General features: G+C 35.7%; 2 protein-coding genes and 3 long non-coding RNA genes across 8 annotated transcripts; 3 read left to right on the plus strand and 2 right to left on the minus strand.

The window, feature by feature from the left end:
• The first annotated feature begins 2,641 nt into the window (after positions 1-2,641).
• LOC144424392 (uncharacterized) lies at positions 2,642-4,516 on the plus strand. Of its 2 annotated transcripts, none has more exons than XR_013476684.1 (3): positions 2,642-2,726; positions 3,335-3,419; positions 3,505-4,516. It is a non-coding gene; the product is annotated as an uncharacterized LOC144424392 (long non-coding RNA). The 2 variants fall into 2 exon arrangements; XR_013476685.1 differs by lacking the exon at positions 2,642-2,726 and adding an exon at positions 2,736-2,968.
• Position 4,517: 1 nt separating this feature from the next.
• On the plus strand, positions 4,518-32,540 carry LOC120331175 (signal transducer and activator of transcription 5A-like). Its single transcript, XM_039398234.2, has 21 exons — positions 4,518-4,714; positions 5,162-5,363; positions 7,180-7,345; positions 7,497-7,656; positions 12,828-12,908; positions 13,595-13,684; positions 14,016-14,115; positions 14,766-14,869; positions 15,267-15,427; positions 15,578-15,760; positions 16,325-16,427; positions 17,419-17,498; positions 18,286-18,373; positions 18,751-18,882; positions 19,572-19,664; positions 20,324-20,474; positions 22,956-23,130; positions 23,811-23,947; positions 24,761-24,913; positions 28,884-29,027; positions 31,242-32,540. Exons 1-21 carry the CDS (start codon positions 4,607-4,609, stop codon positions 31,274-31,276), a joined length of 2,646 nt encoding a protein of 881 aa, XP_039254168.1. The 5' UTR covers positions 4,518-4,606; the 3' UTR covers positions 31,277-32,540.
• A 971-nt stretch (positions 32,541-33,511) lies between these two features.
• On the minus strand, positions 33,512-36,730 carry LOC120331183 (kelch-like protein 36). The gene has a single exon (XM_039398245.2). It carries the CDS (start codon positions 36,619-36,621, stop codon positions 34,528-34,530), a length of 2,094 nt encoding a protein of 697 aa, XP_039254179.1. The 5' UTR covers positions 36,622-36,730; the 3' UTR covers positions 33,512-34,527.
• Positions 36,731-53,393: 16,663 nt separating this feature from the next.
• Positions 53,394-58,108, plus strand: LOC120331247 (uncharacterized). Of its 3 annotated transcripts, none has more exons than XR_013476780.1 (7): positions 53,394-53,573; positions 53,786-53,999; positions 54,131-54,235; positions 54,423-54,514; positions 55,042-55,110; positions 56,712-56,785; positions 57,553-58,108. It is a non-coding gene; the product is annotated as an uncharacterized LOC120331247 (long non-coding RNA). The 3 variants fall into 3 exon arrangements; XR_013476779.1 differs by having other exon boundaries at positions 53,786-53,940; XR_013476781.1 differs by having other exon boundaries at positions 53,786-53,940; positions 54,131-54,231.
• A 361-nt stretch (positions 58,109-58,469) lies between these two features.
• Positions 58,470-60,407, minus strand: LOC144424645 (uncharacterized). Its single transcript, XR_013476866.1, has 3 exons — positions 59,877-60,407; positions 59,726-59,795; positions 58,470-59,631 (listed from the first exon to the last, which is right to left on the minus strand). It is a non-coding gene; the product is annotated as an uncharacterized LOC144424645 (long non-coding RNA).
• Positions 60,408-72,089: the final 11,682 nt, after the last annotated feature.

A 72,089-nucleotide genomic window follows, 5' to 3' on the forward strand; every position in this document is an offset into this window, starting at 1 on the left:
TAAAATGGCCACAGAGCGACTGGCGGAGTAGGGTTAAAACACAGTAATTTCTTGTCCTCCTACCAACAGCGACCGATGGTGTGAGTATGTCACTTGTAGCTATCGATATATTTTTTAAAAAGTTTGCGGGCGAAACATGCATAGCTGCAGTCTTTTATTTCCTGACTAATTTCATTCCAAATAACCGAACCTTGGAACAATATGGATTTTTGCAAAATCGATGAGTCTGACCTTGGAACAAATAGGTTGTGCTGTGAGTATCTTGTGCCATGATTGTGGATTAAACCTATGTTTTGAAAATAATTCATAAAAGTATTTGGAGAACAGTTTTGTTTGGTACGGTACATAAATTTTGCAACTTCATAACGATATAAGTCATTAAGTTTAAGAAGTTTATGTTTATAATAGTACGGTGTTGTATTTTCTTTGTAACTGCTATTGGAAATTATGCGAATTGCTCTGTTTTGCAGTACACTGAGCTTTTTCAGATGCTGTTTTGCCGAACAACCCCATATTTGTGTGACTTGTGTGGTGACTTGTGTGACTTTGTGTGATTTGTGTGACTGTGTAACAGAGCAGCTCAAATGCATAACAGATATACAAGCTAGTCTGTATTCAATCTATAAATGAGAAAAAGACTGTTGAAAAAACGCACAGCGATATATTTAATTAAACAAGTCAAAGCAACGCACAAGTATAAGGACAACTAATCTCGCTTCCGTTTACGACTGGAATTTGGATGCGGCGGAACGAGGGAGTGTTTTTGAAATTTATGCGAATTTCGGTGTTTTTTGGGTGGTAATAGAAGACATAGGATTTAGCGAATATTTCTATTTTTTATCACGGTTTGGAGTTTCAACTCACAAGAAAAAAAAATGCCTTTTTTCTATCCGGTTTGTGACTCAGACCACCACTTTTAAACGAGCCGTCAGTGGGCAGCAGAGGATCATTAGTTTTTCGTTAGTCGATCGATTATTTGTGGGGGTACAAATGCATAAAATCGGCGTAGCAAATACGATTATTTAATAAAAAATAAAAATCGCATGGAAAGGGTTAAGATCGCTACGCTAAATATAGGCCGGAGATAAAATATGGCCAAATACAGGTAAATGGAGAGGCGATTCCGATAAGCCACCTTGAGTAATTAATCCACGACATACGCAAATTGAAAAAAAAAGTCAAAATAAGTAGGGCATGGCGGACTGTGATCTATCAGCGTCTCATAATTAATAATAATAATAATAAACAATTCAAGATCAGGCGGGCGAATAGGCGAGAAAAATCGACACAAATGATTGATTTCTGTCAAATCCCATAAAAAATGCATTGCGCGAAAGATGGAAGTCTATCGCCAAAACGAGAGAGGCTTCAATTGGTCCCGCTGAAATGAGAGAGAAGCACACTCTATATTTATATATCTCTGTGGTCGCAAACTCTAACTCACTGGTAAATCGGCTGCCTTCGTTAAATTTTTTGTATCAAGGTTAAATTAAAAAGGGACGTATGGTAGGCCTAATTATTATAATATTTATTTTCACCTGATTCAGACCATACATGAGCATCGTCAATTTAAATTTGGTTTCCTGTTTTGTTTTCTTCAACGATTCAGTTCAAAAAGTGAGGATCTTAAGCTTATAAAATGGGTATGAAGCTTATAGATACAGATCATAAAATTATGACGGAAATGAAACAAAAGATTAATGGGCGAATCAACTTTACTGAAATTTGTTGCGAGAAATAGAATTCTGTTGCAACTATGATGATTAGTGATATCGTCGGAGTTATTTTTCGCAACTACACTTCCGCCCAAATACTTAGTTTTCATTTATTGTCTTACCACTTTTGTAATTGAGTATCCGCCAGTCAGTGATTTCCCTACACCCCCCCTATAGGGGGTGAACACCCCCCCATAAAATTTCAAACACCCCCCCCTAATTTTGAGGTGCGATTCCACACTTTATTTCCAAACTCAAGTATAATTGTATTCAAATATAACGAGTATGACATATTTATCAGTGTAGATGAGGGGTTCTAAACGCGTGTATTTCAAAATTTAATTCATTGCTTAATTCATACAAAAGTCAAACACACATGTTCAAAAAAATGTGAAATGTGTAACAAAACAAGCCATAAGTAGCCATTCATACAATGCCAGATGAGCAGGTAACTTCATTAGTCACTATCAGTTGCAAATTACTTGTTGGAACGTAGTAGTATATATATATTTACGGTTGAAAGCCGTGCTTGTTATCTATTTCCCGGGAATTCTATCAGCTAAATATTATAATTATTGATTTCATTACATAACAAACTGTGATGCTAGGTGTATCTAAAATCAAGCTTAGAGCCTATTTTGGTGCCTATTTCTCAAAATTTTCTCAGGGCGCTTAAGCGCGCCCTGAACCCCAGCCGTGTCGTCCCGCACTTTTCCTCGCTCCCCTTTTCTGGCCCTACAATTTTATTCTGCTGTGGATTTTGGCTCGCCGTCAATCAACTTGGGGGACCCCTCATGTACATCGTTTCTTAAATACATACCATTTTTAAGAATACAAATAACCTAGTATTATCTCTAATAGCAAATTATTTACCACCCCTCTAAATTTCGAAACACCCCCCCCTAAAATAAAAAGCTGGGGAACATACTGCCGCCAGTGTTTATGGGATTGATGCAGCTTTCTCCTTCTATTAATAATTGACCATCGCAGTCATCCGAAATCAGGAAATGGGTAAGTTACCGTAACTAGTTAGATTTTCCTGGAAGGCTAATCTTATTTTCGCGGAATTGTTTTTTTGTGGTATAAATTGGAGCGATGATTCGTTTTTCACTGGACGCTGGTAAAGTCTAGGCATGGTTGCTTTTCTCGAGCCTCAATAATTGACCATCGCATTCGTATTACGTCATTGGGGATATTTGCCCTTTATTTAAAACTTGTTGTTCCTCACTTAGTCATCCGAAATCAGGAAATGGGTAGCCTAAGTTACCGTAACTAGTTAGATTTTCCTGGAAGGCTAATCTTATTTTCCCGGAATTGTTTTTTTGTGGTATAAATTGGAGCGATGATTCGGTTTTCAGTGGACGCTGGTAAAATCTAGGCACGGGTGCTTTTCCCGAGCGACAAATGCAAAAGTAGTCTAGGCCTGCAAGCCTGAGGGTTTGCATATTTCTGTACCGGTACCACATTTGGGCAATTAGCCCAGTAACCTATGGCTGTATGGTCAGGTGGTACATTATTACGAAAATAGCAAAAGTTGGGATACCATTGTTTTTCATCACGTTTAACTAGTCCCTCGGGCCTATAGACCTAGGTATTGCAGTAGGCTATTTTCATTACAGCATTAAACTACCAATTTATCACCGAGCAGCAAGATTCCAAAGTCTCCCACAGCAGCAGAGCCAGACCACCTGACCATGTAAGTCTGTGAGTATCTGGAGTATAGACAAATGTTAGTTTTTCCATGCTGATATGAAATACATAATTGTTTATCCAAAATTCTACATTATAGCCTAATGCTGTCAGGCTATGCTGAAATATGGACAATATTCAACACAAATGGATATATTATGGCTAACACTGGATTATCAACATTGGATTTCCCATGTTTAATTGTTTTTATAACTGCTGAATTGTTTTATTCATTCTACAATTATTCAGAACTCAATGCATGCAATTGTTTTCCCCAAATACATTTTTAAAACAAAAATTGAAACTTTATTGGTCTAAAAAATGTAATTGAATATTTTTATATTGGCTGTGGAATTAGATTCAGAAGAAAAAAAGTAAATGTTAGTTGTAGCATTGCTTTATATCTGTATATAAAACAATACAATAAGCCTTTATTGTAAATTTACCTTATTTTATTGATTAAATTTGTTGTAGAATTTCTAGTGATCATCTTGGCTCCAATTCCCGAATTCAGAACTTGTAAATTTAGTAAAAGAATTGGCATTGCTTGTTGAGCTATTATAAATGGAGAATAGAAACCACGAGTGTCTTTGTTATACGATGCTTTCAACCAATATTTTTGAAAGTTTACGTTCTTTCACCGACTGACTGATATGTATTTGTTTTGATCATTTGATGAAAACGGTTACTATTTTGTTGTACTGTTGTAATAGTCTCTGAAACAAGGGTGTCTGGCACGACGACAGTTGCGGTGGCGGTGGCGGCCATCACATGACTAAGCCACGTTTCTTTGCTAAAAACTCCCGAATGCTACAGTAAACTTTTTTTTCTTTTTTAAATCGGATTATTTTTTTTTTCAAGAAATCCAATGGTGACATTTTCAGTTTGCGCTTCCTTTTAGTTTATCGCACAGTGCCGATATTCCAATTTGGGAGGCCAAGACTGTCTCAAAAAGGAGGGATTTGCACTCACGATTATAATTGATAGTAATAGTACAATTGACACATGATACTGAGTGTACAACTTATTTAAACATTCGGGTAAAAAAGTTTCTGATTGACAAATTCTGGTAAACGAAGATTCAAACACTTTTCAATTTTAATCATTAAACAGTATTGAATTTTCAGACTATATAAATAGTTTCGTTTTACCCTGACCAAGACGTGGGCATTTAATTTCTGTATGAACTGTTGTTGAACAACATGAATAACAATCTGTCTTTGAAAACACAATTGTATTCACCTACTGGAATGAACGGCTTTGGAAATGATCCACCAATTTTTCCGCAAGAATCGCCCTCATCTGTTCTGGTAAGATAATCGAGAGAGGCTGTATATTTGTAATATTTCAAAATTAAAATCCTTTTTTGTTGCTGTTGTCTCAAAAACTAATCTAGAATAATATTTCAACAAATTAGCACTGTTTCAAATTTGATTATCATTTAATTTTCTATACACAATATAATGCAGCACATGATATAAACATTTGCATAGCTATTTTACACTTGTAACAAGAGCAGCTCTGGGAATGAAGGAACACATTATGACTATTTTATCCAAATTGGAAATTTGTTTCAAATGGAAATGTTTTGATGAGATCCTTTATGATTTAAGGAAGGTTTCACTTATCCAAGATATAAAATAACGAGTTCAAGTTATATTATACTATTGTATTACATATCGTTTTCTTTTGTGAACACAATTCCTTAATACAATCTACATTCTAATTTATCTAATGTTTTTTGTTCCACTTTTTAGGCTGATGTGAATCAACAGTTAAACAGTATGGAAAATAACATGGTTCCTAATTCCAGTGGACTGGGTGTAGATGATTTACCAGATTTCTTGGATGAAATCGACTTAAAGGAAATAAATGACTTAATTTATTCACATACTCCAAATGCACTTATGGATAATTATACAGTCACATCACCATTATCAGCAAATCAAATTAGAAATGGTATGTACTGTGTTGCATAATTCATTTATTGAATTATTAACTACTGGTAATTAGATAGACTATTTGTTGTACAAAATTCATTTTGCATTAAAAAAACATTCATGCTCTTTCGAGTTGATGTTCATAGCAATGGAGCAGCACTCTCTATTCCTAACAAAATTTTTATAATTCTCTGTTCTGACTTTTTGTCTATTTTTTAACTTTTGAATGCCCTTTTAATGCGGTATTGTAATTGAGAATGACAATTGAGCCAATGAAATTGAAATTAAATTGAGAGCAAATTACTTTATAAATAAAATGAAATTATGGGAAACTTGACTACACAAGAGAGATAGCAAACTGCAGCCCGTGATATGTTGCTGAACATGATATTTGGTAATCTGAATTAATTATCTTAATTAACCTTAATCTTATCTTAATTAACAACTATTTGATATAGCAAGTTGCGGAAAGTTATGAAAATATTGATGTATTGATCATTTTTTTTTGTCCGTTATAAAGCTTATAATGTAGGCTATACCAGTGATTCCCAAAGCGGGCGATATCGCCCCCCGGTGGGCGAAAACGATACAGAGGGGGGAGAAAAAGTCGAAGGGGGCGATAGGGGGGCGATTTCGCGAAATCCGTTTTTGCTCTGCGCATCGTGCGCTTAATTCTGTACTCTGTGTGCATTCGCAGGCTTGAATCACGTGGTCGATTATCACACTCGAATAGATTGCTGGACTCGTCTCCGCAGTAAGGTACGGTAGTTGGCATATCCCAGTGGTCGGCAAAATACGGCCGGAGTAAAAAATCTGTACCGGGACGATTCACTGAATAGACCTATCCCCGACCTTTGACCGCGGAAAATTTTTCCTATATACTTTAACATTTTGAAATTTTCGGTGCTTATTTTAAGAGTGTTTGGGAGTACATATTTGTGCGAACAATTTTTTCCTAAAATGGAGACATTACAAAGAACAAGCGAAGAACTGGGATTAGTGATGCCCATTTGGAAAATGTTCCAATCTTGGCGTCGTAAAGCTATCAAGCGTGATGCAGCAACATGACAGTGTCACATTAAATGTCATTGTAATAATTTTTTGATAAGACGACTGAGTTGAGTTCGCGAGCGACATAAAATTTGCCGACCCCTGGGCTGTAGTCGATAGTCGGTCACAGTTTTTTTTAACATCCGAGTACATGAATCCCAAAACAAATAGCTGATTAATTCTATGGACTGGTGATAGGGCTGTAGGCCGTGGTAGGATGAGGAATCGGGGATGAATTTTACCGAAGTGTTTTGGTGCAGGTCATCAGGCTGTAGGAATGAATGAGATGTACGAAAATCATTATTATAACTTTGGGAAAAAAAACTCTGCTTTCATTAATTTAATTTGAAATAGGGGTGAATTTAGGGAGTGAAATGCTATAAGACAAGAGTACACGACGGTTTTTGAGGAGGTAAAACCCTGGATTCTTTCATTTCCGACCTAATATATGGTGAAAAAGGGTTTTTGAGCCGTGCTACTATTGTCATCAAAACAACGAAATCGCCTTTCCATCAGTAAACTGGGTAATTTCAGATATGATAAAAAACTTGCTGAAGAACACCAAGCTCATTCATCTCATTAAATAACACTATAAACTATGATTTGTCTTCTCATTTGGTCTGTAATATATTCGTTTCTAACTTTACATTTTTTTGTAGTGCTGGGGGGCGATGAAGTTGTATAAACTACTTTAGGGGGGTGATGGTCAAAAAAGTTTGGGAACCACTGGGCTATACATTGCATTTTATGTATTTTTTATTATCATAGAAGTATTATATATTTAGACTCTGGACCATTCAGGGGTCAATACAGAAAAATAGAAGAACTTCTCATTAACGGAAGTGAAATTGATAAGAGTGCTATCGACAGAATGTGGTTACAATGGAATGACCCATTGTTCGATATTACCTCAAGGAAAACGTTTGCTGGAGTTATTGAACAGATTAGATGGTATGATAATTGAATATTGATGCGCTGTTTTTGTCGGAAAGCATTTTTTAGAGCGTCAATTGCTTCTCATATTCCACCATTGAGTTAGTCCTTGCATCAGCTAGTTCCAAAATCATTAATTGTTTGTAATATTTGAACTAAATTTTGACAGGGACCAGCTAGATCCAACAAATGAAATGTCAAGGCTCAATTGGAATCTTACTACAGCAATGATCGGAGAGTTGAAAAGTGAAGTTGATAACTTTGTGACTCAGTATAATGGACCTTATGAACGCCTATATCCACTGAAACGATGGCAGGAAAAACTTGGGGTATGTCCTATTTGTTTTTCCATTTTGTTTTTCTTTATATTTATTACTCAAATATGATGTAAGGCACAATAAAAAATTTCAATTTTGTATTTAACTTCTTGCCATCCTAACCAAGGTGGGAGGCAAGCTATATTCAAACAACTGTGTACAGTAGTCCCGTCCGACTCATCAGGTGCTCTTCTGAAAAATTGATATATTCCAATTCTCTATTTGAATGTATATATTTATCTGAGGCAATTAATATGACATGTTCATTGTGATATTAGAGTAAAATAGGTTATTCACTAAGGAGAAAAGAGTATGCTTGTCATTTTTTCTTATAATTTGGATTGCAGTAAAATCATAACATACACATGGCTATGACTCATAATTCTTGTTCCTCTTTTTAACTTGAACAGGATAGGACCCAGAGATATATAATGTGCAAATTTATGCTTTTTATAATCATTTGTACCTTGCAATATGGAAAGATGAGACGAGTCAGTATATTGTATTGCTAATTTATAATGGTAGTTATAGAAAGCATAAGGGACATTGAACCATTTATAAGCATTCAATTAGATTTTATGTTCTCTTTCTTTTGTATTATTTAATTATTTATTTGGTATAGAACTATTTGCCTGATCTCTCCATTTCAGTATTACATTTTAGCTAGGGGAAATACTTTTTCACCAACCATGAAAACAAGTCTGCTAGTTCATGGCATTGCGTCAGAAGTATTTTGTTCTATAAATAGACAGTTCTGGTTCCTGCTGATCAATTCTACATGTTAAGCTCTACTCAGAGCAAACATTGTAAATAAAATGTTATTTGGAAACTCTTTCTTGGTACTGCTGTGGATGTTAGTTTAATGTCAGTTATGTATTTTCAGTCAATTTTGGAATTTGGTAATATAAAAATATAAGGTACAATTATGAACAGACATCACCAGAACATAACTTCCCAATAACTTGAATGAAATAAAAATTAAATTAAATAGTACATTCAAAAACTTTTTTCAGGAATATGGTATATTAAAATTTTATCATTTTTCCTATTGATTTTCCACTTTCAAGGGAAACCATCATCTAATTTTTATATTATGAAGTGAAATGAATGACCAATTTGTAGGAAATTCAAACAGTTGTATTCCTTTTTTATCAACAAATCCTACACTCTCGTGTTTCTTTGCGATTGCATGTCTGAATAAAATTTAATCAATAAATACCTTATATTATAGTTCGATTGATGTGACAAGATTTGATAATGAAAAATATCATCCGTTGTAAACTTAAAATATTATTTTAAGTTCATTTTTTTCATTTCAAATATGATGGGTGCTGAAGGGGAAACATGAATGAAATAAACAAAATTTAAATTTATGATATAAAGTTCATTCGAGTATATCCTGTTTGTAACAGTTAATTTAATTATGAAATACATATGTACCACACTTTTCTGACTCTATGACCATAATTTCCTTCCAATACTTAGAATTGTAATTATTTCTGCCATGAACTGATGTTACTCATATCCTAGTTTGGGAAATACATGGCAATGCTTCACAACAACAATTGTTTTATACTGAGTAGCCAGAATTCAATACGAGTCAAAACCCAAGAGTTCTGTTTTCAACTGAGGAGATTATCCTAGGATTTTTGTACCAGCTCTTAAATTTTTTCACTTTGCTGCAAATTAATAGTATAACTAAAATATGTAATATATTTCCTTGTTTTGTCGATGAACTTTAATTTTGAATACCTGTAAAATAGCATTTTTTTATAATGGACTGTACGAAATGATAAGAATTTGTCATGGTTAATTAAGGACCCTACAGTATTAGAGTAAGATGTTTTTTATCATGAATTAATATGATATTGCAAGGTAATTTTTATTTTTATGCACGTCGTAGATAGGAATGGAATTTTGCATTCCATTTATCGGCTTAGAGAAAAATTTATGACGTAGATAAGATCTTTTGGTGACTGAGGAAGCAGAACTCTTAAACCTTACTTGTTCCTTGACCACAAAATAGCGTAAATAATACTCAATTCTGGCTCCTCTGTCTGCAATATAGCTCGATCAATATCATCACCTTTCAGCCTGACTATTGAATTAATTGTCAAATTGATAAGAGAGAAGTCAAGTCTGTAAATTGGCTATAACATTTCATTTATTTTTCAAATTCAATCTTTTTAAGTTTGGCCGGGCATTAAATATTATACTTGACCAAATTCGACTGTGGATAAACTTCATGAAAGAATAATATTGTACAGGAATCGTAATATTGTAGTAATAAAAAAACTGCTCATTTTTTTAGTTATAACATTTCAGAATTTAAATCTCTATTCAGTCATTCGCATCACTTTTATAAGCTACATCGTATAGTTAGTTATGAAAACAATACTTTATTCCAAGTTCTGCAATTCCATTGAAATTGGGCCTCAAAACCTAGACTTAGACCAAAAAGCAACTCCACCTTTATTACACATACACAAGCGGCAAAAGAAACCTTTTTTTTGTTGGACATAAATTATATTCAGTTGACAAAATTGTGCAATTATCTCAGTACATATTACATAATTGCTAGTTGTTTGCAGTTTTTTATGCTAACTAAACCAGACCTGAATTTGAATTCAGCCCAATGAAAAAACAATTATCCAGGCATGCTTTTTGTACTAGATGTTTATGTCATTTGATGTAATTTACGGTTGTAAAGCAGGAAGATTTTAACAGTGAACTCATTCAAATTTTGATGTCAATATATTCATTTTTAATACTAATGCTTGTTTGGCAAATGAAACTTATTAGCAATTACTAGCTCTGTTACTTCTGGGAAAATCTTGATTGCATAATTCATTTTTATTGCCAATTTGTTTGCTATCTTAGACATCTTCGGTGAAATTGATTAGAATTTTGAATATTCTGAAATAACTCAGTAAAGGAATATCAGAATCGTTATAAAAGATAATATTTGTAATATATAACAGAAATATATTTTTGGTGTATACAGCACTTGTTTATTTGAAGTACCCTTAAAAATCATTAATTGAAGATATTCAAAAATAATTTGGTTAGTTTTTTGCATAAATTTCACAGAGGATGGCACATCTTGGCCATCTCACTGTTGGTAGCCCTGTGTGAGTTTGCATGTTCAAATCTTATGATGGATAATTATCTGTAACAGGATTTCTGAACGCCTTATCAATGAGGATGATATATCTTGTCACGTTTACGTTTTTCTATAATCAAAGTCTATGCATGTAGTGTTTAATAACTTGATTATGTTGTCTTCGTCTTTTCTCTAATTTAATAGAGTATGATAGTTTCAATTCTATATTAATTTGCATGAATGGATGAAATAACTTAGAGTAAATATACTGAATAAATAACTTAGAGTCAATTCTCAAAATATGAAAATGGAAACACCTCTTCCAATACTCTTCGTCATTTGATTTGGTATCTATTATCATATAACAATGTTAAACATTGATGATAAGCAAACAAGGGCACAGTTCTTAGTATTCCATGTTAATCATAAATCCTTATATGCATAATAATAGTTACAATAGTTTCACCTTCAATAAACAATTGTTCAAACGAAAAATTTTCTTTTTCTTAATAAGATTCAATGTCATAAAAAGGCAGATAACCTATAGCTGGTGAATTCATGTATCCTGTCATTATTTTAAAAAGGGTATGCAAGTACCGTAAATCCATAAAGTTGTTGCAGGCTTGCAATGTTGAAATGCAAGTTGTAGCATATAAATAAAAAAGAGACTGACAAATATTTTGTTTTTGTGATTAGGAAGCATGTCTTTTCAACTTTCATACCACAGAACAAATACAAATAGTTTCGAACAAAGTTTTAAACAGACCTGGATAATTTGACATAGTCTGATCGTATTGTGGTAATATCATTTCTCTTAAACATAAATTGCGTTTTTGGCTTGTTATATGTTATCTTGTATTTCACACTGTGTTGCATTCGTGAATAATGAGAATGAGAAATATGAGGAAGTGATCACATTCAGGAAGTAAGACTACAGATTTTGAATTTTAACTTCCGGTGTTTTTCGTGGAACTGAAAGCAGCTTGATAGTGCGTTTCCTCAGTCTTTATTTTTTAGTTTTCATTTGAGGCTCAGACAGGCATATTGCCAACTTATGTAATTTCACAATTTTGAATACTTCAGAGCAGCGATAGCTAAGTCTGAAAAAAATACAGATCAGCTGACTTTTGGAAAAAGTATTTTTTAGTGGGAATTAATACCAGTAGGTGAATTATATGCAAAATAAATCAATAATATGGAGACTGATTTCAATGTAAAAATTGCCTATATAAGTCATATTTTTGGCTTTGCTTGTTTTTAGGCAGACAGTTATCATTATTTATTACGTCTTTAGTTCAAAACCTCGTAGCTTTGTTATGAATCCTATTGAAACTTCATTATTAAACTTCGGCATTTGCTGGCATGTAAGGCATACTGATAAATCCATATACCAGTAGCTCTGGGAATTAGCATGTCACTTGTGACTTTGATCAAAAATGTGTCTCATTCACGTTTGACTAGGTTCGTGTAACCTTGTCAAGCAATTTTTCCAAAAAAAAACTTCACACTGGTTTTTAGTTGGTTACACTCAGTAGCAGTTATATTCTAGAAATCTGACTGCAATTGTACTGTTTTGGTTTAATTGAATTGAGAAAATGAGGAAAACATATATTCTTGATTTCAAACACCTGTAACTTTTTATTGAAACAGTTGAATTGAATTGAAAACAATTAGATACCAGCCCAGAGAGCACCCTTTTCATTTTATATATTTCAAATAAATTAGGGGCATGCAACATGATACCATATATTAATGTGAATTATGTGATTGCCTAAAATTTTGGTAATTCAAGTTATTAGTAATATCAGTCTGATGGTGATGTACCTCTACTAAATTGTGATGGATTTTATGTGCTATGGTTCATTCTGCTTGTCTGAGGCTTCATTCAGAGTGGCCATATGACAAATTAGTGAAGACACATCACACACATTCATATGGCAGTTTTGTGTGAAATCTATGTGAAGGAGCAAATGGTGTCCACTGTCCATCTATTAGATTGAAATTACACCAAATTATTTTTATTCGTAACAATTATTTATTGACATTTTTTTTTAACTCTCATGTTATTTTGATTATTTAGGATCCAAGTTGTTATAGTACATTGGTTGGCCTTATCTTGAGGATTTTGAATGAAGAGAGAAGAATAATCGAGTGTGCACAGGTAATATAGTTATATTGTATTACTTTTTTGAGTTGTATAATACGAGTATTTAAAATCCAATTAAATCGTTTATTTTGAAGAAGTGAAGATTAAACAATTATATCAAATGTTCTAATTAGGCATTTCAAAAGCAGCGTTATGTAGTCCTGTTATATACCCTTAGGCATGTTGTGAATCAAAGTACTTTTTAAGTAAACACAAAAATCCAATGCCTGTTTTTATACTTTTTTGCACAGCCTATAAATCACTTTGGTAATTTGTTAGTTATTGTTAGTAAGAAGAGATTCTTGGTAATAATATTTATATAAGTTAATTCAAGTTTATACTAGATAATGCCGGTGGCTATATTAATTAAAGCGTCATTCTGATTTTTAATCAAAAGTGGTTTAAATAGAAAAAGACTTATTTTGCAACATTTTGATTCATTTCCAACCTCCATCACAATTTGAGTTATTTCACTTTGCAAGATTATGGAAATCTGCTTAAATTTTCAACATCATTTTTATCTTCAAAAACAGTGTTTTTTTATATAGATTTGTATTAGAGGACTATTTTCTTCAAAATTGTATCTGGGATACTTATATTTCATACATTAGGTAGTGTAATTATATTCTCATTTTAACCATGTAAAAATGATGTTTTAACTTCGTTCGGGCAACTGCAAAAATTTTTTGTTGACCATTTAGGATCCGCGATATCAAAGTCAGAACAACATGTTGGACGTAAAGAAGCAAGAGGCTAATAATTACTTGGAACGAATTCAATTTCTTTCAGAGGTAATAAACAAAATAAGTGTCATTATTCTAGAATTTAATTCGGTAGAAACATCACTATCTTCAATATTTGAAATCAGTTATATAATGTTCTCTAATATTTTCATTCCCGGTACTTTAAAAATCCTATTATAAGCAATTGAGATCAGACAGAAATATTAAAATCTATCTTGTTAAAGCATAACTGACAAATTTTATTTTTTTTAGCATTGTAAAATTCGACACCTACTACACTTAAGATTTTAGTTTTTAGCTATCAATATGTTGAGTGAAATTCAGTGTAATTGCATTAATCTTATGAAAGCTGAATGTATTTACTGTAATTTCAATTTAGAATCTGACGAAAGATGAACGTATAAGTCAAAATGTCGCAATGGAAATCGAAAATTTGAACTCATGTGTTCAGGAACTTCAAGTTCTGGTTCAAGGACGATGTATGTTTAATAAATATTAATAAGCAGTGTTTTTTTCGAGCTAGTTATTGTTTTGTGCTGGGTGAGGATTTGGAAATTTTACCTTTGTAATGCAAACATAGTCAAACACAACAATCTAAGAGTATTTGAAATCCATGACATTCCGAGTACATATAGAATATCTAAAAAGTAATATGTGACAAAATTTTTGTGGAAATTGGATGAAGACATTAAATGGGAATAATAATTAAACAGATACGGATGGTATTGCCTGTTTGGGTACTCCCATAGTACCAGGTTAAGGGCAGGCCATAATATTGTTATTCCGATTTTTCTTATTTTAGTTCTATTACAAGTTCGGGGACTGTTTGTGTTAGCCAAGTTGATATACCCATAGGCTTACGTTCCTTTACACAACTTGATGTAAAGTGGGCGAATAATATTAGTTACCGTACCTTCATATTGGTACACATACGATACCTTTGGAGCCCCCCTATTTGTTGGAAAGTTGGAAACAATATTAAAAATTTTTGCTCTGTCATGTGTAATAATGAATATTGAGGTTGATTTGCATTTACATGGTGCTTGTTTGATATAGTCTTGTTTGATATAGGCCTATAGTCTATTATTACACCAATAAAAATAAAATTATGCTTTATGTCAATTTTTAGTGCGTTATCTTGACCAGTATAATCTTCGGGGAGCAACACCTGCTGAATTAAAAACTTTCGAAGGCATAAAACAAAAGCGTAACATGGCTTGGCAGAATGAAAAGGTAGGATTACTTCCACTCTTTACTTCCAGACAGGTCTTTGAATTCTGAATTTGGTGTTTTTGTGCATATTGTAGTGGGAGTCGCACTTCTAATGATAATTGACATTGAAATATCTGACGAAACTATAAAAGCAAAGGAGACTTGCATAATTTATACTTGCATCAAATCTGATTCTTCTATGTAGTTGAAATTTCCTTGACCCAAATATCGAATTTTTGTCATCCAGGAATCTGGGCAGAACTCATTTTGTGATGTCTCTGAGAATGGAGTTACAGTCAAGTCTATATTTTTCCCTCGACTTCGCGGCCCTAGTTTAAAGAATGTTCTAGAAAAGTCAGGTCTTCGGTCTCCAAAATGGAAATTTTCAATTAATATTCTATTATCCTCTCTTTTACAGAGAATTCTTGCAAATACTCATTGGGAACTTTCAAATGATATCCAGCGCCTCATCACTCAGGTCTTGGATGAAGAAGTTCGAGAATGGCAACGAAACCAAGCTTGTATGAACAACGGGATGTCTCTAACACATTATTGTACTCTTCCCATGTTGCAGGATTGGTGTGTAAAACTTCTATAATTTTCTATGTCAAAATTTTATTGCAAAAGTTTCAATTATAACCATCTGCACATCCATTTTTTTAACATCAGTTGCAGCCCACCCACCTTCCACAAATTCTCTAGTTTACTTCAATACATTTTTGATTTTAGGTGCAAACGTCTGGCAAGGTTGGTCAGTGGCAACATCCAACAAATTACGAAGCTCCAATTTATTGAGGAACAAATTGGACCTGATAACAGAGCAAGTAATAATTCATCTGAAGCCTCCAGTCTACAATACATCAACGAACTTATAAATAGATATTCAATGATGTTGCATCAGCTTGTGGAAAAGTAAGAATCATTCTTCATATGGGGTGACCCTGTACACCGGATGATAGTTATAAAGGATATTCTTATATTATTTCTTTTAAAACATTAGACTTTGAAAAAGAAGTTGGTTCTCTAGTGTAAATTGGTTCTGTAATGGAATTGTGGTGTTTTGCCTTTATTTTGTGATCCAATGCAGTGATGCGACTACATAATCAGAGGGTACTGAGTTACATAGATAATATTGATATCGATGTGCAAGTAATGTTTGACGTTTTACTGGGGGATATGTTCCCATATCTATTACAGTGCGGAGAAATGTCAATTAGGTGGGTTATTCACCCGGCAAATCACTGCATCTTTCAGTTATGCACAGATACAAATATGCTTGATTGTTATGAAATGATCATGTCATATCTTTCCTAATCGTATTTCTTTTTAATTAACATATCTTGCCTTGCTGGGTAGTTTATTTGTGAGCTTTTCTTCATTCAAATAAATGTGACTTTCATGTATTGGAAATAATACATTGGAATATAGGTTAATTTAACTATTTTTTCAATTTAATATGAATTGTCACTTTTTTAGAGGTCTTGTTGTAGAAACACAGCCTCCTCAAGTTCTTATGAAAGATAAAAGATTTCAGAGCAAATTACGTCATCTGGTTTGTGATGGTCTGGATATTCATCAGGTATGTTGTTACTTTCTCAATAAGTTATGGAATATAAATTGAGATAATGTTTAAAATGTTCGGAACAATGAGATCGATTTCACAAGATTTTATTGCAAAATTTTTCTCTGTCATAGAATTTTGTGTCAAAAAATCTATATAAAAATATTTTGAAAATTTCTAAAGCACTCTCAAAATATGCATCATAAGCATTCAATGGTATAGTATATGATGAACTTTTTGTGTGGCCAAGGGTCCTGAAAACATCCCATCAATGGGCATATATTGTTAAAAAATATTATGTGGCAAGAAATTCAACAAAGCGCTGTTTAGAATAAGTGCTAGCACAGATATTTTGTTGACAGCAGCTTTTGAGATTTGACGAAACATTTCAGTAATATAATTTGTTTCTTTGAAGTTCCCTTCACTTTTATTTGTGTTTTACCAATTTCAGAAAAAATAAATGCCGTTGACAGGGAATTTAAATATGTAAACATTTAGGGGTTCTTGGATGTTGTCCCGTAACAGCTTATGATAATATAAATAATGATTTTATTTTGCAGCTAAATCGTGATCTTACTGAAATTTCACATATCTTATGAGGAAATTAGTCATTTCCCTTATCTGAGATATCATAAGCCATTATTTTACATAGTTGTCTTCATATAAATCTTAGTTCTCTGTACTAGTTAATATTTAACAGTATGGTTTCGTAATGTCATACCAGATTTATGAAGGCAATGATTTTATTTGCTTTGGGACAATGGAGTTCCCCGAATCATTTTATTTGACGAAGAAGTTAATTGAAAATTATAATATTTTTAAACAGAGTTTCCAAGAAATGATATAATCCAGTTTATTGGTTTATTCGTGAAGTTTGTCCTTTTTGCAATTGCAAATAAATTTGGAGTTTTATTATATTTGACATGGTACTTCATAATTTTAGAACTTATTGAAACACTTTAAGAGCATATTTACAGTCTGAGTAAATACTAATTTAAATTTTTATCAGGTACCTTTTGACGTTGAGGTGTGGTTGATCAGTGAAGAGCAAGCCAATCATGTCTTAAAAGAAGGAACACATTCTAAATTGTGAGTTCTAGTTTCTGAAATTGTGTATCCTGTGTTTGATAATTTAAATCTAGCTGTCGGACTATTCCACCACTGTTAAAATGCCAGCTGTCAAATTTTGTTCGTGATGAAAAACCATTATTCTTCAACTTTTGATGCCTTCATGGTAATTTCCAGGCGCTCTAGAAGTATGTGTATCAATATGGAGGTGATTAATTTTGGGCAGGGGGTATATTCACTTGGCTAATACAGATAGTCCCCGAACTCGTTATAGAACTAACATAAGGATAAAGATGTTCAAAAAGGATCTGAATATTAAAATACATACAGAATTTGTTATAAACGATATTGTAAATTCCTTAAATTTAAAATGTATTCGATATTCCATATTCGAAAATATTATTTAGAAAGTATTCAAAACAGGGATGTCCAAAACGAATCGAATATTCGAATACATTCAAAATTCATTATATTCGATATAGTAAATTTTTCAGGAATCATTCAGAATATTTTTATTTGAAAATTAAGAGATTTTGAGCCGTCAGTATATCAAGTATATCAAAGCTTACGATATCTCAATGGTGATAATGACTTTGATTCAAAACTGAGTATTTGGGGTATTACTTTCACACTAAATGCTTTAAAATTTCCTAGTGGCTGTCTGACTGATACTGTTTCTTACATGACAATGCTTCGAAATGTTATGTCTAAAATCCCAAACATTCGAAATAGGTGGGTCTGAATGCTCATGCCTGTAAATCCTGGTACTTTTCTTGTTGGTGTATTTATAAGTTAAACTACTTTACAGCAAAGAGGGTGGAACTATTGTCAACAATAAATCAAGATCTGAATACTTACCAAACTCTGGAATAGTATCAGTCAGCATGAGAAACATGGTGAGTTTTGAACATTTTTAGACCTATTCTGACTTTTGATATGCATGACTTAGAAGTTCTAATATGAACAAAAGTAAAGGAGTTTATTCCGTGACTTTTATTCCCTCCATTTTAAGAGATTACGGTATTTAATTTGTTTCTGTTAATACAGATCTATCCACTGTGCTGTCTTATTCTGAATAGTTTTTTTTATTTGAAATGGTACATAGAAGAATATTAATATTATATAAAATATAAATCATGATTCCGCTGCAAATGGCGGCTTTCTTTGACAATACAACCATTTCGTTTTGGAGTATTTGAGAAACATATCCTGCATTACTACCATTAACCATGCCCAGAAAATCAATAATCTTTATTCTATGCTAATCGTTTAGTGTTTGAAAATGGGTCAGCGTGGTCCTCAACAGCAAGCTGGAATGGTTGCAGAAGTCAAAGTAGCCATGATATTCCGTGCTAACATAACTGTCAGGTGTTCACCTACACAAACCATAACTGTAAAAGCCCAGGTAAGTGAGTGTAACGTGTTTAGTTTTTATGACAGTAATCTTATGCTGTTGGAGTTAAATCTTTTGGGAAATTGCCATAAGAAAGCTGATATTCAGATGAAGACCACTCCTCCAGTCTAATGTTCTGGTAAAAAACCTAATTGTTTACATTGTGTAGTATCATTTGTTATCTAATACTAGGGATGGGAAAACTCAATCCCAATAAATTATAAAATAATATCTTTGGAAATGGAATATTGAATATATATGTGGAAATCCAAATATACTGAAAGAGTTTAAATTTGAATTGTAAAAAGAAACAGTGATTTGATAAGTTTTTTTTATGATTTTCAGAAATTAAATGAAGCCCTGACAATGGCATACTGTGAAAGTTCAACTGGACTCTCTTAAATTATACTCTAGAATTTAAAAATATGCATGGTGTTATGCCCTCAGACCTCAGTGCACAAGCTTGTCCGATGCCGTGGGCGATAATTATGCGCGATAGGATTGCAGGAATTCTTGCTAGGGCAGTATGATTCAATAACCACAGGTCTTGCTTCACAATTCAATTCAACAATTAACTGGACAAGAGACTGTGGTTATCTTCAAGGAGCTATCTATTGCTTTTTGAAATAGATTCACTGTTTATTTATGATATCATGTAATGGAGTTAATTTCATTATATGTATATTATTTTATGCAAACAGACAATTTCTCTGCCTATTGTTGTGATATCACATGGAAAACAAGAAGCTGATGCCCAAGCTACTATTTTCTGGGATAATGCATTTGCAAGTGATGTGAGTAGAACTTGATTATCAATGGAGCCTTTGTATGACTTAATTGAGTATAATCATCAAACTCGAGAAATTTTTTTTTAAGTTATTGGCATAATGAAGTATATTTTATAAATTGGTGTATTTTCTCCATTAGTAAACTGTGGTCAAAAAGATGCGGCAACAATGAAAAATGTATAGAAAAAGTGTAAATGACAAAAAGTATAAGTGGATTATATTTTGTGAGTTTGTTGACAAAACATTATTCATAATCTTACAACTTTTTGTTTAGTATTAATAAAATAGGACCCATATAGAATACTATAATATTTCCGTAAAAAATATTTCTGCTGATTTGAAATGTGGTCAAAAATATGCGAAAATAATAAAAAAGGTATAGAAAAAGTGTAAATGACAAAAAGTATAAGTGGATTATATTTTGTGAGTTTGTTGACAAAACATTATTCAAAATCTTACAGCTTTTTGTTTAGTATGAATATAATGGCCGGCCCATAGTGAACTATAGAATACTATAATATTTCCATAAATATTATTTTCCCTGATTTGAATAATCAATACTTACCGTAATCTAAATTTCTTAGGAATACAATCATGATATCTTTGAACCCTTTTACATAAAACATATTTGATAATAGATTTATTATACAAATACTATTTTGCAGACCAGAAACTTGTTTGAAGTTGAAAAATCGGTGAGTTGGCAAAGAATGCTTGATGCACTGGATTGTAGATGGAAGAAAGAATGTAGAGATAGTAATGGAGCTGTTGGACTCACTGATACATCAAGGGAATATTTGACTATGAAACTATTCAGTAAGATTATAAGCAGGGATGGCCACTTCCGAATACTAAACTATTCCGAATACATTCTAAAATAATGTTTTCGAATCTGCAATTCCGAATACATTCTAAAATCGAAAATAACACATTTTTGTTATAGTTTATTAAAACCCAGTAAAATAGGGAATAAGCTTCAATAGAAATACCAGAATAAAGCCACAAACCAACAGTATATGTACACAAAGTAATTGATAGTTTATAGCTATCAATAAAAATAATAGCAACTTGTGACACAGTCAGTTTGGTAAAATTGTACACTTAGTACAAATGACCATATGAGAAGATAGCCAAGGAGTTGTCTGACTTTCTATCATTGGTACCAGGTTATTACCATAATAGTCAAGTCGGAATCGGAAACTCCCAATGCCGCCTGTAACAGCCACCGCGATTCCGCGCTCGTTCCGTCTTTTCAGCGTATAATGATCATTTTGTCACGTAAAATATTCAATCCATGACAACTACGAGATTCTAAAATATCTTTATATATTAGTTTTGTGAGTCCAACGTCACTAGCGTTTGCTTCTTCTTACGTCAAAATGAAAACATTACTATTCGGTCGACAGCGATCTGTGGCCTAAAAGTATGAGAAAAACTGCCTGATTTATTTAATTTTAATACATATTTTTGCAATCTCACCAACTTGTTATCGCCGTTAAAAAATATCTCAATAACTGATATCAAATCCTGTAGAGTACCACTTCATTTCATACAATGAATATACATATAAAGTTTAGCAGTAAATAAAAAATACATATCGCTGCGATTACTCCACCTGTTAAAAGAGCCGACTTTTACAACGAATAATATAACAAGGAATATATATTTTTCTGCTGTTGAAAGTGATTGATTCGTGACCGATACGGGCATATTTAAAATGTCTTGCTTTATTAATTTAATTGTTTTCAATTTAACTTGCGGTCGCGTCGACAAAATAAAATTCTCATCACTCTAATATACCATGGCAATCCGCGGACATGGAAATAAAAATGTGTGGTGAACTGCCCTATTATATACTGTTTTGATCCAAATTTTGCGAATTCGGCAAATTTGAGATGTATAACACTGACTCCGCTCAATTGAAATGCCGCCACTCCGATTATTTTTAAGATAAAACCTTTCGAAAAATCCATAAATCTGCCGTAAAATCTCAGGTGTAAAATTTATTTCAGCACAATAAAAATTGATTGAATATTCTTTAGATTAATTATAGTATATACATTCTCACAACCCGGTAAAAGTCGCGTTTTAAATCTTGTATAATGTTAACACAAAAATTTTCGACGGCAATTTAATTAAAGTAATGGATAATCAGGCAAATCCCGCCATCAATTAGTGACGATATGTTTCTGAACGCGGACGGAACATAATGTGAAAATTTTGCGATTTTCATTGCCTAGAAAAGCGTTTTTTAAACTGTCGCGGGCTTCAATAAAACATATTTTGTTTACGGTTTTATTTTCAGTATTTTAAATTGCCGCTTTTCAATCAAAAAATTCGGGTTTTCTTTTGAAACTCGCCGCCGATGAACGTATTCACCGGATTCACAGTTCTGTGCGAGTACAAAAATAAAATAATCGTTATCGTGGAACAAATTTGTGGAAAATTTGCGTTTTAGAGAAAATAACACAAATGTAAAGGCGTTTACGGCCTAAATAATATGTCCGCTGATGAAGCAATCACGCGCAAGTTTCTATCGATAATGTTTTCATTCAACGGAAACGTCTTGAAAGCGGCGTCGAAAATGTGTGATGTCACACGAATATTCGATATTTTTATAAACGCTAATTCCGATATTCGAATGACGAGATATTCGAATACTTTATTCTAATTGGCCATCCCTGATTATAAGAAGCATTTGTCGTATTCTTATTCATGAGTTTCGAGTAAATCGACCGGTCAGGCCTTGAAATAAAATATTCTTCTTCTGATAAACTCTCCACAATATTATGCTCGAACTCCTGAAGTATGCGCACCAAGATGTCGCATAACCCGAACCATAACCTGGTACACAACCTGAGTTCAGGTTGTGCGCCATCTTGGTGCGCATACTTCAGGAGGTCCCACTTTTATTCATGGCATATTGATTTTGCTTTTTCCTTAAATATGACTTTCTTTCAACCAGTGATGGTCCTATACGGATAATTTACTATTTCGCACTCTGAAATAATCTTGAATATATAGCCCACTAAATTAGTTGATGATGAACAATAAAAAAGTTGACATATTCATGAAGAATGATTCTATATGAAGATGAAAATATTCTACATTTTTCTTCACAGTACAGAAAGTTAAGAAAATTTGATATGTTCTAAACGCCAACTGTTAATTGAGCAGAATCATGTTTTTTCAAAAGAAAATTTTCTAAATTCTTCCAATATTCAGTATTTATTCAAATATTCAATTCATTCTGGACATCCCTACTTTCAATAAAATTTTGAAATTATTGTTTTGCAGAGCAAAGGTGCATCACACCAGCAATGCAAATCCTCTGGGATAAATTTAATCATGATAAAATGGTGATGGGAGGTGGAGCAGAACCAAAAAAAGAATTATTCACTTTCTGGAGTTGGTTTTTCAAGGCAATGGAGTTGTGCAGTTCTTCTTATGTGAGAAAATATTGGAACTTGGGGTGAGATAGAGACACAATTTCAAAAACAGTTGATGTGTATTTGTTATTTGGCAAGGTGACATGTGAATACTCTTTGCAAGTTTTGAGTGCCGTCCAAAGAGTAGATAAGCAGCTAGAATGAGAGAGTACTATCAAACTATCAAACAAATTGGCGAAAAAAAATCCACTTCGAAGAATCAGATGGAATGCAAATATGATTCCAGTGTCGACTGTATCTGAATTATATTTTTCCTTATTCTTGGTAGTGAATACTGTGAAATCGAAGTGTGGGATTCAATTGTGTACTTGGGCAGTGCGATGGCCAAGCAGTTGAAGCCGTAGACCGAACTGTATTGGCATCCCAGTTTACTCATCTCAGTTCAAATCCCATGGCCCCCACACTTCTAGGTTGTAATAAGTTAGGTAGGCAATGCTATAACGGAAAGATTCAGAACCTTCCAAATAACCTGGTAGCTCTTTGCATATCGCTAGTGGAGTGGAAGGTGTAAATGAGCACCATATAAATTTATGCCATTATATTTTCCACTAATGCTTGGGTTATTTCAGAATATCAACATTTGGAAACTTTGCATTTCAAACCCTTTTTTTTCTAACTTTGATCAATCAATTTTAACACTGATGGCATTTTTGAAGGGTTTTGTGACAATCCCCAAGCTCATTATTTATTTCATTTTTTTCAGTCTTATTCACGGCTTCTTGAGCAAACAAGCTTGCAACAAAATGCTTCTCGAATCTAAACAACCTGGAGTATTTCTCTTTAGATTCAGTGAAACTAAATTTGGAGCTTTATCCATTTCATGTACCAGAATTATCAATGGTAATTGCTTTTATATATTAAAATATGATGCCATTTAAGGTATATATTAGAGGTAAGATCGGGCCCAAAAATTCCAGCCTGACCCGACCGAGGCTTGTGGGTATTAAACCCGACCGGACCCGAGCCCGAAACAAACCCAAAATTTCATATTTTATTTAGAAGTTCTTTGAATTGTCATTGCAAGAGCTTAGTACAGTATGTGTCGTGTTGATGAGACAACTTCTGTTCTTTGCAGACTATGGTCTCTCGTGGCCAAAACACGCCCGAAACGCCTCATTTAAGAAAAAAAGGCAGTGAAAGAGAGGCCCGTCCCGAACGTAATGATTGACTCGGCCCCTGGCTACAGATCTTAGTTCTAGTATATATGGATGATTTTTCTGATTGGAACTGTAGTTGTGGATCCCTCTCTATCTGTCATTTTTACGACTGAATTAATTATTTGAACTTCCAATTAAGTTACAGTTTGTATTGTTAAATTTGAGTAATAATCTCATATCTGACGTGAATTGTACATATAGATTGTTGTACTAAATAGTTGTCGTTGTTGTTGTCTTTTAGCTAATAGGCCAATAAGTTTCAAATATTCTGAACTCTGAAATAGATGTAGTCAGCGGAAGGCTATTACTTTTATTTCTTTTTCCTATGGGTCTAATATTTAGTCCAAACTTCTGTTATTTTATTTCAGTTCGTGAGAACACTTTATTATTCCTTCACGGCTTGCAGGTCAATCTTTTTTAAACTTAGTGAACAGCTAAGGCCTACTTGTATTGATGCATTGAGTTTGCATCCACGTTGCTCTCTTGTTTTTATTAGGTCAACTCCAGGTATGCCATTTACAACCAGATATAGCAAAAGACTTTAAAGTGCGAAGCTTGCCAGACATGCTTTGTGATTTGGATGACTTGCACACTTTATATCCTGACAAATTGAAGGATGAAGTTTTTGGTCCATATTACTCAAATGCAGGTAAGGATTAGTATATATGCCCAGGCGCGCAGCCAGGATTTTCAAGAGGGGGGGGGGGGGGGGGGGGGTTCATAATCATAAATTCCCATTACGGTCTGTAACAGTCTTCGCATTACGCGCTTGTTAACGGGACGTCTTTTCAGCGTATAATGATTATTCTTGTCGCATGAAATATTCAATCTCTGACAACTGCAAAATTCTAAAATGTCTTTATATATTAGTTTAATTGTGTCCAACGTAACTCGCGGTTGCTTCTTCTTACGTCAAAATTAAAACATTAGTTCTCTGAAATGCCCCGGCGATCGGTGAACATAAAAATATGAGATAAACGGTGTATTTAATTTTAATACGTATTTTTGGAATCTTGCCAACTTGTTATCGCTGTTAGAAAAATATCAATAACTGATATAAAATCCCGAAAAGTACAATTTTATTTCGTACAATGAAAATGCATATGAAATATATCGTTAAATCAAAAATACATATTCATCGCCGCGATTACGCCACTTGTTAAAAGAGCCGTCGTTTACAACGAAAAATGATTTTTCTGTTGTGCAAAGTAATCAATTCGTGACCGATAAGGGCATCTTTAAAATGTCTTGCTTTATTAATTTAATTGTCTTCAATTTAACCAGCGTTTGCGTCGACAAAACAAAACAATTTTTTACAATTCACAACTTTAAAATACCTTGGCCATTTGCCGACATAAAAATAAAAATTTGTGGTAACTGCCCGTCGCCTATCATATATTGTTTTGATCGGTATTTTTTCTATTTTGCAAATTCGACAAATTTGAGATGTGCTTGTAACATTGACTCCATTCAATCGCAATGCTGACACTCCGATTATTTTTAAAGATAAAACCTGAAAAATCCGTAAATCTGCTGTAAATTCTCATGGACTAAAATTTATTTCAGTACAATAAAAATTGATGGATATACTTCGGATTAATTTTCTTATAATATATATCATCACAAACCGGGAAAAAATCGCGTTTTCAACCTTGTTTAATGATAACACGAAAATGTTATATGACAAAGTAATGGATAAAAGGCAAATCCCACCCACAATTAACCGTGTTTCGATTTTAGTGACTGTATTTTCCTAAACGGCGACCAAACATAATATGTGCCGTAGGCACACGAAATTTTGGGATTTTGCGACTAGAAAAGCGTTTTTAGACTGTCGCAGGACTCACAAAACTTATATTGTTTACGGTTTTATTCTCAGTATTTTATAATGCCGCTTTTCAATCAAATTTAGATCGCAGTTTTACTCCTTCTTTTGTCTTTAGAACCTCGCCACCGATGAACGTATAATCATGTTTATCGTGGCACAAATTTATGATTTAGAAAGAATAAAAACCTACGTAAGGGCGTTTACGGCCTAAATAACACGCTGATGAAAACATGGGCGATTTTAGCAGAAGGCAATTGCACGTTTTCTCAGTTTTCACATTTCCGTGCGGGTACAAAAATAAAATAATTATCATTGTTCCCGCGGCACAAATTTGTGATTTAAAGAAAATAAACACCAATGTAAAGGGCGTTCTCGGCAAAAATAACATGCCGCATTGATGAAAACGAATGGCGATTTTAGCAGAAGGCAATTGCACGTGTTATCGGCAACTTTTTCACTTTTCAGAAAATTCAAAAGGGGGGGGGGAGTTGTTGGACCTCGAAACCCCCGGCTGCGCCACTGTATATGCCTCTATATCAGGGGTGTCAAACTCGTTGGTTCTCGAGGGCCGCATTGCATTTTGGGAGTTGTGCAGAGGGCCGCAAACAGTTTTCGATGTATTATGATAATGTATACTTGGAGCATATTTTTAGATAGGTGTAGTTTGTGACAAATATTGTGATTCAATCAAACAGCCGAATGCAATTTACTGTAGTCATTACAAAAAATCATAAATATTTCTATGTTCAACTATCCAAAACATTTTTGAACAAAGTTTTGATAGGAAAAAAATAATACATATACTAAAAATGACTAAATATATAGACCTAAAATTAGCAAAAATACTACAGAATGAACTCAATGTTTTTTTATTGCATATGTCCTGACGTTTGGCATCTTTTTTGTGCCACCAGCCTACTAATATCAGGATGAAATGATTTTACAGTACCAACTCTGATTCACGAAGTCACATGATCATCGGTTAATCTGGATCGTTCAGAATGTTTGATTACTTTCAGTAATGCAAAAATATTACGTTTATCACTTCATGTATAGATCTGTAAACAAACAAATTTCGGACTTTTCGGACCAGACATTTCCTACCATTACGGGGCATAGGACCTCTTGAGTTATGATTGATATTGGTTTTTAGTAACTAGGTAGTTGTATAATAATATTAATATACAAACACACGAAAATTTTTTGTTCGAAGTTGATCTTTAAATCTGTCATATTGACTGCTGATCTTATTCTGAGAATGTCTACTTATATTGTATTCTTTCATTGTATTGATGAAAATATGACACATTGAACAATGCTCATCAGAATTTGAGAAATGCAGAAATATTGCAACTCCCAGTTTTCTTCAAAAATACTGCCTTTTTCATATAGTTTGCGTTTCATTTAATCCCTGAAGTGTTTTTCAAGTACTCTTTTGCTAGCCATAATTGGATCATATTCAAAATTTTCCAAAACTACTTTCAGTAATGCCAATACTAAGGGAACTTGGATATTGTGTATTGAACTGCAGATCCTTTCTCCTTGTTTACTTTCTACTTCGGATCCGTATGTGGTACTCACCACAAGGATGCTTGAACGAGATAGTATTAAAGTGATAAGTAAAAATAACATGATCTCTTTCAACGAAATAGTAAGTATATTTGTGAGCTTTCGTTAGATCATGGTCTAACTTCTTCAAACAATACAAGATATAACTGTAAATATAAAGATCACAAGAATTTAATTTATTTTAAAATTAAGTTTTCTATAACTGATTTAGATGCTATGGTAATTTAATCCATATCAACTCCGAACTGTCGGTCTAACTGATGTGGTTGGGTTGAAGTTCGTCTATTTGTGTGGTTTCCTTTTTTTGCTTTTGAACCATGTTTGTTTGTATTGTTGCTGTTTTTTTGATAGTACTGTTTGTCTTTTGGTTTTGTATTTGCGTTGAAGTCCCTCTCCGTTTGAGTTTTAATCTTTTCTATTGATTCCATGTGGTTGCCGAGTCTTCATTTTGTTAATCCAGAAATGCTCTTTGTTTTTCCTGTAAAGTTCGTCGTGGGTTCGTCAACCCAACCACATCAGTTAGACCGACAGTTCGGAGTTGATATGGATTAAATTACCATAGCATCTAAATCAGTTATAGAAAACTTAATTTTAAAATAAATTAAATTCTTGTGATCTTTATATTTACAGTTATATCTTGTATTGTTTGAAGAAGTTAGACCATGATCTAACGAAAGCTCACAAATATACTTACTATTTCGTTGAAAGAGATCATGTTATTTTTACTTATTACTTTCAGTAAATTGTCGTTTCTGTGTGAATATTCAATTCAAAAATGTATAACATTTATATAAAAAAAAAACTTGCAAAATTATTACAAATATTGATGGGCATTCGAGGGCCGCATATGAAGTTCTCTTGGGCCGCATGCGGCCCGCGAGTTTGACACCCCTGCTCTATATCATCAGTATTTTCCAACTTTTGAAGCACAATTTTTCAACTATTGTATGATTTCTCAAATATCAGTCATAGAATTTTTTTTTTAATATAGTGAATGGGTGATATTGAAATTTGAAACAGGAATAGGCAGCTGGGCCAAACTCATAAATAACATTGAAATTAACTTCATTTAGATATCTTAATTATTCTTTAAAAAATGTTATCATCCTTCTTTTGTGTTTTTGCAACAATGCCACCAACAAGGACACTGCAACAGATGATTCAACTTTGTCGGATGAATATTCATGCATATTTAATTAATACCATTTTATATCTGTTTCAGTGCCGCCTCCCACTTTTAGTGAAGATGGATATATCCCTAAAGAATTTGTTGTTGTTGTTAAAAATCCGCGAACTGGTCATGGCAGTCGATCTTTTGATCATTCATCTTCTATAGCTTCTCCTGATGTGTCTTCTTGCCTGACAGGTATTTATTATTATCTATTTCAAACTTTTATTATGGCTAAGTGTTGCCCCCAAGGTGCTCTCGATGTATTCGTACCAAGATGGTGCACAACCTGAACATACCATGTGTACCAGGTTAGGGTTGTTCAGGTTGTGCGTCATCTTGGTACGAATACTTCCGGAGCGCCGAACCCAATTATGTTGCTGAGATAGCTTTTTTGATCTGAACAGATCCAAACCCTATGGCAAGGGTTCTCAAACTTTTGGTGTTGCGGAGCCCTTGAAAAGGTTGACTATTATTCACGGAGCCCCAAAATAAATGTTAAAATTGTTACTTTCAGATTAATATTCCTGAGCAAGTTAAAAGTACTTTACCCAATTTAAATGCTGAACCTTTTTTAATAGGGTTGATGCAAGTCATAAATAAAACTAAATTTTAAGCATAAATTATATATATATACTAAAGCTGTAAATTTGACACTTGACAAACATACTAATAAATTAGGGGTCGATCGGCATATACATGTATTGTTACACAATGACGACGTTAATTGCTTTTTTGTTCTCGTGGGGAATCATCAGTTGAATGTGAAAAAATATGTTACCATATTATAGTCATCGACGATGAAATGCTAAAAATATTAATTAATAAAGAGGTAAATCCGCAACTCACATTTCTTGATTGAAAAGCGGCATTCTAAAATATTAAAACTAAAACTTAAAATGGAAGATCACACGTTTGGTTTCAGCAGACTCGCCTCAGATTGAAAACGCTTTTATAGACATTGTAAATCACAAAATTTGGTGTTATGTTAGGTTTTCATCGTAGTAGTAACTGCGAAATCGAAACACAGTCAATTGTACGCGCGATGTACCTTTTTTCCCATTTTGAAACTACCGACGGAGCCGCACGCAATCAATTGTGCGCGCGATCCGCGATGTACTCTTTTTCATTCTGAAACTACCAACGGAGCCGAATGCAATAAAATAAATTTCAATTGTTCGTATTTTGCCCAGACATTGCGATTTTTTAAACGGCGATATCTTGCTTAAAAATAATCTTAAGTGCGAAAGAACGAATCAAGTTTGACAAATTCCAAGATCGCAAAAATACGACTCCAATTTATTTATAGTTGGCAGTTTATCACGTATTTTATGTTATTTTAGAATAGTATGCTTTCATTTTAGTAATCCTAATAGTAATCTCGAATCAAACGTGAGTAACGATTGAATATGTGGACATGGACATGGATTGAATATTTTATGCAACAGAAATCTCGTTATCCGTTTTTTTAATCGCAAAAAATGTTGCGCGGAAATTTCCGATTCCAATTTTGAACCACCTCCCTCTTAAGAATCCTTGCTGCGCTCCTGCTTATAAACAATGTCATTTTTTAATTCCGCCTCTTTGCCATATTTCGAGGCTATACTGTTGTCATATATTATCAAAGCTGTTATTGCTTCTTTGAACAGTTACGAAATTAATCAGTATTTTAAAAAGTAATCGAATAGCTCGCGGAGCCCCTGGGTTTCTCTTGCAGAGCCCTGGGGCTCCGTACGGAGCACTTTGAGAACCTATGCCCTATGGTATTATAAAATATGTGATAATGATACTGTTTCATATTGCTAATGTCTTTTTAAAGAGAGAACAGCCATCCCCTGATTATTCATTACAGCAGGGCTTTTCAAACTGGGGGTCCGGACCCTACAAATGTGTAGGCTATGGGGGGAATCTTTTTGTATCATGTTTTCATGCCTTTCACTACCAGCAAGGCTCTGGAATAGCCAGAATCTTTCTGGTTCGCCATTGCGTACTCTGGGTGAGGCAGTGAACATGCGGTTTAAACAAGATATTTTGAATCTGCAATAGGATAGGATCTTCATATTTATCCCAGTGAGAAGAAAGAAAGCTGATAAGTCTACTTAATCATATGGAAAACGAACCATGACCTTTTGTCAGGTTACCTTTCTATGTCGGGTATGGGTTTAGTTAGCCAGGTATTTGTTTCAGATGCATGGACTTGATGGTGGAGGAAGCCGTAATCGACTAGCGGACCCCCACAGCATTCGAACCTGTACGCCCTGTAGGGTAATCAGAGATACGGTGGCGCGCTTAGGACATTGTGCCACACCGCCAAACCCTTTCAGCCAACATGGTTAGGTCCGACATCTCATGTTGAACAGACGAAGTTTTGAAAGTATTTGATTTCTATCTTACAAATTTTTATTTTGAAAGACAAAGATGAAGGAATGGAGGATGACAGCAGTTAATTTTGTGAAGTGAATAACTTCGATATACAGTATCATTCACTGAAGATGCTATTAAAATGAAAACTGTTTCTGTACAAAAAAGACTGCTTTTCAGCTTAATTAAGAACCCTTTTTAAGCTTGAATTACAAAAAGCCTTTTTTTGATTTTGAATTTTTTCTGAATTTTATTTTGTGTGACCCGCAGTGCATTTTGGCAATCTTACTTTTATTTTTGTCAAAAAAGTTTCTATCCTTGCACTTGCGGTATTGATTAAAATGTTAAAAACTTTTAATTGTGTATCCTGTAATAGCTGCTTCTTTACTGATTTTTTGTAAAAATAATCTAATGTATATTTTTGGGCACAGGGAAAAAGTTGTTGCAAAGGACTAGGTTGTATTTATAGTGAGGTATTCTAGAATTTATTTCAATATTGCGTATTTTTCCCAATAATGGTAGTCCGTGCTCAAAAGGTATACTATACTAAAGTACATCAGTATTTCCCTGTATTAAAGCTTGTTTGTATCATAAAATTCAGAGGAAATCTCTATTTCTGTGTTTGTATCTATCTCACTTATGATATGAGGTTTGGGTTCCCAGAATCATTCTAGTATATTAAAATTTTTTCTATTAAGCTCTTTGCAATGAGTCTTGTCTTAATTTTGCTTTATATATTTGTATAATTTTTAAATCGCTAAAAATCCATTCACGTAATAATTTTTGCATTTTTCCTGTTATGTATATATTTCAATCATGAATTACTACGGGAAGTTTTCTTAGTGCTGAACACATTTTATCTAGTCACGTCCATTACCAGTACCTATCTATGAGTTTTATCTTTTTTTTGCCTATGTTAGTCCAACAGATTACAAATGCTTTCATTAGATAGATTTGCCACAGTTCTATAATATTATGCGATCTGCTCCCATCTGAGTTCCTTAGATGATGGGAAACTGCTTATAGTTTATATCTAAGTTTGCTGTCAAATTTATAAACCTCTTTGATACATACGTATTGAATGTTATGTATTGCAGACTAAAAGTTTCCTCTTTATTAACAAACTGAAACGATCCAGGGGAGTTATCTGCTGTAGTTTGCTAGTTATAATAAACACTTCAAGGGGAGGGATTTGGTAAAAGAATTTCATCATCACTCACTTGGCTATACTTGAATAATTGATTTCGTTAATTTCTCTTTCTCTATGTTCCACATGTAAATCTCCATATGAGTTTCGTTTCTGCTCAGTATTGTGTGCTGAGATTGGTGTGAATAAACTTGTACTTTTAACCTGTTGTTTGTTCACTCTAGTACAGGGTCGTCCAACCTTTTTTGCCGAAGGGCCACATGTAATTTACTAATAATTGCGCGGGCCACTTAACATGGTAGTTATGTTCTAGTTTTGCTACAGGCTAATGAAAAAACAAACAATACCCTCGCGCGGAACGTTCACAATTATTAGAACAATAAAACTGTTGTTTCCCAAACATTGATATGGCGCCATCAATCTTATTCCCGAAAGTTTCGCCAAGACGCTTGATCATTTTTATAACAGCTCCTAACAAACCAACGCCTCCAGCCGTACCATGAACAGGGAAAATGGCTGCGAGCTCTTCGGTAATTTCAAATCATTCTGTCATTATAACTACCCGAAAGAAGATCGCCAACTGAGTTAACTTGATGTCAGTGCTTTCATCAAGCGCTTTTGCAATTAAAAATTTCTGCTCCTCAACACAACGAGTTATGGTCAGGCTATTTTTGCCCTTTTTATTTCCGGACGTAAAACACTGTCAACCCGAACAATACATAATATCAGTGAATTCTCAATCTGAGAATCCGATAACATCATATAGAGTAGTAAAAAACCAAGTGTGTAAGCGACTATGGCATCTTTATGTATCGATATCTCCTCCCAGTTAGTTTCGAAATAAAATGGCATTCATGGCTCGTTTGCAAGGGCTGGCAGAGCGTATTTCAGGAAAATGAAGAAATCGTTTGTATCACATCTGTATATTACATTTCACTCAATTCTGAAAAATACAGCGCGGGCCACTCGAAATGCTTAAGCGGGGGCCACTGGTTGGACAACCCTGCTCTATCTAGTATGTTAATTTTTGAAATTGGGTCTCTGCATATTTTTTAGCAACAGTTTTATAAAATCTTTTACAGGGCCCCAAGAATGACAACAGCATCTTATTTTAAGAATTTTCCAGAAATTATTCTTTCTTTCAAGACTAGCCAGCATTCATTGGAAGCTAGAGCAAAGCAATTCACTACTTTTTATTTACATCAGAGATAAGACGAGCAATGAATTACATTTACACTGACACACAAAAAAATAATAGGTGTTTCCAAGTATGCATTACACAATAACATTGAAGAGGACCTTCCAGGCTTCCCAAGGTAATCGACATCTCCATTCCTATACATCACTCAAGAGTTAACTGCTTGAAATTAATTGCTGGTTTCTGCATTTGAAACCACCACTAGCTTATCATTTGAACAGAGTCTCACTGAAAAATATATTGCCAAACGGGCTTACATTTGCAATTACAATCATGCTAATACAATAGATAATACAAACGACATGAAAAGTGAATAATTAAGATTGAAAGCAGAACAACCATTTCATTAAAAACTAGCAAATGCTAAAACGATAATTGCTATAGCGGAACATTTAAAAAGTATGAAATAGTAAAGAAAACATGATTGAAAAGCAGTGAAACATAATGCAAGAGGTTATAAGAAAAGTCCAGCAGTTGGAACATATAGGCTACTATCCAGTTTTCTAACACACAATTCACAAATCCAACTAAATGAATTTTTTAATGTGATTTTCAATTATGCTTTTGAGGACCCACTTCAATAATAAGCCCGCATATTATGACCAATTTTGTTGTTCGTCAAGAGTGGAAAAATTAGTCCCAGGTTTTAATATTGTGGTATTTATGATGTAGGCCTAATAATGTAAGAAAAGTAATAACAAAATAGCTAAATTTCAAAACAATTTAAAGATGTTTATATTAAAATTGAAATATTAAGATTGTTAGTGATCCCAGCTTAGATTGGTTTGAACTTTGCATGCTGATACCAGTGCAACGGGTTCAACTTCACATTCAAGAACTAGAAGGTCTCAGCTTTATATACAAGATGTGATAATACAGTTCATACCACATGCAAAATGTGCACAGACAGTTTTATTTATGCACTACATCATGAAAGTAAACTACCAGCTACACATTCATAAAAATCTCTACACAACGTCTCATATTCTTTTTCATGGCAAAATCAACTTTTTTCGACAAATTCCAAGGGGCCGAACTGTGTGTTCAACTATCCAACAACTTAATGCGCAAGCAGTAATTCCATAAGGTCTTGTACCAATTGCAGATAAAACCTCCCATTCACTCTCATCAGTGTCATAATATTCTATAGTACCATGGCCACCAATGGCATAAATTTCTCCTTCAAGAACACAAGAAGCAAAATTGCTTCGTTGCAATTTCATTACTGGTATATTTGTCCACTGCTGAAGGCCGATGTGATATCGCTCACACGAACTCAGTATCATTTCTTCACAGCGACCTCCCATCACATATATGAAAGGATTTATAAATTCTGCCGAAGCATTACTTCTTGCAAAGCGCATTTGTTCACATGACATCCATGACATATTTTCAGGTGTGTATCTTTTCATTTGATTTGTATATGGAAAGCCACCAATGGCATAAATATGATCCCTAGTTGCTGTGATACAGAAACCAGATCGGAAGTTGTCTGGCTGAACCAATTCTGTCCATTCATCTGCCAAGGTGTCATAGTCTGCAAGAGTCGCACAACTAACCACATATATGCGATTTTTGAAAGCAATGACTTTGGTGCTTCTGTCATGTTTAAAGTCAATATCTGCCATCCTTTTCCAAGTGGCATCATTTTGTAATTGATACAACATTTTATTGTGTATTACATATATAACATCCCCAACATTGACTACAAAGCTAAAACCATTGTTAGTCACTTGGGGCACATCTGCTAACTTATGCCACTCATTATCTCTGATGTTGAACCCTTGAAGCTCTCTCTGCCTTCGATCCAAAATGACAATAAGTTCAGCAGATTCTATCTTGGGTTTAGGTTTTCCAGTTTTACCATAGGAATTTTCAAAAACGTTATTTTCTGTCAACTTGTTAACCTTTTCACATAAAACATCCATTAAAATATCTTTGCATTCATGAGATTCTTGGACTAAAGGTTCAGTGCGAACATTGCTTTTTATATAAATCAAAGGGAACCATTCAAAATTAATGCATTTGAACAACTCCGGAAAAACATTTTTCTTGTTTTCTGGGTCTTGTTTAACCCACTTAACAGCAGCCCGCCACTTGGTGATATCTGTGTGAACTTGATGCCAATGTGAAGATCTGACAACTTGGAACAAATGCAGAACATCATCCCTGCCCATACTTTCAAACTTGTCTTCACTTGCAATTTGCTCAAAATTTTGTAGCATGAATTCATCGATGATCAGCATTATTTTAGCATCTTCAATCTTGAATTTTGTTGCAATTTCTTTGAGCAGAAAACAATTTTGTGCATTGATATACATTTGCAACTCATTAGGATTTGAAAACAAATACACAACAACAAGATGCTTGCAATCATCAGATTCTTGTACTAAGGGATCAATCCATACAGTTGAAAGCAAAAATGAATACACAAATTTTTCGAAGTTTATCATCTTAACAAGTTCAAAGAAATATTGTTTTCGATCCTCTTCATGCTTTATCCAGCAGGATAAAGCTTTCCATCGCACTTCATTATCAATCTCACTTTGGTTTTTGGTTATATCAATCAGATCTGATTTTTCAAGCTGTAAAAAACCCTCAGAACCTAGAAGTTTCTCTAAATTCTTCAATAAAAATGTATCAACAATTTTTTTGGTGTGTTCACTGTTGTACATGAGAGCGAGACGTTTAATGAGGAAACAATTATCTTCATTTAAACTTTTATATAAAACTTCAAAGCAATTTTCAGTTAAAAGAGGAAGTTGCATCAAAGCAGCAGTGTGTAAAACATGTTGTGCATTATTAAGAGTTATATTAGCGTCACCTCTATACATGAACTCTACACATTGCTTAACTCCTTCTTCATCAACCTTTTTCATATCAACATAACCATCTGCAAGTTCTTTAGTGCAGTGAGAGAACATCGCTTTAAAATAGTCAGAGCAGGCAGCAAGGATGTTGCGATGAACATGAAAGGACTCCGATCCAACTTTGATGATAAAATTACAATCAAAACCTTCCTCTCGTAGCTTCTGCAGCGAGTCCAGGACCTTAACTGCGTGGTCTACTTTCCGTTTAGACGCCATTAACTAACAAGTAGCCTATAGTCTAAAAACTACATCAGTATATAAGCTAATACAGTAATAGGTTAACACAAGTTCTTCAATTATTAAATTTGATCTTGCATAGTACTGTAGTGTACGGTATAGTACTAGCCACTAGTGGATGTGGCCTGGATTAAGGTTAGGTTACCTCTGATAAATCAAAAAAGTGCCTGAAATCACGAGTGCCTAGTTTTAGTAAGACGGATCCAGTTTGGTTTTATCATTTTAATCGCATTCCCCCGGTTAAAAAAAAAAACTAGTCCTACCGCCGCGAGAACCGGGAAAGGTTGGTTGGTACTGGTACCGTACCGGTACCGCAGGGCTGCCGCTTTTGCCTGACTAAAAACTACAGGGGTGGTAGAACAAAAGTCGGGTGTCAAAATAGGGCTGACGAAATGCGGTCGTTGTGTGTAAAATTGGGGGTGACAAAATACGGTCGGTGCGTGTCAGATTGGGGGTGACGAAATACGGTCGTTCCGTGGTGTCAGGCAGGGGCGGACACTTCCCATAATTTTTTTTGGGGGGGCGAACTTGGATCGCCTACCGAAAAACACCGCGCCGTGTATCGTCACGTAACAATAACCTGTCGATGTCATTCTCTAAGTATTAGAATGTCATTTTGCTACTCATATATCGAGTACCCAGGTTGCTTCGATTGTACACGGAATTTGCTCGTCACTGAACCAATTTCTTGAATTCCGCGAGAATTAGCTCACGGCTCTTGCTAACAAACAGAAACTACAAATTTGAGGAGTCGTATTAGGTTATTGTTTCAATTCCTAGTTCTGCATAAAGCGCACTAACGCCGTTTCGTAAAATTAGAAATGCAAAACAAGGTAACAAGCTATTGTGCGAATTTTTTCCTAAATTTGACCAAGGAAGTATCATTTGAATAGTAAAATTGCCATTATTGCCAATTTATTAAATCATTATTTGAACTCGAAATAACATTCAGGATTCACGCAATGACTTTGCAGGGTTTTTATTTATAATTTAATACGAAAATAAACAGGCACAAGTTCAGGCGCACAGCCGGGATTTAGAAAAAAAAGGGGGGGGGGGGGGGACCAAAGCCGGTCACCGCGATCATGCGCTCGTTAAAAGAGCCGCCTTTTTAGGCATATAATGATTTTTCTGTCGCGTAAAATATTCAATCCATGACAGCCACGAGATTTTTGTGTGCAACGTTACTCGCGGTTGCGCCTTCTTATGTCAAAATAAAAATATTACTAAACTAAAATACCACGGCGATATGTTGACATAAAAATATGCAATCTTGCAATATGCAATTTGCAATCTTCCGAACTCGTTAGCGCCGTTACAAAAAATCTCGATTTCTGATATAAAATCCCGTATAATACAATTTCACTTCATACAGTGAAAATGATTATAAAGTATACTAGTAAATCAAAAATACAAATTCACGGCCTCGAAATCCCTCGAACAGTCGCCGCAATTATGCCACTTGTTAAAAGAGCCAACTTTTTCAACGAAAAATGATTTTTCACTTGTGCAAAGTAATCAATCAAAGACCGACAGGGGCATATTTAAAATGTCTTGATTTATTAATTTAATTGTTTTCAATTTAAATTGCGGTTGCGTCGACAAAACAAGAGCCACTCTAAAACACCACGGAAATCCGCGGACATAAAAATGTGTGGTAAACTGCCCGTTTATATATTGTTTTGATCCGTATTTTTGCTATTTTGCGAATTCGATAAATTTGAGATGTACTTGTAACACTGGCTCCGCTCAATCGCAATGTTGTCACTCCGATTATTTTTAAAGATAAAACCTTTCGAAAAATCCGTAAATTTTCTGTCAATTCTCACGTAGTAAAATTTATTTCAGTACAATAAAAATTGATCGAATATACTTCAATTATCTTATATATCATCACAAACCGGGAAAAAGTCGCGTTCTCAGCCTTGTTTAATGTTAACACAAAAATTTTCGACGTCAATTTAAAAGTAATGGATAAAAAGGCAAATCCGCTCACAATTCACGGTGTTTCGATTTTAGTGACTAAATGTTTTTAAAGGCCAAGAAAACATAATTTGTGCCGTAGCCCGTAGGCACACGAAATTCTGCGATTTTCGATGCCTAGAAAAGCGTTTTTAGACTGTCGCGGGCCTCAACAAAACTTATATTGTTTACAGTTTTATTTTTAGTATTTTATATTGCCGCTTTTCAATCAAAAAATATAGGTCTCTGATTTTACTCCTTCATTTGTCTTTAGAATCTCACCGCCGATGAACTTCTCGCCGGGTTCATAAGTCCGTGCTAGTACAAAAATAAAATAATTATCATAGTCATCGTGTCACAAATTTGTGGAAAATTTGTGATTTAGAGAGAATAAACGCCATAGTAAAGGCGTTTACGGCCTAACTAACAGATGAAAACAATCAGCGATTTTAGCAAAAGGCAATTGCACGCGTTAGTGGCGACTTTTTCAGTTTTCAAAAAAATTCAGAAGGGGGGGTCTCTTTTTTAGATAGTTTCTGTGGCCTGAAAAGTCGAATAAGCGTTTCGACATAGTAAATGCTTTGATCTTTGCCAGAAAATTATGCTGGGCCTTGCACGAAATCCGGTGAAAATTGTTTATAACAACTTTAAATCTATTTAATGTTTTAGCGATAATAATTAATTGTTGTAATGAAATACAGTTTGCCTCTTTCACTTCTCTCGCAAGTGCCAACAATAACACTATTGAAAGTTTTTGACAATGAGAAAACCATATTAAATTGTACAACAATGAATTACTTGTGCAAAACCGTGGCGCGTGATCGGCGGTGCGTTTGAAGACGGAGTATTACCCGTGCGGGCGCGCATGTTTCACAAATGTGAAGTTCTCCGAAGGCGCTTTGGTCTACATTATTGTAAGAAAACAGTTATAATATCGGTAACTTTTAACCGTTTAATTGCGCTTGACTATCGCACTTTTAGGAAATGATAATTGTAAGGCGGAAACAACATGTGTTAAAATTTTTGTCAGGTTAGGGGTGACGAAATACGGTCGCTGCGAAGAAACCTTAAAGATGTGATTTTCGCATGTCAGAATAGTAGCATCACGTTTTGAACTGGTCATATATAATAACAAACATAGCGTATAATCTGGTAATTTTATGAAAAATATATATGTATCGTAGTCAAACGTGGTTTTGTATTTAAACTTAATGTCAAAATGGAAGTGACGACACTGGGTCGTCGAGTCAAGTTAGGGGTGGCGAAATACGGTCGGTGCGTATCAGATTGGGGGTGACGAAATTTACACAGTGCAACCACGACGTAAGTCCCAACGCCACTAGGTGTCGCCCCGCTGAAACACGATAAATTGCACGTGCTTAAAAGGGAAACGCCATCGATTAAATTCCAGTCTTTCGCTTATTTTGCCCTCGTTCATTAACGGCGCTTCTCTATGTCTTTCACCTCGTAGGTAGCAAAACGCCGTTCATTACATTCCAGCGAATTGCTAACGAAAAGCTGTTAATTATTTTCAACGTTTCCCTCGCTTTACGCCTCGTGGATAGTGAAACACGACTTGAATAAATTCCAGTGTTTCCCTCGTGCCGCGCCTTGCTCGTTGGGTGAATTCGTCAAGACTAAAAACAAAATGCACTTCTTGCGAATGGACCTTTTCCCGACCCTAACCCCAGAAAAATTCTAAACTAAACTGAAGATCCCCGGATGACATAATGACAATTAAAATACTTGATTTATAACTAATTTTTGGAAACTCAACTAAAAAATGACTAATTTAATGCAGGGATGTCCAAATCGAATTTAAATTCAAATATCGCCAACTTCAAATACTGTTTTTTCGTGTTTATAATAATCCCGAATATGGCGCACATATCCTAGCGTCGTCGTCCATGTGTGGTTCGGCAATATATTACAGCTGACATGAAAGAATTTCGATAAACGCCGATTTGAAGAACTTATAAGACTTCGAGGACGTTTTTGATTGAAAATATTTTCTTATCGTGTATTTTAACTTAGTCGAGATGGTTTAGGCGTCCTCGGCAAATTGTGTCTTAATTAGTTGTTTTCATCCTCAGTTTCGATAGTGACCGAACATAACAGGAAATTTTTTCATTTCTTGTAATTTAGCGCGTATAAAATAGCTCTTAAATAGTATTTAATATCTATCGCGGATTTCGTCGGCATCCGGCGTTGATGACAACATCGTTCAGTTTAAGTTTGCGGTATTCATTTACAAACAAAAAACATAACAGCCGACATGAAATATCCAAATCAGCGCAGAGTTCAAAAATAAAACACGTTTTATGGTCTTAATATGCACATAGAAAAAAGAAAGGACAGAGAAATAACGACTAAAAACTAAGAACGGTATGGTATGTTTGTGTACTTTTGTTTACCATCGTCATCATAATCAAATTAGTTAAACCCGATTCCCAAATTTCCGTCCGCCAATAATGGAGAATAAAGATGGAAAAACGTGTTTTACTTTTTGAGTCGGCGTTGATTTAAATTTTTCATGTTATGTGTTATAAATTTTTGATTATAAACCAATACCTCCAACTTAAAATGAACAATATTGTTATCAACGACGTCGGGATAACGATAAAATCTCCGATAGAAACCAAATAATATTTGGAAGCTATTTTATAGATTGCAAGAAATTAAAAAATTTCCCGTTAAGTTCGATAACTATCGAAACTGAGGATGAAAACAATTAATTAGGGCAGGATTTGCTTTTAAGTTTATTGCCGAGGCGCACAACATATCTTGACCAAATTGAAATATACGATAACAAATGTAAAAAATTTTCAACCAAAAACGTCCTCGACGTCTTATAAGCACTTCAAGTCGGAGTTTATTGAAAACCTTTCACGACGACTGTTAGTTATTGCCGTGCCACACATGGCTGCTTTCGATTGCGATAAAAAATAGAATAATTGTGAAATGTTTTTAAATCAGAACGTGGACGGGGGCGGTAGGATGTGTACGGCGTTTTCGGTTTTCGGCCTTTCATCTGTAGAAAATCTTAGGTTAATCGAAGCAATATTTTTTCGAAAATAATTTTCGTATCCAGATTTTCAGAGTTTCTACTGCATTATTATAACATGAAGACGGGCGGCGTTACATTGCGTCAAGATGATGAAGCACGAGAGTATTCGTCACAAGAGAGAGAGAGATAGCATTATGCTATTGTCGCTTTCAATTCGCATCGACAGCGCGCGATTTCTACTTTTTTGAGGTAACATATCGCATTATCGAATACAAACATATACGCGGGGATAGCGATTATTACGTAACTAACAGCAAAAAGGTATGATTGAAGTCGGGCGGTGTTAAATTACGTCGAGGTGATAAAGCACTGAAAAAAAGTAGTTTTCACCGGATTGTTATGACCGTCGAACGACGTTGTTTGAACGTAGAACAATAAAAAAAAAAAACGAATTACAAACGGGGGAGGGGACACGACCCCCGTAACCCCCCGCTGGTTGCGCCACTGCTGATACTGAACGTTTTTACACTTGGAATAAGTTACAGGTATTATAAAATAACGATAAACATTATATGTACTCTCCTTTTTTTTTTCAATTCTAAAAAAATTACAATTTTGATTGGACGATTTCTGGAAAACCTCGTATAAAGGCAGCAATACGACACACTGGGAAAAAAGCGGAGACGTAATAGAACAAGAGAGCTATGCTCAAATATATGGACACGTAGCGCCACCTAATGGCAATAATTTTGATGACGTCATAGCAAAAAAAAAGTAATAGCCTTCTGGAGAAACTTTTTATCTTTAACCACTGGAAATTTCAAAGCAATTGGTCCAGTAATCAAAGAGAGAAGCGATTTCTTCAAAACGTGTCAAAGAACAACACGAGAATATCGGTTGGAAACCGAAGACTTATCGATCGATAGTTAGGCGATCCCCCAAATCAGAAACTGCAGTTTCGATTCATCCGCTCTTGTAACTTGCGCACTGCGCATCGCACACACACACTCGACGGGTCTCAAAATTCTCTCGCTTTACAAAAATCTAGATCACTATATCAATAATTGATTGATAACTCGCTAATTAAAATTTGGAGCAGATTCAACCTCGCATTCGCGAGATATCGCGTTCATCTAACAGACACACCGACAGACAGACAGACAGACAGACAGACATACATACAGACAAATACCTATCAATATACTTACCGATCTTAAGATCGATAAGTAATAACAACAAAACGATCGTTATGTCCACTAAACGTGTCCAATAATAGTAGCAGCACGGTTTTACATGACCGTATATATTTCCAAACATAGCGTATAAATGTAACATATTTTAAAGATGATGCTTTCGAGAATCGCTTCTTGGAAAAGTTTATTTTCCTCGAGATGACATTGACATTGATCGATTTAGATAAAACACAAAACCAATTCAAAATATTTTACGTCTGAATTGTTGAAATATCGAAGGATATGCACTGTGTTTGGTATTACGTGCTGCTGATTGTTCTACTATGATGAAATGGAATCTATGAGGGTTTTTCTTTTCTTCCAATGTGTCATAACACTGCCCTTATAAGATGTTTCCGAGATATAGCCATTCCAAAAACGATATATTGAAAATTTTGAAAGGAGTCTAGGGAAGGCGTGAATTTTTATTTGTTATTTCGAAATAAGCTATCCGCAACTTATTCCAACTTTGGAACCGTGCTGCTACTGTTCTGCTATGAAGAAATGAAATATAGAAGGGTTCTCCTCTTCTCCCAATGTGTCCTAATGTTGCCTTTATTTGAAATTTCTAAGAAATCGCTGTTTGAAGAAGATCTTTTTTTACTATCGAAAATTTTTGAAAGAATCCGCAAGAGGACGTAAATTGTTCTACTATTACATTGTAATTTACGCAAATTACAACAACTTGTTTGACGTAGAACACGGAATTTAGACAATAGTTTTAGCAAATTTGAGTTGAACCACAAAACCCCATTGGAGGTTTTCAAATAATCGACCAACCAGAACTGTAATTATTCAAAATAAAAAATAAAATCCACGAGAGACCGTATAATGTTTATAGTTATTTTATACCATTCCTAACTTATTCCAAGTGTATGAAACGTTCCGTATTGGTGTATGAGACGGTGAAAAAGGTGATTGTTCAATTATTTATTAAATTTTTGGAAATACAAAACCACTTTTAACTATGATAAATATATATTTTACATAAAATTATCGGAATATACACTATGTTTTTAGTATTATATCTGGCCAGTTAAAACGTGCTACTACTACTACTATTCTGCCATGATGAATTTGAATCTACAAGATTTCTTTTTTTTTCCAATGTGTTGTAATGCTGGCCTTATAGTAGGTTTTCGGAAAATAGTTCATTCAAAACTGTAATTTTTCTACATTTCTAAAGTATTCACGAGGTGGCGTAAAATGTTTTTTATTTTTTTATTTTATACTCTCCGATACTTGTTTTATATGTATTAGACTTCAGTATCAAAGTAAAAAGATACTCGTTCAATTTTTCAGTAAATTTAGTTACACAGTTTATTTAATATTCCATCTGATGCATCTAAGGATGTACAAAGTCGAAATGAGAAATTATTCTGAAAGAAGCAAGTATGATGAGAATGATTGATTGCAGTTGATCTAATGACTCGTTTTTAGGCAGGTATTTCTCGATGACCTCTAATAAAGCCAACATTACGACATATTTAAAGAAAAAGGGAAACTCTATAGATTCGATTCCATTATGATGACAGAACAGCAGCATGGTTCAACATGGTCATATATATTACCAAACATAGCGCATATTCAAATAATTTAATGAAAAATATACATGTATCATAGTATATATGAGTGGCACTAAGGCAGGGTCGTCCAACCCATGGCCTGCGGGTCACATGTGACCCGCTAAAGGTTTCCGAGTGGCCCGCGCGTTATTATTCGAATCCCAATGTTTTTCATAAATCTGAGCCATTATTGAAACCTCTAATAAAGAGTTATTCCTCGTCGTTTAAACGCGCGAGTAGCACCACCCAGCTATCGAAAGTTTTTTTTTATGCCCCTTTGTGGGCGTACTTGCTGGAGAGAGATGTTTGAATTTATTTTTATCGTCTGCCATGTATTTTAATCTGATTTTCTGTCTTTTTTCTGCGATGCTATAAAAGAGGCAGTTTTCGTGACCTCAGTATAAACATGAATAACATGAACTTACTTGTGCGAGCAAATTTTTACACAGATGAACCATGTCAAATCATGAGATCACAACCATGAGATCACTAATGTTGCTAATGAAAAATTCGCTCTGCATTGCTACCTCGTCCATCGCACCGAATATTGACGGACTTATTAGATAAAAGCGGTCTCATACTTGACATTGAAATATATATGCGTAGTAAAAACTTTTGACTTTACTGTATCTTCGTATTTTCCTTGTGCATATAATTTTGGTTTGCGGGTTTTGTTTGTTTTTCATTAATCTGCAGTCGACGTAGTAAAAACTAGAACATAACCACCATGTCAAGGGGACCTGCGCAATCATTCGTGAACTAAATGTGGCCCTTCGGCCAAAAAGGTTGGACCACCCTGCACTAAAGAATGCGTTTCACTTACTTAACATCTTCTGAATAGCGTTTCATCTCTTAAGGACATTCTCATAGAATTCGGTTTCTAACTAAAAGAATGAAAAACCAGTGTAAATTACATTCTAACATGGGTATTCTCTCTGATATTTTACATGATGCTTGTAGACCTTATTCATACGAAAACATTTAAGCTCAATTTTGATATGATTGCTTTTTTTATACCTACTTCGTTGCTCCGAACTTTAACACTCGATCAACTTGACTATTGCAGTGACGTTTTAATGCCCCTATATAGACGTTACTTTGAGTCATTCACCAATTACATATTTGAAGTAACCAATGCCATACACTCACATGAAAACGTTTTCTTATTATTTTAGTCATCAATCAAAAATGTCAAATTCGTTGATATCATAATTGATAAAGCAAGTAATTTGTCTGAATTTATATCTAGGTATATTTAAATAATGCTTATATCATCCCAAACGCTTGCAAACTAAATTATTCTTCCATTGAAAGTTATTGATGGTTTCGGACAAACTTACAATATCACACCCTAGATGTCTTATTACATCTAAAGCTATTGTCTTTCACGTTATAAATATTGAGTGGTACTGCCGTATTGGTAACTGATCTCGATGTCCACATGATCGTATTGATACCAGTTGCTATACAGTCTATACCGAACATTTGCTTACAATTATATTTTGTCGTGTTATTGTTTTCTGTTTGACAAAACAAATAAACTCTCTACTTAAAATTATGAGAAATCTGTTACTATTTCGAGGTGTTCACGACTTGAAAAGCAAAACGTAATAATATATCAAACATACCTTCACATTAAAAATTTTATTCAAATTAATAATCGAAAAAATTTGAAAGAAACTTTAAGAATTATTTACAATGTTCAGTTAAATTTAATTAGCTGATTTTGATTTAATTTAAATTTGGCATACGACTCGATCACTCTGCATGGAGAGATTTCGTTAATTTCAGTCTCTCTATGCAGAGTGATCCCAGTCGTACGTCAATTTTAAATTAAATCACAATCACTTTCACGATGACATAAAACATGTTTTTCATGTCATTTCTATGCATAATTAAGTAACATAAATATTGGAAATAGAAAAAAAATTGTTTGACACTATTTGAGGACACGGAAATTTTCTTAAAACAAATTTAACTAAAAAATATTAGTAAAATATTAGTTATTCGTTTTTCATATCTTGTTTTGAAGCTCCCGACGAACACAAACGTATTTCAGGCAACATTGTACTACAAGATAATAATAAATATGCAGATGTATTTCATAACGTTGGCCTCCGAACTGTTCCTCCATTTTTGACTTTTTGAATTTCATTGAATTTTACATCTAGGGCGCAGAGTTCCGAGAGAAGATTGTTCCTTTGAGCGCTGACTGTTTTCACAATACGGCGTGCTCTTTTCCAAAATTTTGGTCCGTGATCGGTATTTCATTCATGCAACAAAACATCAGATGCATGCACCATTTCATGACCCATAACTTCCAATACCTTTTCAAAGTTTGTCATCGCCGATTTCTATTTAATTATATATTCCCTGGTGTCACTACCGGTATACCCCTCACATCTTTATTTAGGTTGATAGTAATTAACAGAGCTCAATTGCTACAATAAACATATAAATACTCGGCAAATTTCATTTTCAAATTTTGGTGATCCTTGATTTCATTCAGCTCGCCGCCACTGATTGCGTACCGCCATCCTACTGCCAGATTTACTATAATTTGACACGCTCAGTCATATTTTGCCATCTACATTCTGACACGCCTCAACCGTATTCCGTCACCCCTAATCTGACACCACCACCGACCGTATTTCGTCACCCCTAACCTGACACCACGCAACGACCGTATTTCGTCACTCCTAATCTGACACGCAACGACCGTATTTTGTCACCCCCAATCTGACACGCACCGATCGTATTTCGCCCTACCTAACTTGACTCGACGACCCTATTCCGTCACTCCTATTTTGACACACAACGACCGCATTTCGTCACCCCCATACTTGCTTTAAATGTATTAGACGCCCAATATCGCCGCTGTATTGTTTATCTAAAAAGTAAAAAGATAATTGTGGTAAATTAAGTTCAAATACAAAAACTATGATACATATATATTTTTTTTATAAAATTACCGGAATATACGCTATGTTTAGTATTATATATAGGTCCAGTTCAAAACGTGATGCTTCTATTCTGACATGCGGAAATCAAATCATTAAGGTTTCTTCGCAGCGACCGTATTTTGTCACCGCCTGAGACCACGCAACATCTTCTGTGAAATGAAAACTGCTGAGATGGCGCCAGCGAAAAGCTATGGAGAGTCGGTTTTATAATTCGGTTACGTGAAATTGAAGACTCAAAATCGACTTCGCAACTACAGATGTTTTTGTGTTTGTCTCCAACAGCAATATGCACCCTTTCCATGACGTCATTACCATTTTTTGATTCAATGTCATTCAACCTATATATTTTGCAATGGCATTCATTAAAACAGAATATTGAGTCAAGCTTATAATTGACTATGATATGGAATTCCTAGGTTTGATATCGCAGAAACAGTGACACTCTTCTCACTAAGATTAAATCAAGATGTTGTTCTTGTATTTATGGATTCTTATGTTATTGCTGCTATTAAATTTGATAAAATGCACGATCCGTATTCGGAGCTTTTCAGTTAGTGGAAATCAGGGGGTGGCAACATTTAGCTAATTGTGGGCCAAAAATCGAATCTACAACGCGGACAAAATTTATTTTCCTCAGAGAAACCCTTTCCATTTGGCATTGATAGAATGTTGCTACCCGACATATTGTCTCAATTATATTTTAACATACGAACCAACTAACTAGGAGTGTGTGGCTTATCTAGGGTGTGGCAAGCATGACTCGTGCCATAGTCACTGTTTGGGCAGGGGCGCAAAAAGAGCGGAAAGTTTTAATCGTAAAATGTTTTAATAGAATAATTTCGAATTGGAAATAACTGAAACTCGTGTTTCTACACAAATAATAACGTACATGAATCTCATTTAAATAACAGTCATTATGATTTGTCAACTAACTATCAAGGGAGGCGTATTTTTCAACTTTTCCATGGGCGCCATAGATTCGCCCTTGCTAGGGGTAGAAAAATTGCATTTTTTTATCGAATATTTTCAAAGAATACGGAATAGTTATAATCTACAATCGACCAGGACGTGGCGGGTCGATAATAGATCCAGAAATTATACTTAATTAAAAGTAACTTACAGCATATCGTGGGGTATCTGTGGATGCTTGCATAGGGTCTTGTTCGAAGCGACAAGTATTGAATAAGCATCATATGCAAGGTTCCCTCTATCAGGTGCGCAAATGCGCAATTGCGCAGTACCTCCAGACATTTTGCGCAGTAAAATCCCATTCTCGCGCACTTGCAACAATATGTTTTCAACGCGTGGGTCATGGGTCGTCATATTTTCAACGCCCATATTAAGGCTTAGAATGCCCATATTTGTTTCACGCGTATTTAGACGCCACTGTTCATTGTGATGTCACAAGCGTGTCTATTAGAAGCACTGGATTCGTGTTGTCGCACAGGTATAATTGGTTCGTTTTCTGTATCGAAGTGAACATAAAAAATATATGGACTGTTTGGATTTAAATAGGTATATGAGGTTGCAAAGCTGGTGTCCACTTTTGTTACAGAAGGTTTGTTTGTAGCGGCATAGTTAGGCTAGACTGGTTGGAATTTGAATGGAAGTGTTATATATTAATTACCGTATGTTTACCAGAAATTACGAAAAAAAGTTTCAGGCGTTTTCATATTTAGCAGGTCACTGGGATAGGTGGTTTATTATTTAACCAAATTCAATATACTGTCGTTTTGATCTTACGTGCAAGTAAAATGTCTATTCAAGAAAGCAAGGACAAAAATAAGAATATTGATTTTAATAGAATGGTTAAATACAACAGTGGACTGGAAGACACTAATTTGAAATCGTGATACCGGTATGCATAGGTTAAAAAACAAACTGCCAAACTTTCCGAAATTCATCACTATTCCGCGTCAAGGAATGTGATAATATGTAGAGTTTGTCAGGATGTGGCACCTGGTAGCGATTTAGAAAAGGCAAATCATTGGTAGGAATGGGAAGTTGACTATCTAAAACAGGTTCATCCAACCCGTGGCCCGCCGAAGATTTCCGAGTGGCCCGCGCGGTATTATTCGAAGCCCGATGTCTTTCACAAATCTGAGCCACTATTGAAACCTCTAATAAAATAGTATTCCTCGTCGTACAAACGCGCGAGAAGCACCACCCAGCTATCGAAAGCTTTTTATGTCTCTTTGTGCTGGGCGTTATTGCAGGAGAGAGATACTTGAAATTATTTTTATCGTCTGCCATGTATTTCAATCTGTTTTTCAGCTTGTTTTCTGTGAAGCTAGACGAAGCAGTTTTCCTGGCTTCAATAACTGACAGCAATTTCATGTACGAGAAAGTTTTTTCACGAATGAACCATGTCAAATCCCCCGTGAGATTACTAATTTTTGACAGTCATTTGAAAAATTCTCTTCGCATTGCTACATTGTCCATCGCACCGAATATTGACAAACTTGTTGGATAAAAGCAGTGCCATTGAAATATCTATGTGTGGTAAAAACTTTTGACTTTACTGTATCTTCGTATTTTCATTGTTCTTATAATTTTAGTGTGAGGGTTTTGTTTGTTTTTTCATTAACCTGTAGTCGGCGTAGTGAAAACTATAATATACCCACCATGTTAAGTGACCCACGTAGTCATTCGTAAACTACCTGTGGCCCTTCGGCCATAAAGGTTGGACAACCCTAATCTAAAATGTCATTTGGATTTTGGATCATAAAAAGCACATTGACGCACTAGGTGCATTAACTCAGAAGCGAAATTTTGAATCAATGAGGACTGGGGAGTAGTTTGAACCTTTTCACCACATTGCCAATTGCTGAAGAGAGTGAAGTTTTGAAAACTCAAGTGAAATAAAGCCTCTCATAGATAGTGTTATACCACGTGTATACCACGCGTATGTGAAAATATACTGAATTGCCACATTCATAGCGAAGCAAAAATTACGGCTATAATTTCATATCCTTATTGTTGATGAAAGCAATGATTTTTCAACAACAAAATGCTGATATTGTACACGAAGTAATGTTTATTTACGCAGTACGATATTATATGATAAAATTATACCATTTCACAAAGTTTGCAAATATTTTAGGATTCTGCTCAGCCTAAAATAGTCTTGCTCAATAAAAACAACATTTGCGCAGTGTGAAATTTTCTTAGAGGGAACACTGATCATATGAAAAAAAATAAATCATCTGATTTTGTTATAATCGCTTTATGTTTGATCAGCGTGATTTTTCCTGTTGTTCACACCATGACGTCGGTAGAATATCTTTCTGCCAATTACTTTTTTTCTCAATAATGTAGCATATTAAATATTGTCTAGAATAAAATTTATTTAGATTATTATATGGCTGTAGTGGTAAAAGGTTAATGCGACAAACAGCATGTTCCATCATTTTTTTGTTGTTTCGCTATTTTCTTACGTCACTTAGGCATGTGATTCCTAATAACGGTTCTATTACATTTGAACCCACGTACATTTGAACCCATGGCAATTGCACCTGTATGCTATTGCACCTATGGAATATTTTTTGTTTTTCGGATAGTGGAACCCACACCAACCCTAACCCATGGGTTTTAGCACCCGCATATAGACTGAACCCGTGGATATACACATGGGTTCAAAGGCACGTGGGTTCAAATGTACGGTCACCCCTAATAACGAATAAAAAAGCATCTTCATTTTGCGGTCTCCTCCACCCTCTTTGTTTCTTTATTATAATCACACTTTTTTCTTGCCACGTCAAAATTTATCTGCGTTCAGGCGGTCTTTTCAAATTCGACGCCGCCAGGGAGCACTGATTTCATGTTTGGGAATTTTTAGGTTTAATGGTTTATGTGCATACTTGTGTCGTTATTTTTTTCATAATCCAACGCTTGTATCTTCAGCCATTTTTCATAGCTATACTAATGCAGTTAAACTAAGCTTTGGCCTACAATTATTGATTCAAATGTCTACAAAGTGGAATTGAGATTACAAGATCTGAAATTGGTGAGATAATCTAAATCGGCAATGGTTATTAGAGATAATTTCATTCTTTCAGTTAGTTAGCCCATAGCGTAATACTGAATGATTCCTAGTGTGTAATTATTGAATCGAAGACGACGGCGCAAACAAATGGAGGCGATCGAGAACAATGAAATGTTCAAGTTAGAACAAGTACGAAACCTGAAACCATATTCAAATTTACGCTTTGGGTATATTCCCTATATACGAATTGCCCTATTCTTGCTTTTAGCTTGTGTTAGCTTTTATTCAACCTATATAGTTCATCTTAGCCATGTTACATATTTCAGACTTTCACCGTGAACGTAAACAAGCTGCCAATGTTGACATCGGAAACTGCCTGAGCGGAACAAAAACTACGGTTAAACAAATATTCATTAAATTATGGATTACATTTGGGCCATGATATAGCACTAAATTGAATTGAGAGTATTCTTGTGTTGAATCAAAGACCCCTGGGAAGATATGCCTGTGCAATGATGTTTGGACCATTTCATAAATAAGATCTACATCATTGATGAATTAAAAACTCAACAGAGATGCGGTTGTGTTGGGATGATATAGTAGAGGTGATATTATTTGCTTAATTTTTTCAAAATTGTTTCAACGGTCACTTCTTTTGTTGTTTATTATATCCAAAATTTTTTTTGTCATGTCAAGAATTTACGTGGGCCCAAGTAGCGTTTTCTTTTTCCATATCTTTCACAGGCATTAAACCTAGGTTTAAGCTACAATTGTTGAATCTGTAACGTAGAAAGTTGTGTTGCTGCTATGAATGTTCTTCTATCTACGTACTTATCCGATAGTCACGTCGACTACTTACGACTTTATATTAGACTTCTAGAATCTGGACTCCGATATAAAGCAATATAATATATTAATCCGAAAGTATACGTGTTCTATTGGGAATCCTTAAATGGCATATATGCGGGTTGCCCCCTATATTTCCTACCTTTCCTCCCTTTTTCTCCTTTCTGTCTGTGCTATTTTGGGTTGAGTTGGGTTATTTAAAGGCTTTTGGAATTTTTCCGTTTTGTGGATAAATTATCTATCTTTATTTATTACTTTTTCGGAAAGGTTCATTTATACCAATCCGAAACTAGTTCGTTTCGTTTTTGATAGGAGAAATTTTGGTTGAGCAATATTAATATTATTTCCGGTTTATATCATCGGCGCAGTAATTACGGTCAAATGTATTGTAAATATATAGCAAGATAGATTGGAATAGCATAGATTTCGTGGGAATGTCGATGATCTCATTGTTTTAAGAACATCTTGGGATATTTCATAGTTAATAAAACTTTATAAAAAAAACAATTTCTAAAATCAATTTATATTTAGAATATAAATATAACTGATACCAGTAGTGGGGAATGTCTACAACGTTCCTGCTTTGACCTTATATTGTTTGTTTAACAAGTGTGCTAACGCAATTGTTTGTTCTCTAAGACAGTGTTTCCCAAACTGTGCTCCGCCTCCGAAGTGTTCCGTGGAAAAGGAACCGAAAATACGTCTAAAATGATCGTCATAGCGATCTATGGAACGTGAAGTACCGGTAGTCGCCCAACTGACCGTTCGATATCGCGTCACCGTCGGCCTAAAGCGGACTAGCTATAGGGTAGGTTAGTGGCATTTTCGTTAACCGTCGGCCTAGCTATTTGACTGTTTAAGTTGATTGATTTGACTGTTCGTTATCAAGTTTACAACAATCTTTTTGGTTGTCATAGCCAAATACGTAGGTCTAAAGAGTGAAGGCATAAGGTCAAATTTTCTTCTTTTATCTGGTCTGCAGTTATCAGTCTTCCTATATTACCCTTAACATGAATCTGATTACATATATGGAGGTTTTATACTACTGGGCTCTTGCGCTGAGAAACGTATATTTGTTGTGAGTGCATTCAGATTTACATTTTGAATAGTCTTCCCAATTATTCGTCGTTTCGGCTGTTCGACAAATTCATTTATCCTAACGGCAATTAATAAATGATTTGGCTTCATTTACAGCTTTCTCGTTTCTTTGCAGGCAATTTATATGTTTTTTTACAGTTATATGTTTACTAATGCAGTTAGACTAATATTAGGCCTAAAATTATTGATCTGGGGTGGAATTGGATCACGAATTCTGGAATTGTTGGCATCGGGATCTGCTGGAGGAAATGCGGTTGAATGAATATTTATCCAGTTAAGTATGAAGTATTAGATTGATATTGATGACTGCGCATCTGCAGTCCGGGTTAAAGTCGTTTCATTATTTGTAACCTTCGTATTTTGTAAAACCAATACCCTTGTAAGATTTCTGTCAACCATTGCGAGTGTTTTTGTTAATGAAGGCAATAAGTAAGATAAAAATCTGTCATACGCAATAAGTAATTCACCCTTTGTATGTATGGCAGGTCCTATTTTTTTGTATTGTATGGCAATTAAAATTGCGAAGTTTTCAACTACTGGACTACCCTTGCAATTTTCTTTGCACGTGCAGACAAAAGCACGTGCAGACAAAAGTGGATAGGAGACAAATCTTCGGCATAGCTGGACATGGTAGCTACGAGTGAGTTTTTATCAACACAGTCATTAAATATAGCCCATGTGATGACTGATAGAGACGGGGTAATTACTTGTTATAGGTTTCAATATTATTGGACACGAACTGTATATATTATATCGTTATGTTAATATATTATTGGTGTTTCGTTCATGTTCATTTCCTTGTTAGTATCTTCTTTTTGTTTACATTTCAGAAATTTGAAATCGGTGATTGAATTTCTTCAAACGAAAAAGGAAACGTTTTCATTTGGGAAGCAAAAGGAGTGACTTTCCGATACGTCTCAAATAAAAGAAAGTATGTAAGTAATTATATTTTTTTGCAATTCGAAAAATGATTTATTTTTAAAACAAACTTAAATTTTTTTTACTAATACTTAACGGGCATAATCAGAATGCGATGTTTGTGTTACCGAAATCGTAGGGTGCAATTAGTCCTTTGTATTCAGTGGAAACTGAAAACTGTTTATGGGTTTTATTTTGGTTCAGAAATTGGCAATCAGTGCTTGAAAGTATCCAATGTAAGTGAAAAACATGTGGAGCAAGATACGGCTTTCCGGCGTGTCTCAAGCATAAGCAAGGTAGGTTAACTTTTTATCATAGACTCTTTTAAATTTATTTCCTTCAACGTTCCGAAACGAGGAGAATTTTGCTCACTGTTTGCTGAAATACAGCTACTAATATTCTGTATTTATTTATTATTAATATTACTATAATGGATAATTATAACACACTTAAATTGTACAAAAGTGTGAGTGCGCATGATCCATCAAGTCAAAAAATAATGAAAAAGTTCCAAAATAGGCGAAGGGGAGTTTTAAAGATAAAGATTGGAACACTGCTCTAAAATTACTCTTATTCTTTGCAAGTGGCCGTGTTTCATAAATTTAATTGAATTCCCACTGAAATTAATTGCTATCATTTATTTCAAGCCGAAACATTCTCTATCTGTACCGGCATAGGCATCTATGTGTTAAGTGAAATTAAAATGAATGCAAAATAACATTGGCGAAGGTCATTTCGCTTTTGCTAGAATCATAAAGGCGTTTTTAATTGGGCTGGAATATTTCGGATTCGATAGTTTCTTAACTTGTATGTTATCATACAGGTTATGTCCTGATTACGAGTATAAGCGAATAAGGTGAAAGCGAATCTCACGAATCGAGAGTTTGTTGAAGTAAGTGTCTTTCCATATATATTTGTCTTTCCATATTTATCAGCGGAGAGGAAATGGGTAAGACGGCTTGATTACGTGGACACCACGGCTTCTCGTCCGGTGACCAGTCCATATCGTCTATCGGGATTAGTTAGTTATTATTAGTCTTGGATGCATGAACTCAATGGCGAAGTAATGACGGAACAGTTGTACGTAAATCACCTCCAGGAGTCCTAAAGGGAAACCAGGAGTCCAACAATCCTCTTCCACATAATTTAACCCCACATGATTCAAACATATACCAGAGTATTTAAAGATTCCCATGACTTACTCGTTATCATGTTGAAACCCTGCTGGAGACGCGCGCGTGCTTCAGCTTGAGGTCCACAATCATCAAATACTTCCTCCCTTTACCTATTTCTCTTTGTTATGCGTAAACAACTCTGGTTTCAGTTTTCTTCAGATTTATCAGATAGTTGCGCACAACTCGCTCTTTAGCGTTCAAGGTTTAGGTAGTTGTGTACTTCAATACCACGTACAATAACGCTAAATAAGTAAATTTTAAAGTACCGGTAAGTACTATCCACATAAAGAAGTTTCCTTCTCTAAAACAATAAAATAATGAAAAATATTTATAGTGCCAATCAGTTACCAGCACGTTCTTAGTCAAATGCGTTCTTCATTTTGAGTATTATCGTTTGTGAGTCTCGTGACGAAATTCGGTTAGTGGTCCATATTATTGTGTAGATTTGAATATATATATATATATATATGCTTTATTTCAAGGGTTGTCAAACTTTATTTTCTATTTCAGTCCTGTTTGTTCCCAATTTTGTAAATTGCTACAAGAACTTGGTGAAAAGGTGAAGAATGTATTAAATGTAGAAATATGCAATGTTTACATTAAAGCTTTTAGCTAGTTTGTAACTAACAAACATGGTCTACCTCCGTAGTGAGAGCATAATAACTCTTATTACACAAATCCTAAAGCTCGAAAATGCCCGCGGTGACAGATTTTACCAGTACCCCCAAATAAATACTTGATGATAGCGCGTATAAAACTCAAATATATACGATTGTCAAAATAAGTTCTTTGCCAGCGCTGCTTCCCCTCGCTACTCGTTTTGTTTTTCTTGGTGAGTTGAATCAAATTTTTGACCTTAAAATGCTTGATTGCTAACTTACCCCTGTTCACCGCCAGGGGCTAATTTTATCCTATAGACTGAGAACCCCAGTTTTTATTTCATAACTTATCCACAAGATGGATTAGAGAAATTGAATTGCGAATCAGTAGTTACTCATTGTCATTACCCAAGCATATAATATTCTTCAAACGAAACTCTATAGCAGTGGTTCTCAAACATTTTAAGCCGCGCCCCTTTTTAGAATTTCTCAAATTTCGCGCCCCACCTCAAAAATAACTTGCTAACAAGCTACAAATAACGGATAGTTAAACAAAAGTATGCTTTATTCAAAAATACATGTTCATATACGTAAAAGGAAAGTGAATATCCAAAATAAAGAAATGTAAATATCCCCGTGTGCACGATCGCCACTGCTCTTTACGATCAGCAACTATTCCTGTATTGGAGACCGATATCTAACTTTATTTTATCATGCAGATTCTGTCCGGATTGCGGAACAAGTGGATTGAGGCTATAACGGATCTCACAAATAATCTGTCCGTTCAAATTAGGTATTTTTATAATTGTGCATTGTTCCAGCTAGAATATTTGATAATATTGTTTTAGTCTTTTATAGCTGTGAAGTAGGGAGTGAAGTCGGGATGTCGTTTCATTTAATTAGCAGTCTTGTGTACTTGAAAGTGTTATTTAGGACGCATTTGACATTGTTGGGCGAAGTCTTAAAATCTAATAGTTCATTACCGGTTCGAAAGGTATTCCGTTTAGAGTTTTGGTAATATTGGTGAGCTAATATTCCAGTTGCGAAAACGCATTTCTTTGCCTCGTTCATTGCTGCCTTTTCCTCAATACACCACGGAATTACCTATAGTTACTGTTGCTATTTGCGGCAATAGGTACACAAACTTGCAGAAGAATTTACTCAAGTTGCCGGTCTGGAGTCTGAAATCGTTGAACATGAAGTGGACGTCAGATCGTTTTGTTATTATATTATTGTTATTATTGGGAATCTTTCTTGTTTCTGTGATGAAAAAAATCGACTTTCTATATTAACTAAAACATTCAAAATTAAAAATTGCGCACCCTGTGGCGTAGTCTACTGTGACAGATTGCATACTCGTACTACTTCGTTTTGGTTTTCGTGTCCCTATATTTGAGCATCGCTATCGTGATGTATCAAGTTGAAAGCTTGCTTTCGAATCTTATGAATTTTTGAGTTGAATTGTGCATGTCGATGTTTTTAGGATCTGTTTTTCATCGGTGGTGTGAAATGTAATACATAATCGCCCTGTGCTATGTTGAATCTGTTTTAATATTTCAGCTGCGTTCTGGTTGAAAAGATCAAAGGACAGTCAACAACCGGACACGTACGTTGAAGAACATTGGAATGAATTATCGTACCATCTTGATTTTATAAACAAGTGTATTTTTAATTTTTTATATAACCATCTTTCTACCCGAGTTTGCCGGATATCAAAGCTATCCAGTAGTAGCGTATCTGCGGGAAATGGCGCCCTAGTGACGTATCTGCGTGAAATGGCGCCTATGGAAATGTTTAAAATGCACCCTTTTGGGTGTTTTTAACTACGGGTTTTTGCTTTGGAATACTCTTTACGTTATTTCAGTAGTTTTTATCAAAATGAGGTTTTGCCCATTGTGCGCCCTTATCCTAATGGCGCCAGTGGCAGGGGCAGTGGCCCTCGTGCTACATATGTCTGCCACTGAGCCCAGGTATCGCCCAGAAATTCACAATTCTTCATTTCGTGTCTGATCATGGCAGCAAAGCTTGATATCTCAATGTTGTTCGCTTTTAAACAATCCGTCCTTGCATTCCCATTAATATCTCAACTTTATCCACCTCTTCTCATACTTTTTTTTTCCGAAGACTAGATGTAGACCTTTGTTCATTCTCTTGCTTGAATAATAATAAAATTATTGAAGCAATATCCATTCTCCATGCTTATTGGTTGTCGGGGACTGGGTTTTGTTAAAGACTAATAAAAATGGGAGTTGGAGCATAGGTAAGAAGTGTCTCAAAACCTCATTTTGACTGGTTTCTGCTGATTTTACACTAGGACGTCACAAGGTTATGACGTCACACTCGCTAGCCGCGATTTTATGGTGCTCCCTAGCGCCGGATCCAGGCCGAAACGGCGGGATGTTTTTTTTATCTCTGGTCGATCGTAGGCCATAGATAAATCGAGTATAATCGCTGAAATTTATACACATTCCCGCATTGCATTTTGGGAATTGTGCAAAGGGCCGCGAACAGCTTTTGATATATTTTGATAATGTATACTTAATAGTATATTTTTAGATATGTGTAGTTTGTGACATATATTGTGATGCAATTAAATAGCCGAATAAGGTTTTGTTTTTCTGAAATTTCAAATGGCATTTACATATTAATTTCTTGGTATTTCACTATTATTGCAAATTTATTTTTTACAAAACTCAAAAGTTTTTTACAAATATCCAAAACATCTTTGAACAAAGATTTGATAAGAAAAAAGAATAATACATAATAAAAATGACTTAATCTAAATATATACCCCTAAAATACTAACGAATAAACTCAATGTTTTTTTTATTACATATGTCCTGACGTTTGGCATCTCTTTTGTGCCACCAGCTTACTGATATCAGGCTGAAATGATTTTACAGTACCAACTCTAATTAACGAGGTCACATGAAAATCGGTTATACTGGCTCGTTGAGAATGTTTGATTAATTTCAGTAATGCGAAAATACTACATTCATCATTTCATGTATAGATCAGTAAACAAAAGTAATGACCGACTTTTCGGACCCTACATTTTCCGCCACATTGCCTACCATTGGCACCACGTATTAGTAACTAAGTAGTTGTATAATTATAATAATATACAAACACATAAAAATATTCTATTCGAAGTTGATCTTCAAATTTGTCATATTGACTGCTGAGCTCAATATTGTATTCTTTCATTGTGCTGATAGAAATGTGCCGAATTAAACAATGTGCTTTAGAATTTTTAAGCAATACAGAAATATTGCAACCCCCTTTTTTCGAAAATGCCACTTTCTTCGTGTACTTTGCGTTTCATTTAGTTCCTGAAGTGTTTTTTTTTTTCAACTATTTTTTTGCTAGCTTGAAGTGTATCCATAATTGGGTCAAATTGAAACCAAACAAAAAATTTAATTTTCCAGAACTACTTTCTGTGAATTGTCCTTCTTTTTTCTGTGAATAATCAATTTCACTTTAAAAGGTTTGGAAAGTGTATTACATTTAGATGAAAAAAAAACTTACAAAATATTACAATTATTGTTAAGCGCTCGAGGTCCGCATTGGAAGTTCTCTGGGGCCGCATGCGGACACCCATGATCTAGCAGTAACAATATCTTCCTTCTTCGCAAAGCCCTGTAATTAAGTTAAAAATTATAAAACCTTTGCTCTATAATCAAGTTGTGATAAAAACTTCAGATTTTGTAACATTTTTAGACCAACTACCTACCTTTCCATTTACATTGACCAATCGTCACTCGACCACCAGCAGTAACAATATCTTCCTTCTTTGCAAAGCCCTGTAATTAGATTGAAAATTATAAGTCTTTACTTTATAATCAAGTTATGATAAAACTGATAAACTACTTGGGATCAGTTACCTTTCCACGTACATCAATCAGTTGTCACTCCATCATCAATCAAGCCAATATCATATATCGGTAGATTTTTCTTCACTTTTAAGCCTGTAATTTGAAAATAATAGTTATGGCTTACTCTTTAGCGATGATACAAAGTTCTTGTGCAAAGTAAGAAAATTATAAACAGCACGTTGACGCGGATTACAACTCACAAAAAATATGATCAGAAAACAAGACTTGATTCATAAAGAAAAACGTTGCAAAACAAGTAAATAAATACACTCGAAAGGTATATAAGAAAAGAAACAAGAACTAAATGCTGAAATCTATGTTCATCATATACCACTTAAAATTCTGAATATAACTGAAAAATGCGCTACCCAATTGTATCGAAATAGATTGTTATTTATACAATTCAAGTTCTAGCTTATACAAGCATGAAGAATGAGAATAATTAGTTGACTTAATTATATCTAGACCTTCCTTGCCTTAAAACTGTAAATAAACCTGGCTCGGACCAGCGCAGAAACGATCTCACACTACCACGCCCTGAACCGAAATGTGGCACGCGCGTCAAATATTTTTTTAAGGTCAAAAAAGAAAAAGTATCAAAGAGAAACATAAGAGGAGGGAGTTGTCATTTTCAATAAAGAAACAAAGATACTGTAATCTCAATATCACTCTAATCAGTGACCAATGATAAAGAACGTAGATTTATTTGGGATGTGACTGAGAAGATTGTCTGATTAAACCACATTCCATGGAAACTTTATCAAGACAACTATTTATTTGTTGTTAGGCTATTTGTGTTTCGTTACAAGCCAGTCTCGACTAAACATGTTCTAGGAGTCATAATAGGGCATTAGTGACGTTTACGCGCCTCCAGTCCTTCGGGTAATTATAATCGGAATTGATCTTATGCGACGTCTGTTGACATGGCCTACACTCTACAGAACTTCATTTCATGTTTGTAATTGAGTAGGTACACATGATACAAACCTGACACTTTAACGCAACAATATTTTTTGCTTTTCTCATAACTATTGAAACAATACAGGGTGTCCATTACAATTTTGTTATAAAGTCAGTTCCTAATATATCTTAACCAGGTTTGTTGTTTGTTAATCAGTAATTGTTCAAGTATTTTATACATCTGTGAGGGCAAAATCTATAAATGGCATTGATGAATTCCCTCTGCAATTTTAAAAAAGTCCAGGACTTTATGTACACCCTATATGTCCTTTAACCCAACATCATTCAATATTTTGTTGATCCTTAGTCACTTTTTATTGAAATTATTCTTTCCAGACTCGAAAAATGACATTCCCTTGGAATTTCTCTGGCAGTCTTTGCCCCTTGTGTCACTATGCACATACGTCACAGACATGCGTTTCACCAAGTATCTCAGTGGTAAAATCAGTATGATATCTCACTCATACCTCGCAGTTGTTTGGTAATTATCAAACCACGAATCAATTCGAGATCATCCGAGCTTCAAATCGAGTCCGAGTCCGGCATCAAGTTATCACGTAGTTAAAAACATTCTCATAGAATTCGGTGCCTAACTATAAGAATGAAAAACCAGTGTAAATTACACTCTAACATAGGTATTCTTCCTGATATTTCGGTGACCGTACATTTGAACCCATGTACATTTGAACCCATACTTATATCCACGGGTTCAATCTATATGCGGGTGCTAAAACCCATGGGTTAGGGTTAGTATGGGTTTAACTATCCGTGAAACAAAAAAAATTCCATAGGTGCAATAGCATACAGGTGCAATTGTCATGGGTTCAAATGTACGTGGGTTCAAATGTAATGGAACCGATATTTCACATGATGCTTGTAGGTCTTATTCATACGAAAACATTTAAGCTCAATTTTGATATGATTGCTTTTTTATACCTACTTTGTTGCTCCGAACTTTAACACTCGAACAACTTGACTATTGCAGTGACGTTTTAATGCCCCATATTGATGTTACTTTGAGTCATTCACCATTTACATATTTTAAGTAACCAATGCCCTACACTCACATGAAAACCTTCTCTTATTATTTTAGTCATCAATCAAAAATGTCAATTTTTCATGCAATAAAACACCAGATGCATACACCATTTCATGAATCATAACTTCCAATACCTTTTCAAGGTTTGTCATCGCCGATTTCATGAATGATTTCTATTTAATTCTATATTTCCTGGCGTCACTACCGGTATACCCTCACATCTTTATTTAGGTTGATAGCAGTGGCGGCGCGTGGTCATTTTGACAACCGGGGCAAGCTACTTCGGGAACAAGTCACCCCCATCTACGGGGACAGGATGAGCGCTGTAAGTTCTCCCATCATTTTATGAGTATAAAAACCATTCCATCGGTAACAACCAATCGGCAAAAGCGACAATTTTTAACGATAAGAAAGTGTCTTTAAAACCGGTCCAAGTCAAGGGATTAATAAATATAGACATAGTTTATTTTGAAACCTCTTTCAAAAGGAAAGGCAATATTTACCCAGATAAATACAATGACATATTTAACAGAAACTTCGGGAAAGCAGACAAAACACAAAATAAGGTTTAAAACGCTACTATGAAGAAAGGAAAGTTAATGCAAAGATAAGGACATGCGTCGCTCACTCATAGATATATATGCTGCTAGACTTCTACTGCTTGAACATATATGCAACACGCCGCGGTTTCTTGGAAGCAAAATGCTCAATAACGCGCTGATTAAAGTCATGCATCCCAGAAATAACGTCTCTGTGAATGGATAAAACATCCAAGGAATTTAATCTATCTTGCTTCATTGTGTTTCTGAGATACGTTTTAATACGCTTCAGCGTGCTGAATGTTCGCTCTGCGTCGGCGGAAGAAATAGGCGTCGTCAAAATGATGTCCAGCAATTTTGCAGACGCCGCAAAGGTAGTTACTAGAGTGTTATCAATGAGGAACCCATAGAGCGCGCAAGTTGATGTGATGTTCAAAAAAGTTTGATTGGTGTATATACATCGCAATTCATTTTCCAATTTACCCACGTTTATCATGGAGTAAAGTTTGGAAACCGTAGCCAACAAATGGATGGGAAATTGACGTGCAAATTTTGAAAAATTTTGGGGGTTCATCAAAGAGAACGCGGCAAGGTGTTCAGTGCGCAGACGATCGCCTATTTGATTCACCAGAATGTCACAGCATTCCTTTGCAGACAAAATCAAACGCTGCGTTGTTTGCCCGCGGCGTAAAGAAGCACTCCATGTGTCGTCGTATTTTATTGTTTCCCGGATACGAGATAGAGCATCGCAGAAGTCTGAAATACACGACTGCACAGACGCTCCATCCATTAGCCTTGACTGCAATGCGCCGTATAATACATCCACGTGATAGAATATTGTGGAGAAAAAATGAAAACTCACCATCTTCTAGCAGACGCTTTAGACCTGCCGCCTCCCTCACAGAGCGTTCGTCCCAAACCGGAGAGCTCTGAATGCCATTGAAACACTCAATGAGCTCAGACCTAATTTCGGACACGCCCTGCACCACGCGTGATTGGAAGTTCAAACGTGTTGGTGCACAAGCTGGGAGACGGCGGCTAAATATCTGGCGAAGGAGGTCACAGCGCTTTGACGAAACGGAAAAAAATGGAGAAAAGCCCGAAACATTTGCAAAAAATATACGGACGAGAGGGGTATCAAGACACATATTTTTAATAACGAGGTTAAATTGGTGTGCATAACAATGTAAAAAATGCGCATGAGGAAAATCTTCTTTTATATAAACTTGAACACCATGTTTCGACCCACTCATGACTGCCGCGCCGTCATAAGTTTGAGCTATCAATTTTGACTTCGCGTTGTAAGGTTGTAACACTTCTTTCAGTACAGCCGATATCCCGCAAGCCGTGCGATCAACGATTGGTACAAAGCTGTGAAATCTCTCGGTAGGTTTACCATCTTTCACAAACCGAAAAATCACAGCCAGTTGGGAAACGCACGTGATGTCAGTTGTCTCGTCAGACTGAATCGAAAGGAACTAGCAATTCTTAATTTCCAGAGCCAAATGTTGTAAATAAATTTTATACATTGTTTCGAGCAAATCATTTTGGATATCCTTAGATGTCCCCTTCGAAACAGTTGCGGCATCAAGATGATCTCTCAATACTGTATCTAGGGATGCGGTGTATTCCACAATATCCATAAATACCCCTCTATTAGAAGAGCCAGCCCGTTCATCGTGCCCACGGAGGGACAGCTCGTGACAACCAATGAACTTCAAAACATCTATCAATCGACCGAAACATGGCGGTTTTTCTCGACGTTTTGGTTGTGCCGACGAATAGAAACCGCGCGTCCTTCATCCAACTTTGCTGCAATATTAACATTTCCGAATGTTCGGTATTTTACTGCATTGTCCAGTTGCTCCATAGAAGATTGATAATCCCTGGCACGCTCGGAAAGATGTTTAAGATCTCTAAAACCAAATTTACACCAACGTGAGTCACGGGCGGTAGCAAAAAGTAGGCAATAAAAACAAAAAAGTGCATTTTTGTCCTCGCTGTAACACAACCATTCGTGTTTTTTATACCAAGTTTCTGCGCAGAATGTACGCCGACGCTTTCCTCCGTCATGGGATTGTTCCAGTAAACAATTTTTTGGTTGATAAGACCCAAGACGTTGTACCTCTAATTTTTGTTCCAGCGGCAGCTGCGAAAACGGAGTGCGAAGTAGTGCATCAACCTTATTCATTATGAGGTCTAAGGCTAAGAAATGCGAAGCCGGAAAGAAGTGAGGAGCTCAAAAGGAATGTGGAAAATCGAAAGCAAATGGACTAAAGGTCTCTAACTGATTCAAATAGCGAAACAAGCGACAAAAACGAAGGCGAGGAAACTATCAACTCTTCAAGCAACCAACGAAAGAAAAGGAATTCGTGAATATGTCAACACGTTGTTCCAAGAAACGTCGGCATTGTGTCGTCATAATTTTGGGGCTAGCCCCGATCGGCCCCGATGATTTAGTAAAAGAAACAGAAAACAAACGAGACAAACGCGGCGAGTGGAAGATAAAAGAGAGAATACGATATACCAGTGGCGGCGCGTGGTCATTTTGACAACCGGGGCAAGCTACTGCGGGACCAAGTCACCCCCATTTACGGGGAAAGGATGAGCACTGTAAGTTCTCCCATCATTTTATGTGTATAAAAACCATACCATCGGTAACAACCAATCGGCAAAAACGACAATTTTTAACGATAAGAAAGTGTCTTTAAAACCGGTCCAAGTCAAGGGATTAATGAATATACCCATAGTTTATTTTGAAACCTCTTTCAAAAGGAAAGGCAATATTTACCCAGATAAATACAATGACATATTAACACAAACTTCGGGAAAGCAGACAAAACCTAAAATAAGGTTTAAAACGTTACTATGAAGAAAGGAAAGTTAATGCAAAGATAAGGACATGCGTCGCTCACTCATAGATATATATGCTGCTAGACTTCTACTGCTTGAACATATATGCAACACGCCGCGGTTTCTTGGAAGCAAAATGCTCAATAACGCGCTGATTAAAGTCATGCATCCCAGAAATAACGTCTCTGTGAATGGATAAAACAGCCAAGAAATTTAATCTATCTTGCTTCATTGTGTTTCTGAGATAAGTTTTTAATACGCTTCAGCGTGCTGAATGTTCGCTCTGCGTCGGCGGAAGAAATAGGCGTGGTCAAAATGATGTCCAGAAATTTTGCAGACGCCGCAAAGGTAGTTACTAGAAAGTTATCTATGAGGAACCCATAGAGCGCGCAAGTTGATGTGATGTTCAAAAAAGTTTGATTGGTGTATATACATCGCAATTCATTTTCCAATTTACCCACGTTTATCATGGGGTAAAATTTGGAGACAGTAGCCAACAAATGGATGGGAAATTGACGTGCAAATTTTGAATTTTTGGGGTTCATCAAAGAGAACGCGGCAAGGTGTTCAGTGCGCAGACGATCGCCTATTTGATTCACCAGAATGTCACAGCATTCCTTTGCAGACAAAATCAAACGCTGCGTTGTTTGCCCGCGGCGTAAAGAAGCACTCCATGTGTCGTCGTATTTTATTGTTTCCCGGATACGAGATACAGCATCGCAGAAGTCTGAAATACACGACTGCACAGACGCTCCATCCATTAGCCTTGACTGCAATGCGCCGTATAATACATCCACGTGATAGAATATTGTGGAGAAAAAAGCGAGAAAAAAATGAAATCTCACCATCTTCTAGCAGACGCTTTAGACCTGCCGCCTCCCTCACAGAGCGTTCGTCCCAAACCGGAGAGCTCTGAATGCCATTGAAACACTCAATGAGCTCAGACCTAATTTCGGACACGCCCTGCACCACGCGTGATTGGAAGTTCAAATGTGTTGGTGCACAAGCTGGGAGACGGCGGCTAAATATCTGGCGAAGGAGGTCACAGCGCTTCGACGAAACGGAAAAAAATGAAGAAAACCCCGAAACAGTTGCAAAAAATATACGGACAAGAGGGGTATCATGACATATATTTTTATTAACGAGGTTAAATTGGTGTGCATAACAATGTAAAAAATGCGCATGAGGAAAATCTTTTTTTTTATAAACTTGAACACCTTGTTTCGACCCACTCATGACTGCCGCGCCGTCATAAGTTTGAGCTATCAATTTTGACTTCGCGTTTTAAGGCTGTAACACTTCTTTCAGTACAGCCGATATCCCGCAAGCCGTGCGATCAACGATTGGTACAAAGCTGTGAAATCTCTCGGTAGGTTTACCATCTTCAACAAACCGAAAAATCAAAGCCAGTTGGGAAACGCACGTGATGTCAGTTGTCTCGTCAGACTGAATCGAAAGGAACTGGCAATTCTCAATTGCCAGAGCCAAATGTTGTAAATAAATTTTATACATTGAGTCGAGCAAATCATTTTGGATATCCTTACATGTCCCTTTCGAAACAGTTGCGGCATCAAGATGATCTCTCAATACTGTATCTAGGGATGCGGTGTATTCCACCATATCCAAAAATACCCCTCTATTAGAAGAGCCAGCCCGTTCATCGTGCCCACAGAGGGACAGCTCGTGACAACCAATGAACTTCAAAACATCTATCAATCGACCGAGAACATGGCGGTTTTTCTCGACGTTTTGGTTTTGCCGACGAATAGAAACCGCGCGTCCTTCATCCAACTGTGCTGCAATATTAACATTTCCGAATGTTCCGTATTTTACTGCATTGTCCAGATGCTCCATAGAAGATTGATGATCCCTGGCACGCTCGGAAATATGTTTAAGATTTCTAAAACCAAATTTACACCAACGTGAGTCACGGGCGGTAGCAAAAAGCAGGCAATAAAAACAAAAAAGTGCATTTTTGTCCTCGCTGTAACACAACCATTCGTGTTTTTTATACCAAGTTTCTGCGCAGAATGTACCCCGACGCTTTCCTCCGTCATGGGATTGTTCCAGTGAACAATTTTTTGGTTGATAAGGCCCAAGACGTTGTACCTCTAATTTTTGTTCCAGCGTCAGCTGCGAAAACGGAGTGCGAAGTAGTGCATCAACTTCATTCATTATGAGGTCTAAGGCTTAGGAATGCAAAGCCGGAAAGAAGTGAGGAGCTCAAAAGGAATGTGGAAAATCGAAAGCAAATAGACTAAAGGTCTCTAACTGATTCAAATAGCGAAACAAGCGACAAAAACGAAGGCGAGGAAACTATCAACTCTTCAAGCAACCAACGAACGAGAAGGAATGCGTGAATATGTCAACACGTTGTTGGAAGAAACGTCGGCATTGTGTCGACATAATTTCGCGGCTAGCCCCAATGATTTAGTAAAAGAAACAGAAAACAAACGAGACAAACCCGGCGAGTGGAAGATAAAAGAGAGAATACGATATACAATGAGCAACCGGGGCAAAATCGGCGTCGCCGCGTCGACGTTCGGCGAAGGCTTTGCGAGCGAAAAATGAACCATGTCGGGAGAATATGGCTAGTGTAGACAGTCTGTGCAACCGATATTGAGGTATTTTTCGAATATTTTTTATTATACCAAAAAAACAACCGGGGCATTGCCCCGGTTGTCCCTATTGACGCGCCGCCACTGTTCAATGGCATTCAGAGCTCTCCGGTTTGGGACGAACGCTCTGTGAGGGAGGCGGCAGGTCTAAAGCGTCTGCTAGAAGATGGTGAGTTTTCATTTTTTCTCGCTTTTTTCTCCACAATATTCTATCACGTGGATGTATTATACGGCGCATTGCAGTCAAGGCTAATGGATGGAGCGTCTGTGCAGTCGTGTATTTCAGACTTCTGCGATGCTGTATCTCGTATTCGGGAAACAATAAAATACGACGACACATGGAGTGCTTCTTTACGCCGTGGGCAAACAACACAGCGTTTGATTTTGTCTGCAAAGGAATGCTGTGACATTCTGGTGAATCAAATAGGCGATCGTCTGCGCACTGAACACCTTGCCGCATTCTCTTTGATGAACCCCAAAAATTCAAAATTCAAAATTTGCACGTCAATTTCCCATCCATTTGTTGGCTACTGTCTCCAAATTTTACCCCATGATAAACGTGGATAAATTGGAAAATGAATTGCGATGTATATACACCAATCAAACTTTTTTGAACATCACATCAACTTGCGCGCTCTATGGGTTCCTCATAGATAACACTCTAGTAACTACCTTTGCGGCGTCTGCAAAATTTCTGGACATCATTTTGACGACGCCTATTTCTTCCGCCGACGCAGAGCGAACATTCAGCACGCTGAAGCGTATTAAAACGTATCTCAGAAACACAATGAAGCAAGATAGATTAAATTCCTTGGCTGTTTTATCCATTCACAGAGACGTTATTTCGGGGATGCATGACTTTAATCAGCGCGTTATTGAGCATTTTGCTTCCAAGAAAACGCGGCGTGTTGCATATATGTTCAAGCAGTAGAAGTCTAGCAGCATATATATCTATGAGTGAGCGACGCATGTCCTTATCTTTGCATTAACTTTCCTTTCTTCATAGTAACGTTTTAAACTTTATTTTAGGTTCTGTCTGCTTTTCCGAAGTTTCTGTTAATATGTCATTATATTTATCTGGGTAAATATTGCCTTTCCTTTTGAAAGAGGTTTCAAAATAAACTATGTCTATATTTATTTATCCCTTGACTTGGACCGGTTTTAAAGACACTTATCGTTAAAAATTGTCGCTTTTGCCGATTGGTTGTTACCGATGGAATGGTTTTTATACACATAAAATGATGGGAGAACTTACAGCGCTCATCCTGTCCCCGTAGATGGGGGTGACTTGGTCCCGCAGTAGCTTGCCCCGGTTGTCAAAATGACCACGCGCCACCACTGCCATTGAAACACTCAATAAAGCTCAGACCTAATTTCGGACACGCCCTGCCCCACGCGTGATTGGAAGTTCCAACGCGTTGGTGCACAAGCTGGGAGACGGCGGCTACATATCTGGCGAAGGAGGTCAGAGCGCTTCGGCGAAACGGAAAAAATGAAGATAACCCCGAAACATTTGCAAAAAATATACGGAAGAGAGGGGTATCAAGACACATATTTTTAATAACGAGGTTAAATTGGTGTGCATAACAATGTAAAAAATGCGCATGAGGAAAATCTTCTTTTATATAAACTTGAACACCATGTTTCGACCCACTCATGACTGCCGCGCCGTCATAAGTTTGAGCTATCAATTTTGACTTCGCGTTGTAAGGCTGTAACACTTCTTTCAGTACAGCCGATATCCTGCAAGCCGTGCGATCAACGATTGGTACAAAGCTGTGAAATCTCTCGGTAGGTTTACCATCTTTCACAAACCGAAATAGCACAGCCAGTTGGGAAACGCACATGATGTCAGTTGTCTCGTCAGACTGAATCGAAAGGAACTGGCAATTCTCAATTTCCAGAGCCAAATGTTGTAAATAAATTTTATACATTGAGTCGAGCAAATCATTTTGGATATCCTTAGATGTCCCTTTCGAAACAGTTGCGGCATCAAGATGATCTCTCAATACTGTATCTAGGGATGCGGTGTATTCCACCATATCCAAAAATACCCCTCTATTAGAAGAGCCAGCCCGTTCATCGTGCCCACGGAGGGACAGCTCGTGACAACCAATGAACTTCAAAACATCTATCAATCGACCGAAACATAGCGGTTTTTCTCGACGTTTTGGTTGTGCCGACGAATAGAAACCGCGCGTCCTTCATCCAACTTTGCTGCAATATTAACAGTTCCGAATGTTCGGTATTTTACTACATTGTCCAGTTGCTCCATAGAAGATTGATAATCCCTGGCACGCTCGGAAAGATGTTTAAGATCTCTAAAACCAAATTTACACCAACGTGAGTCACGGGCGGTAGCAAAAAGTAGGCAATAAAAACAAAAAAGTGCATTTTTGTCCTCGCTGTAACACAACCATTCGTGTTTTTTATACCAAGTTTCTGCGCAGAATGTACGCCGACGCTTTCCTCCGTCATGGGATTGTTCCAGTGAACAATTTTTTGGTTGATAAGGCCCAAGACGTTGTACCTCTAATTTTTGTTCCAGCGGCAGCTGCGAAAACGGAGTGCGAAGTAGTGCATCAACCTTATTCATTATGAGGTCTAAGGCTAAGAAATGCGAAGCCGGAAAGAAGTGAGGAGCTCAAAAGGAATGTGGAAAATCGAAAGCAAATGGACTAAAGGTCTCTAACTGATTCAAATAGCGAAACAAGCGACAAAAACGAAGGCGAGGAAACTATCAACTCTTCAAGCAACCAACGAAAGAAAAGGAATGCGTGAATATGTCAACACGTTGTTCCAAGAAACGTCGGCATTGTGTCGTCATAATTTTGGGGCTAGCCCCGATCGGCCCCGATGATTTAGTAAAAGAAACAGAAAACAAACGAGACAAACGCGGCGAGTGGAAGATAAAAGAGAGAATACGATATACCAGTGGCGGCGCGTGGTCATTTTGACAACCGGGGCAAGCTACTGCGGGACCAAGTCACCCCCATCTACGGGGACAGGATGAGCACTGTAACTTCTCCCATCATTTTATGAGTATAAAAACCATTCCATCGGTAACAACCAATCGGCAAAAACGACAATTTTTAACGATAAGAAAGTGTCTTTAAAACCGGTCCAAGTCAAGAGATTAATAAATATAGACATAGTTTATTTTGAAACCTCTTTCAAGGGGAAAGGCAATATTTACTCAGATAAATACAATGACATATTAACAGAAACTTCGGGAAAGCAGAAAAAACCTAAAATAAGGTTTAAAACGTTACTATGAAGAAAGGAAAGTTAATGCAAAGATAAGGACATGCGTCGCTCACTCATAGATATATATGCTGCTAGACTTCTACTGCTTGAACATATATGCAACACGCCGCGGATTCTTGGAAGCAAAATGCTCAATAACGCGCTGATTAAAGTCATGCATCCCAGAAATAACGTCTCTGTGAATGGATAAAACAGCCAAGGAATTTGATCTATCTTGCTTCATTGTGTTTCTGAGATACGTTTTTAATACGCTTCAGCGTGCTGAATGTTCGCTCTGCGTCGGCGGAAGAAATAGGCGTGGTCAAAATGATGTCCAGAAATTTTGCAGACGCCGCAAAGGTAGTTACTAGAAGGTTATCTATGAGGAACCCATAGAGCGCGCAAGTTGATGTGATGTTCAAAAAAGTTTGATTGGTGTATATACATCGCAATTCATTTTCCAATTTACCCACGTTTATCATGGGGTGAAATTTGGAGACAGTAGCCAACAAATGGATGGGAAATTGACGTGCAAATTTTGAATTTTTGGGGTTCATCAAAGAGAACGCGGCAAGGTGTTCAGTGCGCAGACGATCGCCTATTTGATTCACCAGAATGTCACAGCATTCCTTTGCAGACAAAATCAAACGCTGCGTTGTTTGCCCGCGGCGTAAAGAAGCACTCCATGTGTCGTCGTATTTTATTGTTTCCCGGATACGAGATGCAGCATCGCAGAAGTCTGAAATACACGACTGCACAGACGCTCCATCCATTAGCCTTGACTGCAATGCGCCGTATAATACATCCACGTGATAGAATATTGTGGAGAAAAAAGCGAGAAAAAATGAAATCTCACCATCTTCTAGCAGACGCTTTAGACCTGCCGCCTCCCTCACAGAGCGTTCGTCCCAAACCGGAGAGCTCTGAATGCCATTGAAACACTCAATGAGCTCAGACCTAATTTCGG

Source organism: Styela clava, chromosome 6 (genome assembly GCF_964204865.1).
Source record: "Styela clava chromosome 6, kaStyClav1.hap1.2, whole genome shotgun sequence".
Classification (NCBI taxonomy): domain Eukaryota; kingdom Metazoa; phylum Chordata; class Ascidiacea; order Stolidobranchia; family Styelidae; genus Styela; species Styela clava.

Bases quoted from the DNA above. Each gene is read 5' to 3' on its own strand.
- LOC120331175 (XM_039398234.2), top strand. From the start codon at position 4,607: ATGAATAACAATCTGTCTTTGAAAACACAATTGTATTCACCTACTGGA. The intron at 23,948-24,760 runs GTAATTGCTTTT...TGTTTTTATTAG, and splicing joins ATGTACCAGAATTATCAATG to GTCAACTCCAGGTATGCCAT. The intron at 24,914-28,883 runs GTAAGGATTAGT...TATCTGTTTCAG, and splicing joins TCCATATTACTCAAATGCAG to TGCCGCCTCCCACTTTTAGT.
- LOC120331183 (XM_039398245.2), bottom strand. From the start codon at position 36,621: ATGGCGTCTAAACGGAAAGTAGACCACGCAGTTAAGGTCCTGGACTCG.